Genomic DNA, 72,089 nt, shown 5'->3' with positions numbered 1-72,089 from the left:
AGTCGGTTCTTACTTAATTGCATCAGTTTGCTTACCCGTGCCTTGGTTAAAATAGGCTTTATTACCTGCCTGATAAGATAAAGCTTTAAAAATAGTAGCAATGGCCTCATTTTATTAGTAGCCACTTACTACTGCTTTTTCTGCAGCCATAGAATCATAGAGCCAGACCTTGGAGGAGATCACCTAGTCCAACTCCCTGCTCAACGCAGGTTCTTGCAAGGCGGGATGCAGCTACAGCATCCTTGAGAGAAGATTGTCTAGCCTATGCTAAATATCTCCATTGAAGGATAACCCACCATCTCCCAAGGTAACAGGGCTCAAAGTGCACGCTTTGCTCGAAGAAGGTCCCAGGTTCAATACCCGGCATCTCCAAGTAGAATTGGGAAAGAATCCTGCCAGGATCCCTGAAGTGCTGCTGCCAGTCAGTGTAGGCAATTCTGCACCAATGGACCTATTGTCTCACCAAGCAGGATATTGCACTATGAAAGTGGCATTAAAGTGGTATATAAAAGGCAGGAGCCACACCAAGCAGGATATAGCACTATGAAAGTGGTATATGGTCTGTGTCAATGGGCCCCAACAGTTGTCAGGTCACTTCAATACCGCTATAAAGCAGTAGTGTGGCTCTTGCCTTTTATATACTGCTTTCATACCATTTTCATAGTGCAATATCCTGCTTGGTGTAGATTAGGCAAAAGTCCGCTTCCTATGTCCCCCCACCCTTTCCCTGAAATGTAGTGCTGTGTTCCAAATCACACAGTTCACATGTAACCAGAAGCCACCATGGTGGGGGAAGTCTCCTGTGGAGCTTGTTGTCATGGCAGCAGGTGCCATTTTGAATGGAGTCAAAATGCAATGGTGTGTGGGGGGGAGTGGCATAGCTTATCATGACATGCGGACCCAGTGAGGGTGAGTTGTTGGTGTGATTGACAAGCCCCCCACAACCCTAAAACAGCTGATGTCAAGCACCCCAATAACCCACCCTTGCTGGGTTTGCACTTAACGAGAAACCACTGCAGTGGGGGCTTGGATCACCAAGTACTATGGCTAATAAGCCATTGTGGGCTACAGTGATCATGTAAACCAGGTCCCTGTGAATAGTGCTGCTTTTTTAAAAAAACCAACTGGCCCTGTTCCTGTGCTTTCAACAACAATCTCACATGAAGAAATTAAGCAGGTGTAGCATGCCCCACTACTTACCTTTAGCAAGGTAAAGGTAAATGTCTGCATGTCAGGCTCCTGTTAGAAGTATAGGAATAGGAGCCTTATTTACTTATTTAAAGTACCTATATACAGCTTGAAATCCTAAGACCTCTAAGCACTTTTCATTAAAAAAATACATAAAATACAGTAGAAAACCCAACGTAAAGACAACATAAAATAATACTTGAAAAATGTTCCAGTGAAAACAGGAGAACAGAGCAGTCTGAATATTAAAAACATGTCAAGCCTATTGGTGAGAAAGCCAATAAGACCCTGTGCCAAGCAACCTTCAACTGTGTGCCAAGAAAATTCAAATGTAATGTGAAAAAATAAGACATGGAAATTTTGCAAACTAATTTGCATAATGGTGCTCAGCGTGGGCGCCGGCACTTAAGCTGCTTAGCTTCGATTTTAGTGGTGCTGGATACACTTGACTGGAGTTCAACCCCTGACAATGTTGCACTGGAAAGATGGCTCTTCGCCATTCTTTAGTGTTGCCAACTCCGGAAATAAAAATTCTCGTCAGGGCAGGGGATGAAATCCTCTGAGTCAAGGGGCATCTGAGAGTAAAACTACTAAGGGCTCATCTACACCAAGCAGGATATTGCACTATGAATGTGGTATATAAAAGGCAGGAGCCACACTACTGTTTTATAGTGGTATTGAAGTGCACTGACAACTGTTGGAGCCCATTGACACTGCTTTCATACCACTTCCATAGTGTTATATCCTGCTTGGTGTAGATGTGTCATGGGCCCCAACAGTTTTCAGTGGACTTCAGTACCACTATAAAGCAGTAGTGTAGATCCTGCAGTGCACTTCAATGCCTCTATAAAGCAGTAGTGTGGCTCCTGCCTTTTATATACTCATAGTGGAATATCCTGCTTGGTGTAGATGAACATCTAGGTCACAGCTAGACCTTAGGTTTATCCTGGGATCATCCAGGGTTCGCCCCTGCCTGAGCACTGGATCCCCTGTGTGTCACCTAGAGGAACAGGTTTGACCCCTGGACAATCTAGAGATAAACCTTAGGTCTAGCTATGGACTAATTAAGGACGAAACCTTGTACATTCCTATGCAAGGAAGCAGTCATGCTGAATGCAAAAGGGCATCGCAGAAGATTCCATGAGTTTGGCTTCAGTTAATTATAGGAAACAGAATCTTAACTAGACAGTAATGCAAAAGGTCCACTCTGCACAGGCCATAACCAAGACGTTTCTTGGGTTCAAACTTCATAGCAGCTGCTTTCTGGAAGGAAAAGAGTATACGGTTCTGGTGTGACTCTTAGCATTTGTACAAGGGACCATAGCTCAATGGGGCCGTGGGAAAACACATGCTTTGCATGCAGAACACCCCAGGTTGTCACCCCCAGCAGCCAAAACCAGGAATGGGTAGTACTATATGGGGAAGAACCCTGTCTGAGACCCTTGAGAGCCACTGCCATTGGTGACCCCACCACCACTTTGGAGGTTTTTTTCCCCCTTGAAGTTTGTTGTACTTCAGCAATACTTGCGTTCCCCCATGACTGCTGATACCTTCCTCTTGTGGGTAGATGGTGCCAATTTGGCTATATATATTAATGGTTTTTTATAATTTTGTATATATTTTAATATTCACTGTTTTAACTTTTGTAAACTGCCCAGAGATCTTCGGCTATGGGGCAGTATATAAATGTAATAAATCAAATCAAATCAAATCAATCTAAGTCTCAGGCATTTATTTATTTATTTATTTTTATTTATTTATTACATTTTTATACTGCCCAATAGCCGAAGCTCTCTCTCAGGCATTGGCCCTGAAGTTTTTGTGGGTGGTGGGCATACTGTAAAATGTACTCAGTTTCTTGGCCAATGTACTTGGCAGGATCTACACTACTGCTTTAAAATGGTTTATAATGGTATTGACCAATTGTTGGGGCCCAGGACACACTTCATATAGAGTTTTCAAACTGTTTTTCAAGTGTCATATCCTGCTTGGTGCAGATCTGGCCCCGTGTCTCTGAGCTTCATCAGTTTATCTTCTATCGGAGCAGAAAACAGTGGGTTCAAAAGAGTGGTTCTGTGTTTCGGAGCTCAAACCCCACCTTCATCTCGCAGCTAGCTTCTTGGGAAAGTCACATTTATTTTTGCCTCACCCTTTGACTTCTGGGAAATGGGTGTTTTGTGACTGTTTTGTGCCCACCATTAGCTTCCATCCACAATATGGACATGTTTGTAGTAACACGGATTTACCATACGATGGTTCAAAGGCTTGCTTAGATTAATCCTAAGTAGTGTTGATGTTATCCCCCGGAACGGTTCTTGTGACAGTGATTCATATTTATCAGGGGGGAAATCTCAGCATAAATAAGATAAAGGCAGATGGAAGGCTTGCGCGTGACTTCAGTTGGGTACGTGCACCCCTGCACTGCCTGCTATCCTAAGTGAGAAGATTGCACCAGAAAGACGCTTCAGGTCAGCTGTAACATGACACTATCAGTCAAGGCTTAAGCTACCTATTGTCCCCTCCTAGGTACTTAGTAGATTCATTTGCCACCCCTCGGGATTCCTCCTGTTTATCTTCTTTAAGGGCTGCACTTTGGTGGTATATCGGAAAAACCACATGTTGTTCACACAATCCAAGGTAGGATGATGGCAAAGTAAATGACTTCTTTTTGTGTAAACTTCTGGGGCAGCTTGCCTAGGAAAGTGTGACAGAAAAGTTCTGGTGGCCTGTTTTTGAGATACCATTCTTTTAGGAATGTATAAAAAAGCGACAGGTCCAAATGGCACATAAAAAAAAAGGAAAAGAGCCATCCCGATCCATGAACCCCAAATCAAGGAGGCAGTCTGTGGATATGTGCAAAAATCCAAAATCCACAGAAGTAATACTTGATTAGGACTGATCAAAACACTAAAAAAATCTTGCACAATCTTTGGTGTCATATCGTTTCTTCCGAAGAAAAGAGATTGCTTAACTGTGGAGTTTGGATTCCTCCCGCCCAATGTATGTTGGATTTTAAAAAATGAAATAAAATAGCCCCAAATAAATAATCCCGGAGAAGAAGGGAAATGATGAGGAAGCCAGAGTAAGCTCTTAGCAACAGCACCCTCACACCCATGTTCCCCAGCAACTGGTGTACAAAGGCATGCTGTCTCTGATACTGAAGGTAGTTATTGATAGCCTTCTTCTCCATGAATTTTTCTTTTAAAGCCATCCAAATTGATAGCCATCACTACATCTTGTGGTAGCGAATTCCATAGTTTAACTATGCACTGTGTGAAGAAGTCCTTCCTTTTATCTGCCCTAAATCTCCCACCAATCAGCTTCCTGACTGTTAGAGCAGTACGACAATGGAATCAGTTACCTAGGGTGGTTGTGGTTGTGATTAAGTATTTCAGGCCTGGTGGAATGGTCCTGCTTCCCCTTCTCCCACACTAGAGGCATTCAAGAGACAGCTGGACAGCCATCTGTCAGGGATGCTTTAAGGTATATTCCTGCACTGACCGGGGGGTTGGACTTGATGGCCTTGTAGGCCCCTTCCAACTCTGCTATTCTATGATTCTATGATTTATGAGATGGTTCAGGGTTCTAGTATTGAGAGAGTTGCTGGGACAATGACTGATTTTAGTGTGCACAAACCCAACAAAGATTCTTTTCTGGGTCACCTTAAAGAGTAACAAATTTATTATGGCATAATCTTTTGTGGACGAGAGTCCACTTATAAGCTTTCATGGATTATGGTCCACTACAACATATATGTAAAAACAATCAACCAAAGCCAAACCAGGAACTGATAAAAATTCATTATATGCCGCCAAATGCCTGAGTGAAAAGGACAGTTTTAACCTGGTGCCGAAAAGTTAACAATTATGTCATTAACAGTGGTCATTCACAAATAGTTGTTACTGATAACACACATATCTTGGCACTGAGTAAAAGAACACATATAGTATGATTAAAACAACATCTTTATCCCCATTCAAACCAGTTTTATGTTGATTTTGGTCAGGGCCGGTGCTACCATAGAGGCCACTTAGGTGGCCACCTAGAGTGCCAAGTTACGAGGAGCGCTGGGCGCAGCACTCACGCGCATTGGCTGTGAACCGGGCCGGCCCGAGGATTCAGCTGGGCCTGGGTGGGCGAGATGACGCCCCGCGCCTGCCCAGCCGAAGCGAAGCCAGGGACACTGGGATGGGGGTGGGGCGGCTCCACGTTCGGACTTCAAGAACGCACCCGGAAGAGAGAGAGAGAGAGAGAGAGAGAGAGAGAGAGAGAGAGAGAGAGAATGTTTGGGTGAATGGGGTGCAGGGGGTCTTTGAGTGAATGCATGTGTTCATGCATGTGTTTGTTTGGAATGAGTGATGCTGAGTGTGTGTGTGTACATGCGTGTGAGTTGGGGGTGATATTCCTATTAAATAATGCATTTTAGACCCATAGACGTTCCTTTCCAATTTGTTTGCTATAATTGGCATGACGTATTTCTTGCACTTTAAAATAAATTTCGCCGTTTCAAGTTTTGTGCTTCTTATTTTTTCCAGGCAACATCTGTTCTTAAAAATCAAAGTTGGCATTTGTGTGTGTGTGTGTGAAAGTAGCTCATCTTGCCTAGGGTGCAAAATAGCTTGGCACTGCCCCTGATTTTGGTGTATAGGAGTAGCCTGGCCTGACAGGATTTACTCTTCTTTATTTATTTATTTTGTGTGTGAGATAGTTTAATAACATAGAAATACTTGAATGTTTGCCTCCCGTCTCCCAGTATTTACAAATGAGGAACGGATTGCGAGCTCACAAGGAATGGGCGAAAGAATGACTAACCTGACTGAATATGGAAACTATTATGTAAGAATAGTGAAATCAGAAAAAAGATAACGGAATATTTCAGGGAAACAATGGAATTGTGACACGGTGGTGAAGCTATTAAAGGATATTTTGTTTTTAAATGTCAGTGTTACTACACCCTGGCAAGGATCATAAAAGTGTTTTAGTAATGTGGCAGAGAAATGCTGAAGGTGTTTCTTATACACATAGTGAGCGTTGTGAAATAATCGAGAAATCCTGGTGTTAGAGGTGGTTAACCCCCAAAGAGATAAGGCAGATTGAGCCATTTATGTCACAAATGAGTTTGCTGAACGATATCCAAAGTCATGTGAGAAGTAAGTAATTTGTTGATCGGGGCTAGCATGATAGTACAGAAAAAATAAGGGAAAACTCTTGGTGGAGGATGGATCAAGGTAGACCTGGCCTTTGTGCTGAATGAGTACAGTGTCCAAACAAGCGTGGGCAGGGACTGTGAAAACAGCTGCCATATTGTATAAAGCAGAGAATAAAACCACACACATTGCTACAGTACAGTCAGACATATTATCACAGCTGTCATGCTATGGGCTGCACCCAAAGCTGCGCTCACATCAATATGTCCATGCAAGGGGGATTCTTTGCATCCTCAGGAAAAGTTCAGGATGTTGGAGAAGGGCTGCAGTGGGAACAGGGTATTGAGGAAAATGGGGCAGAAACAATTCCCATGAGCTATAGATGTTTCCAACGTGGGTAGGAGAGACAGTGGCCATAGCAAGATGGGGCAAAATCCCAGGGCGATGGCCGGGATCATCCCTGTGCATCCACATGACACTCAGGGGATCCAGGGATCAAGGAAGGATGATCCCTCCCTTGCCGCGGGATCTCACCCTCCCCTTTAGGCCTGGTTTTTCCACAGTCTTGAGCTGAACCCGTGACCACGGAACGTGTGGCTGGGTGCGGCTCCTCGTGAGGAGCCGGGGCCCGGGCACGGGGTGCAGCACTCCTCAGGAGCCCTGCGCCCATTGGGACTGGTGTGGGGTGTGTGGGGGAAGTAATTATTTTTTTAAAAAAATAACTTACTTTTTGCGCACGAGTGTTCATGTGCTGCTGGCCATTTAACTGAAAAAATGGCGGGCGTGACGCCTCTCTGTCTGAGGTCGTCGCGCGCAGCATGTAAACAGAGGGGGGAATCTTGTGATAAAACCATCACGAGATCTTCACCCCTTCGTCGCAGACTAACAGGTAGGTCTAACAAAGACCAGTGGAAGCTGCCTTATACTAAGGGCCTTGCTAGATGGAGGTTTAGCCCGGGGCTCGCCCCTGTGCGTCCAAATGATGCGCAGGGGATCTTGGGGTCAGGCAGGGATGAAACCTCCCTGGGCGCAGGGTAAGTGAAACCCCATTTAGCCCAGTTTTTCCCACGGTCCCGGCCTTAGGTTGGGCTGAGGCTGGGACCACGGGCGTGTGGACCGTTCCACCGCTTTTCCTGGCTACCGCAGTTAGGTGTGAGTAGCCGGGAATAGCAGAGGACGGGCCACAGTGCTCCACAGTGCTGTGCCCATCGGGCTGGGGGGGGGGAGAGTTGCAGGGGGGAGAGATGGGGGCTGGGGGGGAAGAGCAGACCTGGCAGGAGAGATGCGGGGGGAAGAGCAGAGCCAGGGTGGGGAGATCGCGGGCGGGTGACGGGCAGAGGGGGCACGGGACATGGTGTGTGTGGGGTAGGCAGGCGGGCAAGCAGGGGGGGCCGACATGGCGAGTGGGGGGTGGGGGTGAGCGGGCAGGGGGGCATCAGACATTGTGGGGGGGAAATCGGGGGCAGGGGGAGCTGAGAACCCTTTTAAAAAAAGACTTACCTTTTCGTCAGTGCGCTCCTGCGCACATGGCCCCTTTAAGTGTTAAAAAAATGGCCGACGCGATGGGGCTTTCCCTTACCCTGTCGTGTCTCACGTGTAGACTGGGGTGACGGCCTGCGTTAGCTGCAGCGTGGCCTCGCCCCTACTCCCCACTAGATTAACAGGTAGGTCTAGCAAGACCCTAAGTCAGACCATTGGTCTATCTAGCCCAGTATTGTTAACACTGACTGGCAGCAGCTTCCTAGGATTACAGCTGGAAATGCTGAGGATTGAAACTGGGACCTTCTGCATGGAAAGCATGTGCTCAGCATGAACATTGGATACAACCTAATGTACTGTATGTAATGGCCTAGAGTGACCATATGAAAAGGAGGACAGGGCTCCTGTATCTTTAAGAGTTGTATGGAAAAGGAAAGTTCAGCAGGTGTCATTTGTATATATGGAGAACCTGGTGAAATTTCCTCTTCATCACAACAGTTAAAGCTGCAGGTGCCCTGCCCTCTTTTGAATCTGGTCACTCTAGTATAGCTCCTGCTTGGGTCATTTCCAATTTTCATTGAGAGATTGCTTCATGGTAGCTCATATCTTGAAGCTAGACCCAAAACCCTCCTCAGCATTCTTGTGCTACCCCCTCCAGTGTTTCTTAAGAAGACTAAGGCTTCTTTTGGCTTTACTTATTGGCTAATGACTTGACTGTCAGCCTGAGTCATTTCCTTTTTGTCGATGGGGAAAAATAATCAGTTCACAGTTAATTTTCTGTTGAAGAGGCAGCTCACATTTGATTATAATTTATTGATGTCAGAGCATCTTTCAGCTCTCAAACTTGCCACGTGAAGCCCTAGAATTAAAGACCTTCTATACAGTACAGAAATAGCATTTTTTAGGGCATAGTCTGTGTAGAGTTGTCAGTTACCACCTCCCACCTCATGTGCCTTTGGCTGAGGTAATGCTGCCTGACAACTAGCCATTTACTAGGTGAAACTTCCCACATCATGGCAGAATAACAACAGCAGCAGCAGCAACTACATACAACATTTATGTAGCACTTCTGGAGTGTCCACAGCACTTTCCATGCTTTCAACCTAAGAATTTTAAGATGTTGTGATAGTTATGTTAGTATTGTATTGGTTTTATATGCTCTTTTAACCAGTTTTATATATAGTATTGTATTTAATGTTGTTCCCTGTCTTGATCCAAAGGGAGAGGCGGATAAGAAATTATTGTTATTATTATTATCATCATCATCATCATCTCTTTCTCGCTCATGGCAGTATTGCTAGAGGAACATGACAGGCTTTGCCAAGTCACGCTGTGTTTTAGATTCAGGAATTTCCTGACAACTGAGCATGTTTTAATTACGACTCCTTCATGGATGTTGGTGTGGATGTATTTTGGTAGGCCCTGTTTCTGAAAGTTTTCTGTATGTTTTTTTGATGTGGTGCCGGTAACTGATGTGACTAATGGAATAATTGTGACCTTCTTCTGTTTCCATAGTTCTTTGACTTCCATGGCCAGCGGTGTATATTTCTCTCTCTTTTCCTCTTCCTTTTCAGTAACATTTTTGTCATTCGGTATTGCTATGTCAATGAGGTATGTGTGTTTTTCTATTTTTTGTCTATAACTGTTATGTCTGGTCAGTTGCAAGGTATTGTTTTGTCAGTATGAATTGTTCTGTTCAGTATATTATGATCTGCATTTTCCAAGATTGTTTTGGATGGGTGTATAATATTGTGTAGGTTGTTTGATAAGATTGAATTTGATAGCCAGTTGTTGGTAAACCACCCTGAGAGCCCATGGCTTCCTTTAAAGTTGTTGGTACCCACTGTGGCTTGTTGTGTTATCTGAACTTTGTCGTGGGTTGTTGGGAACAACTACAAAGCCATCCGGCCAGAATGGCAAAGGCAGGGACCGATGAAACAAGGAGTTCTGCTGCAAAGTGACTGTGATACATGCCAGAGCGGGTAGGAGGACTGAGAAGGAATGAGGGTGCATGGGGAAACAAGCCACAGTATCTGTCGACTTAGCAAGCAAACAGCCAATGCACTGTGGCTTATTTGCAGGGTGGCGTAGCATGATGTGTGAACCCTCTAAGTGTTCAGTGGGGCTTATTCCCAGGTAAGTGCCAAAACATATTACAGCAGCCACAGTCGTGGCTGCTGTATGTTAAGGCCCGTCAGTAATCTGAGCATTCTACCATTATAATTTTTTAGCGGGGGGGGAAGGGGAATTTAGGGTCCTAAAATGAAAAATATTTCAGGAATCTTTCTGAAACGCGGGTACTGCCAGAAAGAAATGCTGGCTTTACATTCCCTGCGCGTTTCAGGGAGATTCCTGAAATATTGAGGTCTGGGTGGGAGTTTAAAGGAGAAAAAGGGAGAGAAACTCTGTCCGTCACAATCTGCTTTGTTTTGCTCGGGGGGTGGCGACTTTTTTTTTGCGCAGCTGTAGCGCAAAAGGGGAAGCCTCCCGGAGCAATCTATAACGAGGATTAAATTCCCCTATCCATCCGATTGATGGAATGGCCTTTCTTTTTTTAAAAGACCGTTCCATCAATTTTTAATTAATTTTTTAAAATCCCATGTTTCTCAATGGGGAATCTGATAAGCTCACGCATGCGCGTGAGCTTCAGAATCCCCAGAGAGAGACGGAGAGCAGGGAGAGCGCGGCCGGCGCTCATCCCCGACCGGTCAGGTAAGTGGGGTGAGGGGAGCTTGCCTGGAGCCGCTGCTGCATTCGTGCAGCAGCGGGCCCAGGCGTAGCGGGAGGGGGGAAATCGGGGGGGGGAAGTCGCCCCCCACCCCCCGGTTTCACCTTGTCCGTCGGCTGCAGGCCCGGGTCTGCAGCCGACTTGGGCGGAGGGGGGCCCGCGTCGGTGGGTTGGGGGTGCAGGGGGACCTTCTCTAGGCTCGCCGCCGCTCGAACTGCGGCAGCGGCGAGGGCAGAGAAGGACCGCGCCGCTGGTGTGTGTGTGTGTGTGTGCGTGAGTGTGTGATTGATTACCTGGTCTCCGCTGCTGCCAACTGCGGCAGCGGCCGGAGGCTAGGCAATCAATCAATCACACACACACAGACACACACACACTCACCAGCGGCGCTTCCCGGCCAGGGTAGCCGCCGCCGCCGCCCCCCCCCCCCCCACGCGCGCACGCCGGAGGAGAGCAGGGACTTACCTTGCTTTCTTCCTCGTGGCTGGTCTGGCCGGAAATGTACTTCCCTGCCGGAAGTGACGTCACTTCCTTTTCCGGCAGGGAAGTACATTTCCGGCCAGACCCAGCCACGAGGAAGAAAGCAAGGTAAGTCCCTGCTCTCCTCCGGCGTGCGCGCGTGGGGGGGGGGGGCGGCGGCGGCCCCTCCTCTCTCCCGGCGCGGCGTGGGGGTGGGGGGCGGGGGGGGGCGGTGGAGGGGGTGGGGGGTGGGGCGGCGGCGGCGGCGGCAGATGAGGGTAGGCCGGGCCGCCCTGCGCCGGAGGGGTTTGGGGCCTTCTCTAGCCCCGCCGCCACTGCCTCCGCGGCGGCGGCGGCTGGGTCAGAGAAGGCCCCAAACCGCTCCGGCGCATGGCGGCCCGGCCTACCCTCAGTGGGGAGTGTGGGGGGGGGGGCGGCGGCGGCGGCTGTAGATGAGGGTAGGCCGGGCCGCATTGCGCCGGAGGGGTTTGGGGCCTTCTCAAGCCCCGCCGCCACTGCCTCCGCGGCGGCGGCGGCTGGGTCAGAGAAGGCCCCAAACCCCTCCGGCGCATGGCGGCCCGGCCTACCCTCAGTGGGGGGTGTGTGGGGGGGGGCAGCGGCGGCGGCTGTAGATGAGGGTAGGCCGGGCCGCATTGCGCCGGAGGGGTTTGGGGCCTTCTCTAGCCCCGCCGCCACTGCCTCCGCGGCGGCGGCTGGGTCAGAGAAGGCCCCAAACCGCTCCGGCGCATGGCGGCCCGGCCTACCCTCAGTGGGGAGTGTGGGGGGGGGGGCGGCGGCGGCGGCGGCTGTAGATGAGGGTAGGCCGGGCCGCATTGCGCCGGAGGGGTTTGGGGCCTTCTCAAGCCCCGCCGCCACTGCCTCCGCGGCGGCGGCGGCTGGGTCAGAGAAGGCCCCAAACCCCTCCGGCGCATGGCGGCCCGGCCTACCCTCAGTGGGGGGTGTGTGGGGGGGGGGCAGCGGCGGCGGCTGTAGATGAGGGTAGGCCGGGCCGCATTGCGCCGGAGGGGTTTGGGGCCTTCTCAAGCCCCGCCGCCACTGCCTCCGCGGCGGCGGCGGCTGGGTCAGAGAAGGCCCCAAACCCCTCCGGCGCATGGCGGCCCGGCCTACCCTCAGTGGGGGGTGTGTGGGGGGGGGGCAGCGGCGGCGGCTGTAGATGAGGGTAGGCCGGGCCGCATTGCGCCGGAGGGGTTTGGGGCCTTCTCAAGCCCCGCCGCCACTGCCTCCGCGGCGGCGGCGGCTGGGTCAGAGAAGGCCCCAAACCCCTCCGGCGCATGGCGGCCCGGCCTACCCTCAGTGGGGGGGGTGTGGGGGGGGGGGCGGCGGCAGATGAGGGTAGGCCGGGCCGCCCTGCGCAGGAGGGGTTTGGGGCCTTCTCAAGCCCCGCCACCACTGCCTGCGCCTTAGATCCAGCGGTGGCGGCGGGGCGAGAGTAGGCCACGCCGGTGCGATGGGGAGGGGAATGGAGGGGGCCCTAGCCGTGGGGGGGGGAGAGAGGAGGGACTCACCTTCTTCCTCCTTCTAGGTCTGTCGGGAAATGGAGTTCTCTGACGTAAACAGAAGTGTCGCAAAGGCCTATTGCGTCACCTCTGTTTACGGCAGGGAATTCCATTTCCCGACAGACCTGGAAGGAGGAAGATGGTGAGTGCTGGTGTGCGGCGCGGGTGGGGTGGGGTAGCTTCGCTTCCTGGCCCCGCCACCGCTGGTGTAGATCCTGCGGCGCCGGCGGTGGGGCCAGGGTGGCCCCCCCAGGGTGGGGGGGTTCCCTGTATCTTTAATAGTTGCATAGAAAAGGGAATTTCAGCAGGTGTCATTTGTATGCATGTAGCACCTGCTGAAGTTCCCTCTTCATCACAACAGTTAAAGCTGCAGGAGCCTTGCCTCTTTTGTATCTGGTGAAGACGGCAGGGTTCCTGCAGCTTTAACTGTTGTGACAAAGAGGGAATTTCACCAGGTTCTCCATATATACAAATGACACCTCCTGAAATCCCCTTTTCTAGGCAACTGTTAAAAATGCAGGAGCCCTGTTTTCCTTTTCATGTGGCTAGGGAGGCCATATGCAAAAGAGTACAGGGCTCCTGTATTTTTAATAGTTGCATAGAAAAGGGAATTTCAGCAGGTGTCATTTGTATATATGGAGAACCTGGTGAAATTCCCTCTTCGTCACAACAGTTAAAGCTGCAGGAGCCTTGCCTCTTTTGTATCTGGTGAAGACGGCAGGGTTCCTGCAGCTTTAACTGTTGTGACAAAGAGGGAATTTCACCAGGTTCTCCATATATACAAATGACACCTCCTGAAATCCCCTTTTCTAGGCAACTGTTAAAAATGCAGGAGCCCTGTTTTCCTTTTCATGTGGCTAGGGAGGCCATATGCAAAAGAGTACAGGGCTCCTGTATCTTTAATAGTTGCATAGAAAAGGGAATTTCAGCAGGTGTCATTTGTATGCATGTAGCACCTGGTGAAATTCCCTCTTCGTCACAACAGTTAAAGCTGCAGGAGCCTTGCCTCTTTTGTATCTGGTGAAGACGGCAGGGTTCCTGCAGCTTTAACTGTTGTGACAAAGAGGGAATTTCACCAGGTTCTCCATATATACAAATGACACCTGCTGAAATTCCCTTTTCTAGGCAACTGTTAAAAATGCAGGAGCCCTGTTTTCCTTTCCATGTGGCTAGGGAGGCCATATGCAAAAGAGTACAGGGCTCCTGTATTTTTAATAGTTGCATAGAAAAGGGAATTTCAGCAGGTGTCATTTGTATATATGGAGAACCTGGTGAAATTCCCTCTTCGTCACAACAGTTAAAGCTGCAGGAGCCTTGCCTCTTTTGTATCTGGTGAAGACGGCAGGGTTCCTGCAGCTTTAACTGTTGTGACAAAGAGGGAATTTCACCAGGTTCTCCATATATACAAATGACACCTGCTGAAATTCCCTTTTCTAGGCAACTGTTAAAAATGCAGGAGCCCTGTTTTCCTTTCCATGTGGCTAGGGAGGCCATATGCAAAAGAGTACAGGGCTCCTGTATTTTTAATAGTTGCATAGAAAAGGGAATTTCAGCAGGTGTCATTTGTATATATGGAGAACCTGGTGAAATTCCCTCTTCGTCACAACAGTTAAAGCTGCAGGAGCCTTGCCTCTTTTGTATCTGGTGAAGACGGCAGGGTTCCTGCAGCTTTAACTGTTGTGACAAAGAGGGAATTTCACCAGGTTCTCCATATATACAAATGACACCTCCTGAAATCCCCTTTTCTAGGCAACTGTTAAAAATGCAGGAGCCCTGTTTTCCTTTTCATGTGGCTAGGGAGGCCATATGCAAAAGAGTACAGGGCTCCTGTATCTTTAATAGTTGCATAGAAAAGGGAATTTCAGCAGGTGTCATTTGTATGCATGTAGCACCTGGTGAAATTCCCTCTTCGTCACAACAGTTAAAGCTGCAGGAGCCTTGCCTCTTTTGTATCTGGTGAAGACGGCAGGGTTCCTGCAGCTTTAACTGTTGTGACAAAGAGGGAATTTCACCAGGTTCTCCATATATACAAATGACACCTGCTGAAATTCCCTTTTCTAGGCAACTGTTAAAAATGCAGGAGCCCTGTTTTCCTTTTCATGTGGCTAGGGAGGCCATATGCAAAAGAGTACAGGGCTCCTGTATTTTTAATAGTTGCATAGAAAAGGGAATTTCAGCAGGTGTCATTTGTATATATGGAGAACCTGGTGAAATTCCCTCTTCGTCACAACAGTTAAAGCTGCAGGAGCCTTGCCTCTTTTGTATCTGGTGAAGACGGCAGGGTTCCTGCAGCTTTAACTGTTGTGACAAAGAGGGAATTTCACCAGGTTCTCCATATATACAAATGACACCTGCTGAAATTCCCTTTTCTAGGCAACTGTTAAAAATGCAGGAGCCCTGTTTTCCTTTCCATGTGGCTAGGGAGGCCATATGCAAAAGAGTACAGGGCTCCTGTATTTTTAATAGTTGCATAGAAAAGGGAATTTCAGCAGGTGTCATTTGTATATATGGAGAACCTGGTGAAATTCCCTCTTCGTCACAACAGTTAAAGCTGCAGGAGCCTTGCCTCTTTTGTATCTGGTGAAGACGGCAGGGTTCCTGCAGCTTTAACTGTTGTGACAAAGAGGGAATTTCACCAGGTTCTCCATATATACAAATGACACCTGCTGAAATTCCCTTTTCTAGGCAACTGTTAAAAATGCAGGAGCCCTGTTTTCCTTTCCATGTGGCTAGGGAGGCCATATGCAAAAGAGTACAGGGCTCCTGTATTTTTAATAGTTGCATAGAAAAGGGAATTTCAGCAGGTGTCATTTGTATATATGGAGAACCTGGTGAAATTCCCTCTTCGTCACAACAGTTAAAGCTGCAGGAGCCTTGCCTCTTTTGTATCTGGTGAAGACGGCAGGGTTCCTGCAGCTTTAACTGTTGTGACAAAGAGGGAATTTCACCAGGTTCTCCATATATACAAATGACACCTCCTGAAATCCCCTTTTCTAGGCAACTGTTAAAAATGCAGGAGCCCTGTTTTCCTTTTCATGTGGCTAGGGAGGCCATATGCAAAAGAGTACAGGGCTCCTGTATTTTTAATAGTTGCATAGAAAAGGGAATTTCAGCAGGTGTCATTTGTATATATGGAGAACCTGGTGAAATTCCCTCTTCGTCACAACAGTTAAAGCTGCAGGAGCCTTGCCTCTTTTGTATCTGGTGAAGACGGCAGGGTTCCTGCAGCTTTAACTGTTGTGACAAAGAGGGAATTTCACCAGGTTCTCCATATATACAAATGACACCTCCTGAAATCCCCTTTTCTAGGCAACTGTTAAAAATGCAGGAGCCCTGTTTTCCTTTTCATGTGGCTAGGGAGGCCATATGCAAAAGAGTACAGGGCTCCTGTATCTTTAATAGTTGCATAGAAAAGGGAATTTCAGCAGGTGTCATTTGTATGCATGTAGCACCTGGTGAAATTCCCTCTTCGTCACAACAGTTAAAGCTGCAGGAGCCTTGCCTCTTTTGTATCTGGTGAAGACGGCAGGGTTCCTGCAGCTTTAACTGTTGTGACGAAGAGGGAATTTCACCAGGTTCTCCATATATACAAATGACACCTGCTGAAATTCCCTTTTCTAGGCAACTGTTAAAAATGCAGGAGCCCTGTTTTCCTTTCCATGTGGCTAGGGAGGCCATATGCAAAAGAGTACAGGGCTCCTGTATTTTTAATAGTTGCATAGAAAAGGGAATTTCAGCAGGTGTCATTTGTATATATGGAGAACCTGGTGAAATTCCCTCTTCGTCACAACAGTTAAAGCTGCAGGAGCCTTGCCTCTTTTGTATCTGGTGAAGACGGCAGGGTTCCTGCAGCTTTAACTGTTGTGACAAAGAGGGAATTTCACCAGGTTCTCCATATATACAAATGACACCTCCTGAAATCCCCTTTTCTAGGCAACTGTTAAAAATGCAGGAGCCCTGTTTTCCTTTTCATGTGGCTAGGGAGGCCATATGCAAAAGAGTACAGGGCTCCTGTATCTTTAATAGTTGCATAGAAAAGGGAATTTCAGCAGGTGTCATTTGTATGCATGTAGCACCTGGTGAAATTCCCTCTTCGTCACAACAGTTAAAGCTGCAGGAGCCTTGCCTCTTTTGTATCTGGTGAAGACGGCAGGGTTCCTGCAGCTTTAACTGTTGTGACAAAGAGGGAATTTCACCAGGTTCTCCATATATACAAATGACACCTGCTGAAATTCCCTTTTCTAGGCAACTGTTAAAAATGCAGGAGCCCTGTTTTCCTTTCCATGTGGCTAGGGAGGCCATATGCAAAAGAGTACAGGGCTCCTGTATTTTTAATAGTTGCATAGAAAAGGGAATTTCAGCAGGTGTCATTTGTATATATGGAGAACCTGGTGAAATTCCCTCTTCGTCACAACAGTTAAAGCTGCAGGAGCCTTGCCTCTTTTGTATCTGGTGAAGACGGCAGGGTTCCTGCAGCTTTAACTGTTGTGACAAAGAGGGAATTTCACCAGGTTCTCCATATATACAAATGACACCTCCTGAAATCCCCTTTTCTAGGCAACTGTTAAAAATGCAGGAGCCCTGTTTTCCTTTTCATGTGGCTAGGGAGGCCATATGCAAAAGAGTACAGGGCTCCTGTATCTTTAATAGTTGCATAGAAAAGGGAATTTCAGCAGGTGTCATTTGTATGCATGTAGCACCTGCTGAAGTTCCCTCTTCATCACAACAGTTAAAGCTGCAGGAGCCTTGCCTCTTTTGTATCTGGTGAAGACGGCAGGGTTCCTGCAGCTTTAACTGTTGTGACAAAGAGGGAATTTCACCAGGTTCTCCATATATACAAATGACACCTGCTGAAATTCCCTTTTCTAGGCAACTGTTAAAAATGCAGGAGCCCTGTTTTCCTTTTCATGTGGCTAGGGAGGCCATATGCAAAAGAGTACAGGGCTCCTGTATTTTTAATAGTTGCATAGAAAAGGGAATTTCAGCAGGTGTCACTTGTATGTATGCAGCACCTGGTGAAATTCTCTCTTCATCACAGCAATTAAAGTCACAGGAGCCTTGCCTCTTTTGTATCTGTTCAAGATGGCAGGGTTCCTGCAGCTTTAACTGTTGTGACGAAGAGGGAATTTCACCAGGTTCTCCATATATACAAATGGCACCTCCTGAAATCCCCTTTTCTAGGCAACTGTTAAAAATGCAGAAGCCCTGTTTTCCTTTTCATGTGGTTAGGGAGACCATATGCAAAAGAGTACAGGGCTCCTGTATCTTTAACAGTTGCATAGAAAAGGGAATTTCAGCAGAGGGGAACCTGGTGAAGTTCCCTCTTCATCACAACAGTTAAAGCTGCAGGAGCCTTGCCTCTTTTGTATCTGATGAAGACGGCAGGGTTCCTGCAGCTTTAACTGTTGTGACGAAGAGGGAATTTCACCAGGTTCTCCATATATACAAATGACACCTGCTGAAATTCCCTTTTCTATGCAACTGTTAAAGATACAGGAGCCCTGTTTTCCTTTTCATGTGGCTAGGGAGGCCATATGCAAAAGAGTACAGGGCTCCTGTATCTTTAACAGTTGCATAGAAAAGGGAATTTCAGCAGAGGGGAACCTGGTGAAGTTCCCTCTTCATCACACCAGTTAAAGGTGCAGGAGAAAAATATATTTTTTACTTAATTAACATTAAAGAATGCACAATGGTTGTGCATTCTTTAATGTTAATTAAGTAAAAAATATAATTTTTTTACAGTTATATTTATAAATATAAATTTCAGCAGATATCATTTGTATATATGGAGAACCTGGTGAAATTTCCTCTTCATCACAACAGTGAAAGCTGCAGGAGCCTTGCCCTCTTTTAAATGGAGTCACTCTAGTACAGCTCCTGCAGATTTCACTGATGTGATGAAGAGGGAATTTCACCAGGTGCTGTATGAATACAAGTGACACCTGCTGAAATTCCCTTTTCTATGCAACTGTAAAAGAGGCAGGAGCCCTGTACTCCTTTGCATATGGTCACAAGGTGGGGCTGGTGACTCCGACGTCAGTGGGTCTATGAATCCGTGGGTATATGCATAGAATTGTAGGATTTTATGTCTAACCTTGCATAGGATTGTAGGATTTATGTACCCATGGATTCACTGACATCGGAGTCACCAGCCCCCTGCCCGTGACCATATGAAAAGGAGCACAGGGCTCCTGTATCTTTAACAGTTGCATAGAAAAGGGAATTTCAGCAGGTGTCATTTGTATATATGGAGAACCTGGTGAAATCCCCTCTTCATCACAACAGTGCAAGCTGCAGAAGCCCTGACCTCTTTTGTATCTGATTACTCTAGTATAGCTCTTGCAGCGTGCACTGTTCTGATGAAAAGGGAATTTCACCAGGTGTCATTTGTATATATGGAGAACCTGGTGAAATCTCCTTTTCATCACAATAGTGAAAGCTGCAGGAACTATACTAGAGTAACCGCATTTAAAAGAGGGAAGGGCTCGTTATCCTTTATAAAAAGCCATGAAATTCAATGAACAAAAAACCTACGGTTTATAAAACAACGTTAAGGCCCTACACTTTTCCACCAAGCACCAAAAAGCGGGGAAATTGGGAGTTAAGGCTCGCCAGCCTTAACGCCACATCCTACCTAAGGAGGCAGAAAGTACCAGTGAAATTCTCATTCTGCCAAAGCAGATAAACCATGAGGACAGGATGGAGAATAGGATATGCAGAGGTGACTGTGGGGTTGTGGAAAACTGATGACGAACAACTTAGAGCCACCTACTTCTTTTTTTGTTTAGAGCAGCCCTTCCCCAACCTGGTGCCCTCCAAAGGTGTTGGACTGTGACGACGGAGCAGGTAAGAAACCCCACCCCCTCCTGCCTGGCTCTGCTGCCAGGTAAGCCCCAACCCACTTATGTGTTCCATTGTCACTGGGCCTGGACTTGAACTGAGCACCCTGGTCCATCCAGAACCTCAATTCAAGCCTGGGCCTGGGGACGATGGAGCAGGTAAGCAACCCCCTCCTGCCTGGCCCCTTACCTAGACCCACTGCCACTGCTGTGCAAACTGCAGCAACGGCTCCAGGCAAGCCCCCACCCCAGCCCACCCCACTTACCTGCTCCGTTGTCGCTGGGCCCCGGCTTGAATCGAGTGCCCTGGTCCACCCGGAAGCAAGTCCGCACCTGCAGCCTTGCTTCTGGGTGGACTCAGGGGCTCGATTCAAGCATGGGTCAAGCCATGACGGAGAAGGTAAGTGGTGGGGTGCAGGGGGGGCTTGCCTGGAGCTGCCACCGCAACAGTTTGTGCAGTGGCAGCTCCAGGTAAGGGGCCAGGCAGAAGGGGGGTTGGCTGGAGCTGCTGCACTTTGTGCAGCGGTAGCAGCAGGTCCAGGTAAGGGGCCAGGTGTGTGTGTGGGGGTTCTTACCTGCTCCGTCGTCACCTGGCCCAGGCTTGAATTGAGCCCCTGGGTCCACCCAGAAGCAAGGCTGCAAGTGTGGCCTTGCTTCTGGGTGCACCAGGGCGTTCTGTTCAAGGCCGGGCCCAACGACGACAGAGCAGGTAAGCGGGGTGAGGTGGGGGGGGCTTGCCTGGAGGCGCCCCCTACGTTCCCCATCCTGATGTCCCAGCATTCCTGACCATGGGACATACTGACTTGCAATGATCGATCGTTGCAGTCCAACACCTTTGGAGGGCACCAGGTTGGGGAAGGGCTGCTCTAAACAAAAAAAGAAGTAGGTGGCTCTAAGTTGTTCGTCATCAGTTTTCCACAACCCCACAGTCACCTCTGCATATCCTATTCTCCATCCTGTCCTCATGGTTTATCTGCTTTGGCAGAATGAGAATTTCACTGGTACTTTCTGCCTCCTTAGGGAGGATGTGGCGTTAAGGCTGGCGAGCCTTAACTCCCAATTTCCCCGCTTTTTGGTGCTTGGTGGAAAAGTGTAGGGCCTTAACGTTGTTTTATAAACCGTAGGTTTTTTGTTCATTGAATATTGCTTTAAATTGACATGTAGCAGCTATGACTTATTTCAATGTTTCCCCTCTAAAGTAGGTGCAAGGCCTCTGATCCATATCTTGAAAAGACCAACCTACATCCCCCCCCCCCCACTGCAGACTAGGGACCTGATCTAGAAGTCTATTTTGGTCCTTGGTGTGCTTAACATCAGCAAGACTTTCTTCTGAGTAAGACCATTGCAGTCTAATTCCAAGCCTCAGAGCATTCAATAGATGTGATCTTACCTTTGTGGTCTGGCAGCTATCTGAATGTGGGACCAGGAGGCTCCTATTTCAATGGGGCAGTGAATCCGTGGAGGCTAGTGGCTCCTGTTTCAGTAGGGCGGAGAATCCTCTTCAGGTTTCAGACAGAATTCTAAAGGAGCTATCCAAAGTGCTGAACCCTATCCCCACAAAAAAAATGGGTTCAGCACTTTGGATAACTCCTTTAGAGTTCTGTCTGAAACCTGGAGAGGATTCTCCGCCCTACTGAAACAGGAGCCATTAGTCTCCACTGTCTGGGATTCACTGTTACAACCACTTCCCATGCGGTAGCATTCCACAGTGTGGCTCCTTCCTATCTCAGCATTTGCCCAGTTTCCTGGAGGGACGATGCTGAGATGAGGAGGATGCTAAAAAGAGAAATCAACTCTGGTGCTTGATAAACGTATTAAAAACTGTTTTATTCTTAAAATCCCAAAAGTGCTCTGCTCAACGTTTTGGACGTATCGTCCTTCGTCAGGAGCTGGAAACAGTTGCTGTGCTAGCAGGAGCTACTGTGTCTCACTGGTATTCTCACCCGAAGTTACCCGCAGTTTCCTGGAGGGACGATGCTGAGATGGGGAGGAGCCATATCACGATGTATCCCCACATCACCTGACATTAGGTTTGTGGCAGGAAGAAGATGCTTGCATGTTGCAAAGGTTTGTCAGAAGCAACCCCCCCCCCACTGATGCAATTTGCATTTCTTTAAAACCAGCACATTCACTGCAAGACCCATTCATCATCCCATTGAAGGGGATGTCTTGACAGCATTGCTTTACCAATCCTTCCTTCAAAGCCCCACAGCATCGCAGCTGCAAGGTGGGAATGGCAAATCCCTATGGCAGAAGGGAGCACAGTTTTTATGGGCAAGACTGCCAGCCATTCAGCTTACCCAGCCTACCCCCTGCCCTCTCCCCAGCCTTCCTGCACCTCCCATGAACAACCGTGGGCCTCAATCAGCCCCCAGAACGCCACCAGCCTCGATGCGAAGCGAGGTCACTCCTGACAAATGGTGATGATCTCAGAGTAAATTAAAAAAAAGTTGCAGCAAGTTACTAAGTGCACAGTTTGGGGGAGAAAGCCCTTGGTGTGTGTGTGTGTGTTTGTGTTTGTGTGTGTGTGTGTGTGTATGTGTATATATATATATATATATATATATATATATATGTATCCCGCCTTTTGCCCAATACTGGGCCTCAAGGCGGCCTTACAAAGTTTAAAACATACATTGTAAAACCTAGAAAAATAAATGTAAAAAACCCCAAACGTTTAAAATACGCAACAAAATTACAAGTCATTAACATAGATGGAGGAACAAATTACTCTCCAAAGGCCTGCTGGAACAAACAAGTTTTGGCCTGCTTCCGAAAGCCCATCAAGGAGGGAGCCAGCCTAGCTTCACTGGGAAGAGAGTTCCAGAGCACTGGAGCAGCCACCGAGAAGGCCTTCTCCCATGTTCCCACCAAGCGCGCCTGTGAAGATGGTGGGACTGAAAGAAGGGCTTCTCCAGAAGACCTCAAAGCACGGGCAGGCTCATAAGGGAGAATACCATCTTTCAAATAACCTGGACCCAAGCCCAATAGGGCTTTATTGGTCATAACCAGCACTTTGAATTGTGCCTGGAAACAGGCTGGAAGCCAGTGGAGCTGTAGGTGCGAGTTGGCGGCTGTGTCGAATAAATGACGTAGTACCAGTGCACAGCCACCATGGGGTTTACAGGGCATATAGACAGCCCCCAGTTTTGCCCTAAGACTGTGAATCAGGATTCAGGAAGTTCAAAGGTGAAAGCAGCTCACTGGCTCTAAGGTAAACAGCCATTCTTTTTTTTAGTTCCCCATTCATAATATGGACATAATAATGCTGGTTTCTTACCAAGATAACCTCTAAGAAGTATTGGCATCATGTATGCAAAGTGGTTTGAAAGCTGTAAAATACTCAATACGACTATTGCTCATAGTGGTGGTCTTCCACCCATGGGCACATGCGCTTTCCCACCTTCATTTCATTTCAATACTGGTCTAATAGCCAAAGCTCTCTGGGCAGTCCAGAAAAATTAATCTCTAAAATATGGCGTAATAAAACATACTAAAAATCTATTAACATACAAAAATGTGAAACAGTTTGAAATAGCTAAGAACAATAATCTGCTCTTTGTTTTTCTCTGTTGGTTCCAATGTAGGCCTTTTTTTTTCTTTTCTTTAGCCCCCATATGGATCATGGGTGGGTGGGTTGAATTGAGGAAAACAGGCATCTAGGAAGGTTCTTGAATGCAGTGGTCCTGATCCGGGTGGAGGGAGGCATGCATTAACTTGTAAGTAAAGTAGAAAAAGAGATCAAGTTATTTAACGTATTGCGTAGATTAATCCTCATTCTTTGTCCTTTGATGCGTGCAATATAAATAATCTTAAATTGGAAAGCAACGAGTTAAACGTATGAGAAAAAGTTCCAGGAATTTACCTCATGCAAAAGGCTCATACAATCCGTTTATTAAGTGTGCTTAATGCAATGATGCAAAAGCGAATGTTTATGTTTTGAGTTTATCAGATTATGGTGTTCTGTAATGTTCAATAATTTCCTGAATCTGCTTTCTCTTGGTTTAGGGCCAGAACTGGATATTTTGTAATTCGACCTACTTCATATTACTCTGTTACCACTGGGTTTTTTTTTTTTTAAGTGCTTGGAATTTACTTGAGCTCATATCCAAGAAATGGCAATGAACTACTGAACTGAAGCAGGTCTAGTGAGATGAGGGCGTTGTGTTGTGAGGGAAAAGTAAAGACACTTATTTTGACAGGCCAGCTAAATTTTTGAATTTATTTATATTTTTAATCTGTCTTGTTATTCCATTTTAGAAAGGTCTCTGAGCGGTGGCCCCAGCCAAACGGAACCTGCTTCTTGGGTACATGGTCTATTTTTAATCACTTTTTAAACCAAAAGGACATTTCATCTTCTAAACAGTTTTACGAAAGTTTTAAGAACACCCTAATCTGGAGCCCAGTAAAATCAGTCATAAACTTTCCATTTGCGTTAAAACAAATATTTTGATTGGAACTTACGTTTGCTGAGGTGGGGGCTGTTCGGGGGTGGTGACATTTGTTTTATTCCTGATCCAAAATATTAATAGGCATGATCCACCTAATATTAAGTACATCCTTATCCCATTGATTTCAATGGGTTATAATGGATTGAGTACTTTATTCTCCTGTTGAAATACATGGGACTAGTGTGCTTCATTTTAACTGGATTGGGCCTCTGATTTGAAAGTATCTGGAAGGAATATTCAGAATAGGTCTGCCTACTACTGGTCAATGAAACAAACAGGCCTGCACCAGTTTTGCCCTCCAGGTTAACTGCAATTCCCATTTGTCTCAGCCAGCGTGGCCAGAGGTCAGGGTTAATTGGAGTTGTAGTCTAAAACTTCTCCTGATGTGTAGAAATCAGCAGGTGAAACTTTTCATGGCATGGAGATAAAGTATCACCAGTGCTAATATCTGCATGTCTAGCCACTGTTAAAGGATCAGGACCAGGGTCCCCAAAAAACTGACAACTACCAATTTAGTCTTTGTTTTTTTCCAGGGGAGCAACTCTGTAGCAGATCCCTGAGTGAGAATCTGCACTTCTTATTCAACTTTAAGCATCACAGCTCATTCAGGGAACTCCTGCAGATCTAGCCCACGGACATCCATTGTTAGGTAAATTAGAGGTGATAGGTTGCCATGGGAACTCACTAGTATATTTATTAGTGGCCAGCAAATATATGAATGGATGGCCTGGTTGCGTGCCTCTTTTCACTTGCCTCTGAGGAATGTTGTAATCCAAGTGCCTGTAGTTTTTTTGAGATGGAGTCAGACTAAAACCTGAATAAAAAGAGGTTGGATGTTTACATGTACTATGGTAGACCAGGCAAAGACCAACAAACAATCAGGGTCACTGGGAAGTCTTGGTAGATAGCTACAGCCTGGCTGGAGTAATGGGGTGGGGATTATGGAAACTGATGTGCGCTTTTGGGGTGTCTGGTGTTTGCCATGCCTTGGGGTTGGGTTATCTCTGCCTGTGTTTGCAGTGTGTGTGAAGGGGAGGAGGAGAATTCCTGCCTATGTGTGTATGCATGTGTGAATATTTGTTTTCCTATTTCCTCCCAGTTTTGTTTTACTAAGCTTGACATTGCTGTGCAATGGGGTTTGCTGCTGGAGCAGAACAAGTTGAGTCCAAAGGAGTACTTTTGTGATTCCCCCCCCCCACTCCTTTGCATTCATGATAAGAAGTCGTGTGCCTCAGTTTCTCCTTTTTGTATAATGGCTTGCTGGTGGAGTAGAGAATGTGGAATGTGCTTTGGTGGTGTTCTATGGGTCAGAAGTACCCCAAGTCTTCAGCTTTCCAGTCACTCGAGTTGTTACACTGGACTTACTGTGAAATGGCTTGCTAATGGATCAGAGAAATGTGGGCTCCAAGGAGTGCTTCTCTAGTGTTTTTCTATGGCTCAGAGACACCGCACCTCCTTTGCTTTCAACTCTGCCTACTGCAACCTGTTACCCCTGCCTATCATTGCCTGCTCTGCCTTCCACCCCATCTGCCCAATTGGCATCAGCCACTGCAGTGCTAAGTGCATAGGAGGAGAGGCACAGCCTTTTTGCTGGCTTGCGCCAATGAGGGATTTGCTAATATAAACCTTGTAAGTCCATTGTGAGTTCTGCAAAGCTCTCACTGTCATTATTACCTGAACTTTGGAGTTGCAAATTCACAGCTGTTCTTTTTCTCGGCTTCGAGCCTTGACCGTTTTATGCTCTGTTGTTTGCCTGCAGCTTTCATTGCTGCGCTCCAAATTGCTCAGGAAAAAAAGAGCCATGTGTTGCTCCAATAGCTGGCCACGGTGAGCTGTAGCCATGGCATCTGCACAGATTTTACATCTCTGGGAGAAACCGGGTTGTCTTAAAATAACATAAGTTTGGTGGGTGCTGCCAATGGAACTGCAAAACCTTTGCCTGGATATTTTTTAATTTTGGTCTGGAGATTTATTCCTGTACCTGTACTGTTAAATGCATTGAAGCACTGTGACCCTGCAGACCAAAGATGCCATCTGGTATTTCAGATGGGAGATTTCATGTGTGGAGGGATTAGTGGAGGTGCACAGTTTATTGAAGATACTCAAGACTCCATTGCACCAAACCAAGCATTTGGTTGGACTACTTTTCAATTAATTATTTTATTTTATTTATTATTGCATTTATATCCCACCTTTTTTTCCTCCAAGGAACCCAAGGCGGTGTACATATTCCTCCTCCTCTCCATTTTATCCTCCCAACAACAACCCTGTGAAGTAGGTTGAGTTGAGAGTCTGTGACTGGCCCAAAGTCACCCAGGGCAGATCTACACTAAGCAGGATATAACACTTTAAAACAGTTTGAAAACTGTATATGGCGTGTGTCCTGGGCCCCAACAGTTGTCACTACTGTTATAAACTGTTTTAAAGTAGTAGTGTAGAATAGATCCTGCCCCAGTGAGCTTCCATGGCCGAGTGGGGACTAGAACCCAGATCTCCCAAATCCCAGTCCAACACTTTAGCCACTACACCACACTAGCTCTCTCGTAATATCTTCTCATGATTTTCAACAACGTCAAAATTACTCCCCCACCATTTTTTTTCCCCAAATAAGATGTGTGCCTTTGCAATGCACAGTTTGTACATAGACCCATTTATAATAGTGGTCCCTCAATGTGTAAAACAAGTAAGTTGGATGGAAATCTAGGTACCCCTGAGGAATAATAGCAAGTGGGCCAAAACACAGAGGACAGGTGATCATGCCTTTGCAGCAGTTGTTGCACCTTCTAAGCCAATTCTTTTACTGGTCTCCTTGGCCACCCTGCTCCCTCGCCTGCTGTGGGGCAAAATTATTTATTTAGTTATTTATTACCATACATTTTTATACTGCCCAATAGCCAAAGCTCTCTGGGCAGTTCACAGAAATTAAAACCATAATAAAACAACCAACAGGTTGAAAACACAAATACAAAATACAATATAAAAAGCACCACCGGGATAAAACCACGCAGCAAAAATTGATATAAGATTAAAATACAGAGTTAGAACAGTAAAATTTAAATTTAAGTTAAAATTAAGTGTTAAAATACTGAGAGAATAAAAAGGTCTTCAGCTGGCGACGAAAGGAGTACAGTGTAGGCGCCAGGCGGACCTCTCTAGGGAGCTCATTCCACAACCAGGGTGCCACAGCGGAGAAAGCCCTCCTCCTAGTAGCCACCTGCCTCACTTCCTTTGGCAGGGGCTCACGGAAAAGGGCCCCTGTAGATGATTTTAAGGTCCGGGCAGGTACATATGGGAGGAGGCGTTCCTCCAAATAACCTGGCCCCAAACTGTTTAGGGCTTTAAATGTCAATACCAGCACTTTGAATCGGGCCCGGACCTGGACTGGCAGCCAATGAAGTTGTAAAAGGACTGGCGTAATGTGATCTCGCCGGCCAGTCCCTGTTAGTAAACGGGCTACCCAGTTTTGTACCAGCTGAAGTTTCCAGACCGTTTTCAAAGGCAGCCCCACATATAACACATTGCACTTAAAGCTATGGAATCCTTCCTAAATAAGGGTGTGGTGATAAGCCTGGATATTGGGTGCATCCTTTATAAAATCAGGGAAGCAGGAGCTTAAGTGTTAGTTTGGCCAGAAACAAATAGACTGGCTTTTTGTTTGTTTTATTTGCAGCTTTGGGGTCATTTGCCCAGAAATCCAGGACACAAGGCCAGCTTAGCCTTCCAGCCTCTCTTCCTCCCACTGCTCTTAGCTCTAGGCACTTTAGACCAGACATCCCCAGGCTGGTGACCTCCAGCTGGGGCATGCTGGTAGTCCCATACACCTGAAGGGTACCAGGCTTGGGAAGGCTGCATTGGGCAAACAGGAAGCTTTGGTACTGGGCTCCACCCCGTCTCAGGAGGCTCCACCCCACCGGCCCTGCCCACCAGACTAGATCTTTGTTGTTGTGCTGTTGTTTTAGGTGTCGGCAAACCACTTACTTGGAAGTCCTACTCGAATGTTTTTGAACAGAGGCTGGATGTGGTTACATTTGAGACACTCTCCTCCTCAGCTAATCTGCAGGAACAGAGGAAAAACCAACCCAATTTAATCCATGACATGATGGAATTCAGTTCCACAATTTGACAACAGTTTTTGAAATCTGTTTTAGGCCCTGACACAAGCAAGCCATGGCCGAAACTAAGCAGTGAAACACGTCCCACCATTCCAATTGTGAAAACGACTCAGCGTTGTTGTTATTATTATTATTATTATTATTATTATTATTATTATTATTATTATTATTTCTAATTTGCCCAATAGCTAATGTTTTCTGGCCAGATTTCCAAAAAAAAAAAAAAAGTCCTGAAAAACTAAAAGGCCATAGAACAGTTGAAAATATAAAACACACTAGTATAAACATTGAAAAGAATAGAATGCAATATAATGCAAAACAATAAACAGCCCAGGAATTGATAAAACAGCCATAATAACCCTTAACTAGGGCTCTAAAATGCCTGGAAGAAAAGCAAGGTCTTTGCCTGGCGCCAAAAAGATAACAATGTCGGTGCCAGACTGAAGCTCTTTGAAGCAACGTTTCACATACTCTGTGCTAAGAAAAAGAAAGAAAGAAAAAGTCAAGATTCTGTAGCAGGAGAAGATGCTGTGATCTAGATGGCTTCTATTAGTCACGGGTTGGAGAAAGTTGCTATACAGGGCACTGAAGTCCTGCCCCCTTGATCGCTGGGCATCCTACTTCACCTCTGGCTTCTGAGATCTGACTCCATACATTGCAACACTATCCTTGCAAGCATAAGAGCTGGAACATGGTCTTTTAGAAAATCAAATTAGAGACATACTAGAGCTTGTCTAGAGGAAGGCAACCAGGATAAAGAGGGGTCCGGAAACCAAGTTCTTTGTGGAATGGTTGAAAAAACTGGGTACATTTTGCTTGGAGAAGAGAATATTAAGGGGAGACACGATAGCTGACTTCATATTTCTGAAGGGCTGATGTGCAGAAGATGGTGCAGAGTTGTTCTCTGTTGCTCCAAAAGGCAGGACTAGAACCAATGGGTGAAATGGCAGGGAAGCAGATCACAGCTATGCATTAGGGAAAACATCCAAACAGTGAGAGCAGATAGCCTCGGGAGGTGGTGGGCACTCCTTCCATGGACGTATTTAAGCAGAAGCCAGACAGCCATCTGTCAGGTATGCTGTAGCTGTAGGACTCCTGCTTTGAGAGGTCTTCTGGGAACCATATGTCAATCAATTTGAGCCTCAGATGACGAGTGTGGTGTATAATTGTAAGATGTTCTGGGCTCCACAATTCAAGAAGGACGCAGACAAGCTGGAGCATGTTCAGAGGAGGGCAACCAGGATGATCAGGGGTCTGGAAACAAAGCCCTATGAAGAGAGATTGAAAGAATTGGGCATGTTTAGCCTAAAGAAGAGAAGATTGAGGGGAGACATGATAGCACTCTTCAAATACTTAAAAGGTTGTCACACAAAGGAAGGCCAGGATCTCTTCTCGATCCTCCCAGAGTGCAGGACACGGAATAACGGACTCAAGTTAAAGGAAGCCAGATTTCAGCTGGACATCAGGAAAAACTTCCTGACTGTTAGAGCAATACGATGGTGGAATCAGTTATCTAGGGAGGTTGTGGGCTCTCCCACACTAGAGGACTTCAAGAGGCAGCTGGACAACCATCTGTCAGGGAGGCTTTAGAGTGGATTCCTGCATTGAGCAGGGGGTTAGACTCAATGGCCTTGTAGGTCCCTTCCAACTCTGCTATTCTATGATTCTATGTAAACGCCTGGTCTCAACACTCCCTCCCACATTCCCAGAATTCTAGGGCTGTTCAACACCCCCCCAACATTTATGGGAAAGTGTGCATCTACAAGCCACATGTCTCTGATATTGATGCATCTCCATGCACACCCCACGCCTGGCCGTTGCACATTCTGCACCAGTGTGAAAGGAACCTACACATGTAAGCCTATACATGCGCAGGACCTCTTTCATAGTGATGTTGAACATTCTGTCTATTCCCTTGCTGCTGGCAAGGGAATGGCCAGATGGCACATCAGTATTGGAGAAGTGTGTCTTTAGGCACAGTGCCGCTCCCCACTCATACATGCATTGAATGTGAGAGCATTGGTCTGAACAGCCCTTCAGCCCCACTTCACTGTGACCAAGAAACTGAACGCATATCAGAGCTATGGAGAAAAGATCTGGTTTGACTTTGGGAATCATAGTACAAAGTAAATGGGCTGGAATATGAGACACAATTGAGAGGGATCAACATCTATTTCTCTTTCTTCAGGTTCTGGGATTGCCAGAATTTGTCTTCCACTGTGGTGGTGTCTTTGAGTGTGCTACTTGGTTTTTTCCCAAAATGTAAGTGAATGGCTGCTACATATTTCAATTCACAGTGATGCATTGCTTCTTCTCCCTATTCCCAGGCATATATGCACAGGCCCTTCCGAAATTGGCATACTGCCTGATATAACAGCCTGTTTTGCACATGGCACTAAAATATGGTTTAGCAATGCACATATGAGGCTTAGGGCTCATGAGCTCCCGTCTCCCTTCTCTTGCGATGAGGAGGTTGGAAGCTTCCACTTCCGTTCTCAACTAAACATCGTTGCTTTTTATGTCCAAATCTGAGCAAAATGTGGTTAGACGTAACTACTGTTTAGGGAAGCAAGCCAACTTCAAACTGTGGTTTATAATCTTGGCTTGTTTCTATAATCAGTTGACACGTACCACAGTTCTTGGTTTGGATGGAACGAGTAACTGCAGTAAGTTGTAGGTGTTGAACCTCAGGACCATTAGCCAAATTCAGCCTCTGTGCCTTGTTCTGTCAATTTGGCACCACAAGGCACTCCAATTTCCCCCAAATGTCCATGCCCTTTTCTCCAACCACTGATTGTTTGACGGGTTTTGAGCTTTTGTGGGTTTCCCTCCATCCGGTTGGCCACTGTGTGAACAGAGTGCTGGACTAGATGGATCCTTGGTCTGATCCAGCATGGCTCTTCTTATGTTCTTAGAATGTATGAATGCAGCCAATGATGGCCATTTCACTAGTAAATAATAATATCCTATTTTATCTGTTTGGGGCTGAGGTTTTAACTGAAACCAAATTCCATGGCTGAAGTCTTGCTTAAATAAACTTTTCAAATTGCAACACTTCTTTCAAAGTCTTCTCACAAGAGAGGATGTTTAGAAATGGTCAATGGATCAAAGGAGGTGCAGCAATGGAAAATTGCACTCAGCAAAAAAGAGAAGTAATTTTTAGGAACTGCTCTTTGAGTGTCAAAAACATGACACGGCACCTCTCGTCAGCTAGCTTTCGGTCAACTGGGCTGGTTGGATGAGGAGTCCTCATGCTATTGACCTCAAGAAGCCTTAATGCTAATGACCCCAATCAGTATAAGTGACAAGCACTTCAAGGAAAATTTTGCAAAACTGATGACCTCAAGTTTCCTGTAGAACTGGAACTGCAGACCAACCATGCTGTGGTTCCATTCTCAGGTTTCCCATCATGGTTTATGAACAGAAGCATTCCTTCTTGACTTCTCCTTATCACCCCGCATTGGAACCCAGAGAGATGTAGCATTTTAAGAATGGTGGAGGTGGTCCTTCATTGCTCTCAAAACATGTGCAGCCTTTTGCTGTTATGTGATGTGCTCTGGTTCTGCAGCTTTTCAACAGTTCAAATTGAACATGGCTGTGATGATTGCATACTAGCACTGATCTTTCCTGGTTTTTTTCTTTCTTTTCAAATCGTTTTTCCCCCTGTTGCCTATTCTGGTAGCTTCTCAGATCCCCTTTCCCTCACTGTTGGGGTCCCCCAAGGGTCTGTCCTTGGACCTTTTCTATTCTCTGTCTATATTCTCCCTCTGGGCCCTCATATTTTGCAATTCTGGTTTCCAGTGCTACATCTTTGCCGATGATACCCTGTTTGATATTTCCTCATGGATGTCTGCTTACCACCTCAAGGTGAACATAGATAAAACTGAAATCTTCATTTCCCACTCTGACTGCCCTACCTCCTTTCCCTCCCTAATTCCCCTCTGTCTTCAAGGCACCCAGTTGGCCCCAGTCCCTGTTGCCAGGGTCCTGGGAGTCCTGGTGGATTGAGAGCATAGTAAGCGTCTGTAATTTCCATCTATTGAACACTCACCAGATTCACAGGATCCTGTCTCTGGTGACTGCAGATCTCTTGGTTCGGCCCTTGGTTGTCTCACGCCTGGATTACTGTGATGGTCTCCTAGCGGGTCTTCCTCTTTCCTCTCTCTGTCTTTTGATCCTGGTCCAGAACACTGCTGTTAGGACTGTTGTGGACTTCCCTTGGTTTGCCCACAACTCCTTTATTTATTTATTGCATTTCTATACCGCCCAATAGCCGAACCTCCTTCCATCATAGGGCCTTGAACTGGCGTCCATTGAACGCCAGGGCCCAATTTAAGATCTTGGTCTTAGCCTTTAAGGTGCTACGTGTGCACTACCCAGTTTGCCTTTTCTCCTTTTTGTCCTGGTACATCCTGGGCCGGGCTACCAGATCCATGAGCCCTCCTGACCCATTCTACCTCATGGGTATTCCAGAACTTTGTCCCACAGCTGTGGGAATTCACTCCCCCTGCCACTGTGGTTAACTAAGAGCTTGGACATGTTCAAGAAAGGTTTGAAAACCTTTCCTTTTGAATAGAGGGGGTTGGCTGGCTGTTCCTGAGGTAGAGCAGGCTGATGGCCCTTGTGGTGGCCACTGCATATTTTGTATGGGTTTTTATTTTAAGTTTTTAGTGTTATATTCTTTGATTCAATTAGGATATCCCATTAAGATTATTGTATTTATTGTGTTTTTTGTAAATTGCTGACCTACTTTATTTTATGTACAGCACGCTATATAAATAAATTTGTCAAATAATGATCCGTTGAAGCAAGTAGGTAACTATTTGGCTATATACAGGCACTGTGGTCCTGAGCCCTCTAGGATTCTGATCCCTGCACTTACTCTAGAGTAAAGAAAGAGGGCTTTCTCCGCTGTGGCACCCCGGTTGTGGAATGAGCTCCCCAGAGAGGTCCGCCTGGCGCCTACACTGTACTCCTTTCGTCACCAGCTGAAGACCTTTTTATTCTCTCAGTATCTTAACACTTAATTTTAACTAAAATTTAAATTTACTGTTTTAACTCTGTATTTTAATCTTATATCAATTTTGCTGAGTGGTTTTATCCTGGTTGTGCTGTTTATACTGTATTTTGTATTTGTGCTTTTAACCTGTGGGGTGTTTTATGATGGTTTAATTTTTGTGAACCGCCCAGAGAGCTTCAGCTATTGGGCGGTATAAAAATGTAATAAAGAAAGAAAGAAAGAAAGAAAGAAAGAAAGAAAGAAAGAAAGAAAAGGTAATGCATGCTTTGGCTGTTTGGGGCCTCACCTGTTGCTGTGTAGGACTCTCACAGCTTTTCATGGCTTTTCTAACCATTTGTGCTGACCTTCCCGTGGTTGAATTCAGATGGAGTGAAAATGATGCTTCAAATTCATAACCACAAGGCATGTGATGATAGCCACAGGTAAATATATAAGCTGAATTCTTAGAGAGTATGTCTGATAACCCTGAACACCAGGGGCTAGGGGCAAACCACAGGGATAGGCTGCCAACTTCAGGCCTTGACTGTGAGCTTCCTGGAGGCATCTCTTTGTGTCTGTTGGCAAGAGAGTGTTGGACTCCATGGACCTTGGTCTGTTCTTGGCTATACATTCAGTATTCATTTTTGTCCAAGGCTGGTGCAACTGGAAGGGTTGATCTAATCCTGTGTTAAGTGGCTACACTTGAAAAAAGGAACACATTTTCTCCCTCCTTCTTTTGGACATCCTTTTTGGCCTTGTTTTCATTATTTTGCTTTCCCTTTGACGTCTGTGGCTGTCTCCTAAGTGCACCAGCTAAATAAACGCATGCCACTCCACTCCAAAGTGCATTTTCTGCGTCGGTCAGTTGGCTTTCTAAAAAAACAGCACAGCCCTCTAAGTCTCAAATGAACATGGGGAGCATCAGATCCAAGATCCACATCACACCAGCCTGCTCTGAATTTGCAGTGCAACACGAATCCATTGCAAAATGTCCCAATAAAACACGGAGCAGCTTACTCATATTATTACCACTTGTATCACTGGCCAACATATTTCATTTGCATTAATGGAACTGCAGCATCATCGTGATTCACGTGTACTTTGTAACCCTGCTGAAACCTTGATCCAGATTCTTTCTTTTCAGGTTAATTTTTTTTTTGCAGTCTATAGATATGCCTGCAGCTTCACATTACAAATGGAATCTCAGAAGGATTGGGCAGGAGAGAATTTTGAGAGGAGGCAGAGTTGGGTGAAAGTTTATTTTGTATGTCCCCACACCTCCCAGCTTCACCCCAGCTTGTATTTGCTATATAAACGCTACATTACAGTAAGAGCAGCCACAGTTCTTCCTTTAGGATTTCTCTAACTGGGGGCCAGATCTACACCAAGCAGGATATAACACTTTGAAAACGTTTTCAAAACTGTATATGGAGTGTGTCCTGGGCCTAAACTGTTGTCACTACTGTTATAAACCATTATAAAGCAGTAGTGTAGATCCTGCCCCCGTTTCCTCCTCCATACAAGAGAACGGAAACTTTTAAAGGGCTAAACTAGAGATGATAGTGTTATGGGTTTGATATCTCATGGATTCCCCCACACCAACTCTGATGTCAGTTTGTTTGTGAAAAGAAACTGGTAAACTGCATTGGCAAGTTTAACCTGTCAGATTCCCTTCTGTTACGGACATTAGCTAAGTGATGGCTGACCTCAGAGGTGGCCAGAGATGCACTGTTCTTGAAAGGTGGGGGGTAATCTTTATCTCCCCAGTCCCTAAGGGCTGTGTTCATTTAGAGGTCTGTGAGAATAGAAGCAAGCTGGGTGTGTGCGTAGCAGGAAGTCAGCCTGTCCTGAAACTGGATCTGAAAAGGAGGCATGGACTTGACTTTGCTCCCTGCAGGAAATCCTATGGGAGTGTATGGGTTGCTCTAGAAATCTGATGGGGAATAGGAGCCTGTCAGACTCTTAATGGTGTGGACCCTCATTTCAAGCTCAGCCTGTATACATGTGTAAATAAACCTTATGTCATAGAAATGCCATAAGCTGCAGGAACCTAAGGAAACGGAACACTGGGTAAGCGCTGGAAGCCCTGAAATGTTTCACCGCTCGAAAGTGGGGTGCATGTGAGGAACCATGTTAAACGGGGGTTCAAAAATGCAAACAGCAACAGGTGGGAGGGGGGGTATCAAAGCCCACCCCCTACATAGCTATTGCAAATGTCATTCAGCCATCCCTCTGGCTTCTGAAATGTCAGCAGGCATGGCCTACCCACTTGCAAGAATATCTTCCGAACCACCAGGGTTGCTTCCAGAAGGCTGGCTCCTAGTGCTGAGGAATCATTGCCCTTCCACTGTAAGTTGCAGCTGGAAGAGAAATTGTAATTGATTTTCCATATTATCAGTGATACTGAACATTTTCTGCAGGTTGTAAGGAAGATCCAAATCACAGGAGTGACCATATGAAGAGGGGAAAAAAATCTGAGCCATTCTTTTTTGTTTAAAATTAATTTATTTAGTGCTAGGCTCATATTAATTTATACATGATTGTCCATTACTGTCTATGAAGAGCTTTTCTACATGAGGCTGTTAATCTGCTTATCTACTTTGTTTCTCACAGAATTGAGATCTGAGCACTACACGAAGTTTCCTTTCCTGATTTTCTGCTACATAACCTCTAGGTGGCACTGTAGTATAGGAGAATAGTGCAAATACACAAGTGAAAAAAGTGGTTTCGTTACCCTTCACAATTAAATGCTGCATTTCCCCTCCTCTTAAAAACCTCACCAAAAGTATGGTTAGACAGCCTTGTGTAGTAAAGCTCAAAATGTAAAAACAAACAAACCACAAACCAAAGTACTTAATGTTTGTTTTGGACTGGACTGCAAATGTAAAGTATTTAATTAGGAGGGAAAAAATCACTACTGAAATGGTGGTGACAGGAAAGGGTTCTTTTTTCTTTTTAAAATTAATATTGTAGTGCTGTAACACACTTTCATTTTCCTAATATTTTAATACTTTTACAAAACTATAGCCAGAAAAGAATTTTAGCATTTAAAAAATATTAATGAAGTTAATAAAATGGTGCCCACCACAAAGGCTATAGTGAATTTATAGAGCTGTGATAGGCTCAGCTACCTGATAAATCACATCAAAACCACATCTCAAAAAAGAAGAAGAAAAGTCAAAAGAGTAACACTAAGGGCATCTGTACCTGAGAAGATTGCTCTACACTTCAGTCCTTCTAAAAAAGCAAGCAAACAAACCTTAAACTTTCTATGGTTAAAAAAAAATGCAAAAAACACTAGGAAACTATGGTTTACAAATGCATTTAAACATGCTTGTAAAATATGAGCAATTGAGGCATAGTAGCTGCATGCTAAACACCTAGGGTGGGAGCAGTTCAGGATTGGAAACTTTTTTTTAAAAAAAAAATGAAAGCAGAATTCTGTACCATATACTACAGCTGTTGTCGTCCACCCCCCCCCCCCCAGGTAGGACTTCCTTGCACATTATTTCATGTACACACACACACACAGAGAGAGACAGAGACAGAGAGAGACAGACTTGGTTATGATCTCAAGTCTGGCAAGAAAAACCAAACAGCCGAAGCTCTGCGAGATTCCTTTTCCTTGTTGTTTCGGAAGAAATTGGTCACAGATTATGCAACAAAACAGTGCAATTGCTCCAAGATGGGGAGTTGGTGGGAGCTCAGAATCAGCATGGTAACATCTGGAATGGAATTACTGCATCATCTTTGTATTTATGTGAGTGTGATGCACGTGGTTTTTTTTTTTGTATATGTCCATACACAGGAGCTGTGCGGAGATTAAGCTGGAAAAGAGAGAGAGAGAGACTCTTCCTAAGTTTCCACCATCTCAAATAAAAGAGACCTGTTAGGCATTTTCCTCCTGTTCTGCTTAATGTTGGAACCTCGTGTGGCGCAGAGTGGTAAGTGGCAGTTACTGCAGCTGAAACTCTCCCCATGGCCTGAGTTCGATCCCAGCAGAAGCTGGTTCTTAGGCAGCCGGCTCAGGTCGACTCAGCCTTTCACCCTTCCGAGGTCGGTAAAATGAGTACCCAGCTAGCTGGGGGAAAGGGAACTGCAACTGGGGAAGGCAGTGGCAAACCACCCCACTACAAAGTCTGCCAAGAAAACGTCAGCGAAAGCAGGCCTCCCTCTAGGAGTCTGCAATGACTCAAGTGCTTGCACGAGAGGTTCCTTTCCTTTCCTTCTGCTTAATGTGGACACAAGGACCTATTCCTCAAGCTTCTAAAAATCCCTTCTGAACAGCAATTTTTAATTGTCTTTTGGAATACACAAACCTAACCCCCAAAGTAAGGTACTTTGCCAGTAAAAATATTATTAGAACCATTCTTCCATAACACTTGGACTTCCAAAAGCACACCTCAAGAGCATTATGGGTAGCGAGAACCCGCTTTCATTGAGTTTTTCATGATTTCAATAGATACCAAAGCTCAGCCTATTCCTTCCTTGTGTAATCCTTCATACAGCGCCTTGCACAAGTATTTACCTCCGTGTGACTTGTCCACATTTTGTTGTGTTACAACCTCAAATTTAAATGTAGTTAACTGACATACTTACCATTTGATTTACACAACATAACTTAACACTTTGAAGGTGCAAAATATTTTTATTGTGGCACAAAAGTTAATTAAACAAACGCAGACTGGCATTTTTTAGTTGGATAAGACCACCACCCCTCCCCCCCCCCCGAGTCAATACTTGGTAGAAGCACCTTTGGCAGCAATTTTACACCTTCAAAGTGTTAAGTACATTGTGTAAATCAAATGGTAAACATGGTAATTAATTCCATTTAACACAACAAAATGTGGACGAGTTAAAGGGGGATGGATACTTATGTAAGGTACTGTAATATCCTACTCCAGCATCCCAGGGCACATCTACACTAAGGGTTTGCCTAGTAGCAGCACATTATCTACATGAAGCAGCCACCATTGTGAAGTCATCCTGGGGCGAGCTCTGGAAACTCTGCAACAAAACAGTCAGGCACTTACCCCGACTTCTTGGGAAGTGGAGCCTGTGGCGCCCCCTGCGCCTCTGGAGAAGTAAAAAAATAAAACCGGGGGGGAGGAATGGGCTGTTCCTTCCCCCTTTTAAATTTAATTATCTATATCTGCAGAGCTCCACAGATACATATAATAAAAATAAGAAGAAATAGGGGTGGGGAGGAATGGGCAGCCAGAGGGAGGAGACGTGGTTCGGCCAGTCGCTCTCACGTCCTCCACTGGCTGCCTCATTCCTCCCCCCATTTTTATTTTTATTATTTGTATTTGTGGAGCTCCACATATACAGATTATAAAATTCAGAAAAAGGGGGTGGAATAGCCCCATTCCTCCCCCTCCCTTTTTATTTTTTTTACTTTTCCAGAGGCGCAGGGCCAGAAAATTCGCACTTGCCTTCCTATGTAGATGCCAGGAAGAAACGCAAGTGCGGGTGCAAAGTACCTCACGTCGTCAAAGCGCCAACATAAAGACGGGGGCCTGGTCAAGACTCTTAGCAAAGTCAATGCAGCTCTCTGTCAAATTCTTTCTTGTTTTTACCATAAGCAATTTGGTTATCAGCAGGCGTGCCCAACCTTTTTGAATTGGTGGGCACATTTGGAATTTTGAGAGAGTGTTGTGGGTGCTCTCACAAAATGGCTGACCTGGGTGGGGGGTTGCCTACTCATAAAGTGACAACTTGTATTTGTTCAGGAAAGCAGAAGGACCTGTGGGCCTGGTTATGGTAATCAGGATTCCACTCTTATATTGTGTAAACTAGAGTGGCATACTTTGGATTTGACTTGTCAAAAGGATTGGCTAGCACTATGCCAGGACAGTAACTGTTATGGGGAAAGCTTGAACACAGACTCTGTGACCACAAAGCAACTTATTAGCTAATGCTACCATTCTTTTCAGTCATCCAGGGTCCATTCCTGTTGTACTGACACTCCCATGCTCATGGGTTTGTGGTGACCAGTTTTCTGATCTACATCAGAGAAATTGCTACTGACAGAATCTACACTACTGCAGTTTATAACAGTAGGGACAACTGTTGGGCCCCAGGACACGCTACATATACAGTTTTCAAAACATTTTCGAAGTGTCATGTCCTGCTTGGTGTAAATCTGGCCATTGTTTCACCAAAACCTTGGCTGTAGCTCTGTTGCCTGAAACAAAAAGAACCTTTTAAAGGAGTTGCCCTTCTTGTTTGCCAGTTATCTTGGCCGTCAAAATGGTATGTGGAAGTGTCCTGGGCTTCCCAGGCACGTGGTAACAAAACTTCATAATCTAAATCCCTGGAGAAGTTCCACTACCATTAGGCTGCAGCAAATAAGATATGCCACGCAGGGGTATTACCACCTGTTTCTCTTGATCTGAATGTCAATCTACTTAGGATAATAATAATAATAATAATAATAATAATAATAATAATAATAATAATAATAATAATTTCCTGAATCAGTAAAAGACAGCACGACTTGGCAAAGCCCATCATGTCCATCTAGAAAAACTGCCACAAGCAAGAAGAGAGAGATGATGACGACGATGATGATGTAGTAGAAAAGAGGAAAAGAGAAAAACATACACCACTGGCTATGGAAGTTAAAGAACTATGGCAACAGGGAATGTCACAATTATTCCGTTAGTCTCATCAGTCACCGGCATCACATTCAAAACTTAAACAGAAAACCTTCAGAAACTGGGTCTACCAAAATACATCCACACCAACATCCAGAAAGCAGTCATACTTAAAACACGTTCAGTAGTCAGGAAGTGGATGAATCAGTAAAAGGTAGCATAACTTGGCAAAGCCCGTCACGTCCATCTAGAAAAAGTGTCACGAGTGAGAAAAGGAGAGATAATCATCATCAGATAGTATAGTAGTTCTGTACTACTTCAGACTGCACAGGTGTGTGTCACATGTATGAATAATCTGATATGGCCCAAAAACCGGATCCCTCTAGAAATGTGTTTCTCTTGGACAGCTTTCCCTAATATGCTGCCCTCCAGTGTGTTGGCCCAGAACCCCCATTATTCACAGGCAGCACAGACAGCTGGGGAAAGCTGCTCTAGGAATAGGATTCTAGCTTATTTATTTATTACATCTCTATGCTCTTTATTTGTCCAAGGAATTCAGGGCAGCACATTTTTTATCCTCACAACTATCCTGAGGTCAATAATGCTGAGGGTGATTGGCCTAGCGTCATCCAGTGATCCAATTGTCCCATGCTGGGAAAGTGGTCATCTTCAGACAAGTTGATGTGACTGAGAGTAGATGCTCAATAGAATAAAAGTATGTTCTGTTTTACATCAAGTCTGCACTCAGGACTATCTTCTGCTTAGCCAGCCCAAGTAATATTGCTGCCTGAGATAAAGGACAAGATTGTGCACCCCATTCCATGTTCAGAAGCTGGTACACCCCATTCCATGTACAAATCTTACTTTGACACTGGAGATGGCACAGTGTCCTCCTGAGGGCAGCAGGCTAGCTTAGGGGCTGGAGGGCAAGCTTTGTCCTACTACAACACCTCACCACCAGTCCCCGTCCTCAGTATCTGCTGCCTGAAGTGGCTGCTTCATTCTGCATAATAGCAGGGCCAGCCCTGTGCCTGGCTGTTGTTGATACCAACTACTCTTTTAAACCAGAAGCTATCTACTAGCATCTCCTCCTCTTACGTGACACAAGTTCTGCTGTAAAGTGTGTCATATCTTCCCCTGCAGAAACATTGACTTAAAGGCTGCATTGACTTTAGACTGCAACCCATTATGTACCCTCTGCCTGAGGTAGGCTGCAGAAGCAAGCCTCAAGGCTAGCACCCCATGTAGCTGTGCTGGGTCGAGGCACTTGATCTGCGCGCCACTGCGCTGCAGATCGTATTGATGACAGCAGGGCAGGATGCCATCTCAAGGTTCAACAGTATTCATTGTTTTTCCAAACCAGAGGTCAGATTTGACGATTTGGCACCTGGGCTCCAGGACTTACCGGTTCCCTTCCAAGAGGAAGCCATGATCAGCAGTAGCCCTTCAGCAGCTGCAGATGGAGCAAGCAATTCATAATTTTGTTGTTACTGGAGACAGATGGCAAAGAACCAAATGGAGTGATTGTCAGGATGCCCAGAACATGGGACTGGAATATAGATATATTCTGAATGACAAGGATAAACAAAGCCATTTATGAGGACATTTCAGGGGATTTTAGGTGCTTGCAACTACACTTTTAGAATGGCCTTCAAGCACTAAATTCTACTTACGTTTTCTGCAGATGGGGTCATATTGCCCTTTGGAATTTATAATACTGTTGTCAAGTCTGCCCATAAGAAGCACTTTAAGATCCCTCTGTCAAATTTACCCTGAATGGAATCAGGCAGTGTGAACAAGAGGGAAACTTTTGATGCAACACTCCATGGAGGCCTGCTACTCTTTGTTATTGCCCGTGGCTGAAATGAAGATGACTGAAGGAAATACTGTATCAATGCTAAAAAAGGGAGAACTTTGTGTAAAGCCTGGGGCTTGTAATGTGAAGGTAAAGACAAAATCAGGTCAGCTTACCAAGACTCATGTCCATTCGAACAGGTGGCTGATGTCATTTATGACTGTTTTGATCAAATTGTCTTTTCTGAGGCTGCAACCTGGTATGTATTTGGAGTGAAGTTCCATTGGCATCAATAAGACTTAAGAGTATATGAGTAGGATTTGCAGCACTGTGGTCAGGTCTGGGCTCCATCCCTTGTGCATGTTTACAACTTACCCTCCATGCACCCACACCCTTGGTGTCTCAGGCCCAAATCCAGATGGGGAGGATGGAGTGCCTGGGACCAGCAAAGATGGTCCATGTTGTCCTTGTCCTGTGTTGCCTATGAAGGACCTGAGCCTTACTGGAGCTCCACTAAAGCACTGATTTGGACTATCAGTGCTGAAGCACTGAATTGTCTTGGGGATGGCTGGTGGGTAAAGTGACTAGGGAAGGGAGGAGGCATTGCACAAGGCATTCCTCCTTCCCTGGTCAACCTCCTTCCCTGGTCAAATTTCTGTAAACCGCCCAGAGAGCCCTGGCTATGGGAGCGGTATATAAGTGTAATAAGTAAGTAAGTAAATAAATAAACCTGACTGCAGCTTAAATGCTGCTATAAGTGGTACTAAAGCAGTGATCAGTGAGGCCTCAGGGGAGGGGGCTGCAGCGGTGCTGGTCAAGAAAAGGAGCTACTGCCAGGTCTAAGGAGGCTGTGGTGGAGGTTCTCCTGCCCAAGCCTACCTAAGAAGTGGCAACATCTGTCCATTCTCTGTACTTTGTGAACGTGGCAGTTTCTCCCCGCCTCCGTTTTAATCAGCTTTGAGGATGCGCAAGGCAGAGGATGCACATCATTATGAGATTCCCATTGACGCTCATTACATGTTAAAAAGTATATTTTTAAAGAAAATTGAAATTAAATTTTGAAAAAGAAACGAACGCTCCACCAACCACAGGCAAGAATAGGAAAGCAGCAGGGTTTTAACTGAGCAGTCTATAGGTTTTTCAGAAACAGCATTGAAAAAAGGTCGCTAATCGTTTTCTCAAAGACACTTTTGATGGAATGAGGGTTTTGTTTTGCTTCCAACCCCCCCCCCCCAAAAAAAACCCCTTCTTTCTCCCTCAGACCTCCACCAATTACAGTTCTTTCTGGCACTTGTAAATTTCGGGAAGATTGGTGAAACCCCCTCCCCCAATGATCACAGTTTAAAATATTTTTTTATTTTTTTACTCAGGAGCCTCAACTAGACCTGCCACAACCTTGGCAGCTTTATGATCTGGAACATTTTTTGCTGGTGGGTCATTTCTAGACAAAGATGGATTGCACGAGAGCAGCACCACTGTTTTCTTCTCTTCATTTAGTAATATTGTTAGGCAGGAGAGAGAGAAAAGGTGAAAACAAAGAGGGAAGATGGGAGGTGGAGTGCTACCAAAAAATAAAATAAAAAATATCCTTGACAAGGAAACCAAAAAAGGCAATGTGTTTTTCCACTTGGACTGTATAGGCCTCCTCCCATTGGGTTCATGGTGAAAGTCTTAAGAACTGCCTCAAGAGGCCCATTTAGTCAGCTTTCCATTTTCAACAATGGCCAGGCTAGGACAAGTAATTCAGATCATATATTCCGACAGTGTGCAAGTTTCATCATGAGAACGAAGTATTGCTGCTCTTTTTTCCATTCCATTTTCTGGATCTAAATACTCTCTTTCCCTGAAAAATACTAATCTGTTGTTTTAAAGGGTGAAAAGCTCAAAATATTTCTAAGCCACAACAGACGGGTATGAGGTGCCTGTGGGGTATAAACTGCCAAATATTGTTGCTAAGCAACCACTTCATCGTGGCAGAGCTCTTATATCGAAATTAATGGCAGTTACGGGAGCAGCAGTGTTTCAGATACATTGGCTAGTTTTGATTAATAGCACAAGCTAAAAAAAAGGGCTTTCTTCTCTTTTCCTATCATTCATCAAGTCTGTTTTTCCATGCCTAGAGCTCTCACTATTTAGGGCTAAAGCCATCAAGTATTCGCCAATGTTGCAAAAGAAGAAACCTAGTTTGGTGGAAGAGCATTCATTCTAACATGCTATTCCACTCACCCCGATGGCCATCGCAAGTGGCTTGGTCTAGCATGTTTTACCTCAAGTTTGTGTAGACCAGCCTTTCTACACAAACTTGGGAGATGTTTTGGACATCTCCCAGTGTTTCTCACCATTTGCCATGCTGAGGGTGATGGGAGTCATGTCCCCAAGATATCTGGTACTACCAGGTTGTGGAAGCCTGGTGTAGACTGGGCTTTAACCTTACCCCATCCCAACTGTCTTTTCTTACATGCAGCAAAAGTGCAAATCCCCCACTCCTGAGTATTATTAATGCTAACTTGCATTTTAAAATGTGCTTCGATTCATAGGTGTATTATGAGACCAGAATTTTCTTGCCTGAGAACTTTTGTTCCAAGGGTTACCAGGTTTTTGCCTGGAGATGGTGTCTGTCACTTCAAGGCATGTAGGATAGGTAGCCATCTGGCTTCCACTGGTCCCTTTATCTACCCTCCTCTCCCTCTTGTAGCTGAAAGCTGCAACCTAGCAAAGGAATCTTCTGGAATACTGACTGTATCTTTTCTAGGTGTTCTTAAAGAACATGTTAATTGTCCTTTTATTCACCCGAAGAAGCAAACTCCTGCAAAGGGAAGCTCATGACAAAAAGCGTACTAATCCTGCATCACAGGAATTGCTGCAAGAGACTGTGACATTTCTAGAACTTCTGCTTTTTGTGATGCTTTGAGATCTTTTGAAATACTTCAAAAAGTTGGCCCACTTCTTTGCTTCACCTTGGTTTGTAATAAAAGGAAGTGCAAGGATGTTCTATTAAAATAAAAATAATTTATTAAAACTTATCTGTTCAAAAAGACAACTTCACTGAAGTTTGTCTGTTCTTAAGTCAGTACTTTCAGCATTTGTAGGAGTGTACAACACAACCAACGTTTATATACATATATTTATACACACACACACCGACACAATACTCAGCTGTCATTTGAAGTCTAGGCCAAATTCTGCTCCAAGCTGCATCTCAGCTCAGGCAGAATTTTGACCCTAGCTAATTATCTGGTCAGTATACTTTGCTTTTTAAGGCAGCCAATCTCCTCTTTACCAATCTGCATCAAATTATGCAGGGACGTCAGAAAGTCTGTCCACCGGGTATATGGAAGTCTGCTACAGTTTGTGGACAGTTGCATGATCTGTAGAGAATAGAACCTGCGTAAGGCAGCTTAGAGATTGTTTAGAAAAACTAGAAAGGCAGCTAATTACTCAACAGCATTTTCCAAGTCCCAGAAGGGATCTATCTGTATAGAGCAACTCTAGAGCTGGTTTACTTTTGACAGTGGAGGCTGATCTTATCTGACTTCGAGTGTCAGCTCATCCAGGTTAACATGGAGTTGGACAACCAACAGCATCTTGGTACTGCGTAACACATTCCTTCCCAATGCCGTTTTTATATGGAAAGTCAACTTTCCGTAGCAACTGTCCAGCAGTTTTGCTTGTTTTTCCTCTTCAATACCGGAGAGTTGGAAGACTGCCAGAGTCAATACGTCCATCCACTGAAAAATTAAAGTTACATTTGAGCACATCTCCTGTACATTCAGTTTACAGAGTCCACCAAGTCTTGCAAAGGCAATGTCTTCCTCCTCTATGAGCAAAAATGGCTCTTTGGTTTCTCTTTTCTTTCCTGCTGCACTTGAGAGTTCAGGTCCCCTGAGGCTCCCTGCTAATAGGGGACTTTTTACACAACTCCTGGTAGAATTCGGAGTCCAGGAACCGTGGGTAAGAGTTATTCTCCATCAGACTGTAGACTCTCTTCTGGGCTGCACTGAAGCAAGTATGCGTTACCTCTTGGAGGCTCTGGGCAATAGTGTTCTTGGTTTGAAAGTCTATGTTGATCTGAAATAAAAGGAGAAAGAATTTGTAACCAGATGTGTAGACCACCCTAGATCAGACCAAACGTTCATTTAGGTTTATCACTCTCTCCCACAGTGTCCATTCAGATGCCTTAAGGCACCCAGGTTGTAGGTGGGACAACCATCCTATACTGCTTCCCCAAGTACTTAGTAATCAGAGGCAGACTGTCTCAAAATACAGAGGTTGCATTTAGCTGTCATGGCTAAGAATGATTTGGAGGGCACCAGGTTGGGGGAAGCTTTTTTAGGGGCTATTTTGAGTTGTATTTAAAAAAACCTGAACAGATTCCCATGGAGAATTGTTCATGGAAACTGATATATCAGAACTGACAATCTATGTGGACTTTTTAAACAGATGTTCTGGAGTAAGAGTCTATAGATGCCTGCTAAGATTAAAAATTCATATGGGTTCTCAATTTTGACGTCACATTTTCCAAGTAGATACCTCCCGGGGGATAATTCCAAATGCCCCGTAACTAAGGAAACCAAGCCCTGGAAAAAAACACTCCTGATTCTAGCAACCACATTGAACAGGCAGAACAGAAAGTTATGATATACTTTTTATATATATATGGGGTTTTCTGCTTACCTCTTTGGGAGCTTCCTTTTCAATAAAGTCACTGTAAATCTTCTTAGCCTTTGCAGTCAGCTTTTGAGGGGACTTGATTTTCTTGAATTCCTCACAAGCCAGCCAGAAGTCGATGTTCTCTTCACAAAACTCAGATTTCAGGAATGCCCTGAAAGCTGCCAGACCATCTGCAAAGAAAGGTGAAAAAGATGGATTAGCTCAAAGCAATCCCAGGAATGTTGTGTGCATATACATACTTCTCTTCCTTTCTCAGGTCCTAATCTCGTTCTGTCTGTATCTTCTCTAGATTTAAATTAAATGTACCAGAACATATTTTTTTTTTTAAAAAAAGAAGATTTGAGTAGTCTCAAGCAACTGGCCAATTTCCACATATTTAAACATTAAAATTTGCAACACTATTTTTAAAAAAATCTTTCCGAAAATGCCTTTGAAGTGAAAAAGAGGAAGGGAATCTTGTACAACTTCTCCTCTGCAGTTTGATATATATTAACCTTTAGGCTGGAGTAAATGTTTATGGAGCGGCTATAAACTCCTGGAAGACAACTGTAATGGAAAAGGTGACTCAAAGTCCACCCAGCGGCAAATGTGACATAATTAAGGAGATTTGTCCTTTGTTTTGTTAGATAAGCAAGAATGTGGATTCTCTTGCATAGCTGCACAGTGAACTGAGCTTTTCTAAAATCCACTTTTACAAGGCTTGCAGGAACGCATCTCATGAATGGAAGTGTACAGGGGCACAATGTGTGCTTTTCTTGCTCATAGTAACCAATAGTAGAGGCATCTCCGTGCAGGAGACCAGTGCCATATCTTTAGCCAGGGACCATTTAAATTGATGGCAAAGGCTCCTGAAGATTGCAAGAGCTTTGAATGAGACTAAGGTTAAGCGCCTTGTAGCCCTAAGACTTTCTCTATGTTGTGGAGGTTCCCTAATTTAGTTAGGAAAGGTTCTGAAAATCTTGCTTTTTATTTTTTTGGAAGTTTCTAGTTCTCTCAAGGCTGGAAGAACTACTTCAGAATATGGCACAGTAACTGAACAGGCTTCTTGCTTTCTTTTTTTAAAAATTAACTAAAGTTCAAGACTGCATGAAGATCATGTCCCAGGTAAAGGACACTAACTGAACCTGCAAAGGAGTTGGTACCCCATGACCACCAGATTTTGGGCCAGGTGGCCAGCATGGGAACTTGGGGGTTGCAGATGCATGTTGAACCCACAAGATGCCAGAGGGACGCTACAAGGGATATATCACCTGAGGTTACGGGGATGGATTTAGAATAGTAGCTAACTCTTCCTCACAGTACTAGACGTTTCATGCAAGAGTGGAGCCCAGCAGGTACAGCTCACTGCACACATGGCTGTTTTACTTTCCTACAGGGTTGACTCCTACAAGAACAAGTCGTGTGAGCACCCTTCTGCACACTGTATGGCCACATTCAAGAGCTCTGCAAATGTATCCTCCAGTTTACATCGCTCCAAAGGAATGCAAGGCCAGCTAAAAATACAGGCTAACTACAGGGATTGCCGCATAAAAACAGTTTCATGAGCCAGCTCTTGCCACGGGAAGTGCTTCGGAGCTATGCATGACAAGGAAAATTCTTTCTATGAATTTCAGCCCCTAGGCAGCTTGAAATGCTGATTATTTAAAAGCAAGTCCAGGCAAAAGGTAGATCTAGATCTAATGGTAGATCTCTGAATTTCTGGACTTCGTGCAAATCTTTGTGGCTGCAACAATCAAGACAGCCCACGGTGGGTTGTTTAAGCCAAAGTGGGCTGTGGCACGTGCCGGCTGGGTTTTGAATATTTTGTTTAACCCATGCATAACGCACAGTCCCTGGGTTTGCATGACACAAGCCCCAGCTGGGTGTTGAATACACAAAATGGCCCCATGCACAAGTTGCAGCCCACAGTAGCTTAAATAAGCCATAGTGGGCTTTTTGATCATACACACCAGGTCACTGACTCCTGCTCCAAATTACACTACTAAAAATGAAAAACATTTGTGGTAACCAGGAGTGGATTTGTGCATGCCAGGACTATGAACTCCATTCAGTTCTGGTCCTCAAAATTAAGTCCTAGGCCCATAATTCTTTAATTCTAAACCTTTATTTTGCACCAAGCTGTGGTTGGTAGATCTCAGGATTATAGTAAAAACAAAGTAATTCCTGCTGAAGTATGCAAACCACAAGCATAAATGTCTATTCAGTATTCTGATGTGCAAAGAAGGAGATTTTTCCTATCTGATGGAGCATCTTTTCCAAGGGAAACCATCAAAAAGAACAGAAATGCCATTCTGTTTTGGTTAGTTAGTGCCTCACTCCTTAGGGTAACTTACATTTGCTAGCCAGAAGTTCATCAAACGCTTCCGACCAGAGCTGGGCTTCCTCTGGAGATGGTCTGTAAAGAGACAGAATATATATTTTGTTAAATAAGAGCACAACTTTTGTTGTTTATTTGATAGATTTAAAATACTGGGGTGGGTGGGAATCAAAGATCTACTGTGTGAAAAATGAAATATATACCTGAAATGTGCCTTTTGCTGTGCCTTCTTGCTGGCCTTTGCATTGGTAGAACTAGAAGAATTCTGCAGGAAATAACTCAATCTTGATTTCCAATCTTTCATGCTAGGATGAGAGGAGAGGGGAAAAAATCAAGTAAGTTCAACTGTAGCCTTGTTTTAAAAATGCAGAGAAATCAGAATATGCAGTCAGTGAACATTCTAGCATAGCATCTACACTGCTAACTTCAGGCACTTGGTTCACACATGCACATACATTTTAGTTCATCACTTGATGGCTGGCATCTGAATGTATGAATCAACTCCACTGAAAGGCATTGTATTTGAGGTAAGACAGTTCCATCTACCCTGCTTGAGCCTTGGTAGCCAATTCATACATATGCAGTTCGTATCTTGCATATTCATTACTTGATGCCTGCATCTGCAAACCAACAAGGACCACTCAGAAGACTTGCTTTGGTAGCGTCAGTGGCATATTCTGAGATTGAAATGCTCAATGCAACATTTTTTCTGGAGTTGTTGATCGTGCCACCCTGTTCCACATATGCCAGATTTTTGAGAACTGGACTGCAATTCTCAAGTCCCTTTTAATAGAAAGGTAGGATTTATATATGGCTACCCACCCCTCCAAACCCAACTCTATGCACACTTCCTTGTGAGTAGATCCAATTGTATTCAATGGAATTTACTTCCAACACCCCACCCCCCCATGCATAGGATTCTCTCTTTCCTGGTCTTTGGAAATCATTCAACTTTCAAACCTGTATTATTAGCATGCTGCAGGCTGATTTAATATTGGCACAACACTGTGACATCCTCAGAATAAGGTGCTGCAGAAGGTAGGCAGACAAATCACCTTTGCCAGCTCTAACCTACAACCAGGATGCTTTTCAAATACCTTTTGTTCCATTCATCTCTAGAAATGATGCAAAGCAGCCAATAAATCCTTGTAGGATTTTGCTATCTTGCACAAGCATGCCATACAACTTTTGAAAGGGGAAATTTATTTTAAACGACTTTTCTGCAAAATCAAGCCAAGACATAGGCAACATCCAATGGGAAAAACTAGCCAGATTTACAAAAGTCTAGCCTATAACTGAACTTCGTGACTCCTTACACTAAAAGGAAAGATTCTTTCAAAAGAATCTGACTTAGTTCTGATTTTAGTTAAGAATGTTTGCAGATCTGAATTTGCAAATATATTTCCAAGAGGCATGCAAATATACCATAATTTTGCCAACCTGAAACTCAGCAGCTATTATTATTATTATTATTAAATAACTCCACAGAAAGGCAAGAGACATGGTTCAGCCACCGTCAAGCACTTCTGAGCTCCCATTGACTTCAATAGAAAAGAGTTCAGCTACAATCTCAAGCACATCTACTACTGGGAAAGACCCTTTGAACATAGCGAGACTTAACTTCAGCCTAAAGCAGCACAGGACTTCGCAGTGTAAGAACACTCTAGGATGGTCTGAAAAACACACTACAAACATCATGCTTATTCCCAGAACAGATACCAATCACATCCGCATCCCTTGCTCTAAAACACAGCTAAGAATATCCTCCGGTCTTGCCGGCGCAGGACCACGCAAAGCCTCCGAAGCGCACAGAACTCTTCGCCAAAAAGCAGCCTGTGCAACTTCTAACCTTGCAAACCGCCTTCGCCAGAACCGCAGGCGTGCAAAGGAAAACCCATTGATCACATCAGCGAGTAAGTTTCGAGTGTTGTCCCTAAGGCTATAACCACTACCTAGAACAACTCTGCTCATAACTTTAATGCTTTATGCAAACGGATCGTTTTCTGAAAGAAAAAGGGCAAACCAGCCTTTCTAGTTATCACCCACTGGAATAATAATAATAATAACCCGCTACGAGCGAGAAAAGGAAGATAATAATAATTTTTTTTTATTGTTTTTTTAAACCAACTATCCCAAAACTTACAGCGTTTTTTTCATCTTCCCCTTTTTCTCCTCTTTGCTGTGGCAGTGGCTGGCGCTTCTCTCCATTTGGTTGCAGTTGTGCTGGAGAGCCAGAAAAATTGCACTCTGCATACTCCTTGCGTGTAGGACGGCTCTCCTTTCCTCCCCGCAGGCTACACTAGAAAACACTCTAGCGGCTGTTCAGCCCAGGCGGCTCTTTTATGCAGGAAGGAGGGCGCGGGAGGGGCTTCGGCCGTACGCTAATTGGCTGAGGCAAGGGACAAATCAAAGAACACCTCCCAAACAAGGCGTTCGTAAGCAAAGGGTGCTTGTAAGTACACGCTCTGACGCAGAGAAGTGATCTAGTTTAGCAGCAGCCGGGCTGTTGCAAGCTTCTCTTCCTTTCCCTAGCAAGGTTTTTTTTAAAATAAACTTTTTTTTGGGGTTTTTTTTAAAAATTAGGTTAGAACTTTTTAAACGGCTTGCTTGTTGGGCTCTTGGAGACAGACAAGAAATAGACATCACAATGAGTCGTTTGCAGTTTGGAGACACGTTTGCAACGTGTTTATTTTTTTAAAAATGTAATCGGTTCTTTTTGTTCCTTTTTTCACAAGTAGGTTAATGGCCAAAGCCATATATGGCGCTAATCATGCTATTACGAGATAACATCTATGGATGTGAGCGGAGCTGGGTTGCATCAGCACATTTTATATTTTGGGGATGCGCGCACATGCACACACACAAAACACCCCCAAGGCAGGACGTGAAGGCTCTGTAGGTTTGCAATAGAACCATCAGCCATAGTTATTAAAAGATGGAAAGTCCATTCAACACAGTGGGACTTAGAAGTAACCGTGCATGGGGCTAGGCCACAATACTATAAACACATGGGGGTGAGACCTGCTGAACTCCATGGTACTTTTTTCTGGGTAGATATACATAGGATTGCACTGTTAATGCCACTCCTTTATTGCCTCCCCCCCCCCCCCCCGGAGCTGTATCAAAAGCCTTTCCGGAGAGATCTCTGTATATGGCACCCATATTTGGGAGCAATAGCTTGGATTTTGAACCTAGCCAAGAATGCGTTTCTGTATGTTGTTTTCTACAACCTGTGCTTGTCCTTATACTAAGGCCACAGCTAGACCTAAGGTTTATCCTGGGATCATCCAGGGTTCGCCCCTGCCTGAGCACTGGATCCCCTGTGTTTCACCTAGGCCACAGCTAGACCTAAGGTTTATCCTGGGATCATCCAGGGTTCACCCCTGCCTGAGCACTGGATCCCCTGTGTGTCACCTAGATGAACAAGTTTGGACGATCCAGGGATAAACCTTAGGTCTAGCTATGGTCTAAGTCAATATATCTGCAGAAAAGGCTGTGGGAAATGACTTCCCTCTCTCACACACTGAAATGTGGGTCTTTCATTATTTTTGGGAAATACTCAGGGTTTTGTCATTCCCCCCCCCCCCCCCCATAAAAGCTCTTTAAACGTGTAAAGAAACTTGTTCTTTTCAGTGGAGCAGATGTGAGCTGCAAAACAGAAATCCAACACATACAGAATGATTTATTTATTTTATTTATTTTATTGCATTTATAGCCCACCTTTTTTCCTCCAAGGAACCCAAGGCAGCATACATAATCCTCCTCTGCTCCATTTTATCCTCACAACAACAACCCTGCGAGGTAGGTTGTGCCTAGAGTCTGTGACTGGCCTGAAGTCACCCAGTGGGTTTCTATGGCTGAGTGGGGACAAGAACCCAGATCTCCCAACTCCCAGTCCAACACTCTAGCCGTGCAGAGAATTGGAACTTTACTATTTATTCAGCACTTTTATTCAATCCCCCAAACATTTCTCTGTCTCATACATACACGCATGCACTCACATACATAAGTAAACTTCACTACAATCCTGTAAAGTAGGCCTGTATTATACTCATATTGTAGGCTTCTGGAGGTAGGTAGTGGCTTGCCTAAATCCATCCTCTGATTAACTGAGATTTGCACTGGGCATTTTGCTATCCACTGTTTGCTTAACCACTGTGTTATCCCACTATATAAATTGGCAAATGTTTGGAATGGCAAAGAATGTTTGGAATATCATGTTTTTATTTGCACTGTCTCCTTTTGTGGATGAAAAATCTTAATAATTTGTCAGGCGTTAAGCGTCTCTGTATGTGAGGAATTGTGTATAACCTCTTCAATTTCAGTTATTTGTCTTTAAACTTGCACTCTGCTCATAAATTTGAGATTATTTCCTGCTATAAGGATCTTTGGCCAGCAGGGACTAATGTGAGACTTTTAGTCTTAATACTGTATGTTCTCCGGTCCTGAAAACTTTCAGAGGGCGCATAAAACAGGAGAGGAAATGCATAGAAATGTTTATTGCTTCAGTATTAAATACACTAAAACCAGATGTAATCAAAATATCCCCAGGAAAGCAATGACATTGCACTGTTGTTTACAGTACTGCTTTCTTTGGGGACAGTATCTACAAGAGTTTGTATCAGAACCATACCACAGCTGAAAATTCTGCTTGGATTTTTATCAGTGGGGGGAGGGGGGGAAGGATACTAGATAATGTGGGAAGCAGTATAAAAAATGATATATTTAAAAAATTGCCAGTTTGGGGCCAGAGTTATGGGTCCTGATGGTTCAAGTTCTACAAAGCCAGGAAATTGGAAGCTAAGGCTAATGCCTTAACAGATCTGCCTGGTGATCCGTTACAATGTTGTACAATATCACAATTGCTCTTTCTTAGAACTTACCTTGTTGCACCCGCAGTTTTCCTTGATATTTCAGGCCTTTCAAATTCAGATGGGGAGGATGGTTGGGACTAGCAAAGATGGCCTATGTTGACCAGGTCCTGTATTGATTTATGAAGCATCTGAGCCATGTGGTTTTGCTGTTTGTAGCTTACATCAGAAGTTGCAAAGATAGATATAACAGGAAGTAGTGTCCCTCTTCTAGGGTGACCATATGAAAAGGCGGACAGGGCTCCTGTATCTTTAACAGTTGCATAGACAAGGGAATTTCAGCAGGTGTCATTTGTATATATGGAGAACCTGGTGAAATTCCCTCTTTGTCACAACAGTTAAAGCTGCAGGAGCTATACTAGAGTGACCAGATTTAAAAGTGGGCAGGGCACCTGCAGCTTTAAATGTTGTGATGAAGAGGGAATTTCACCAGGTTCTCCATATATACAAATGACACCTGTTGAAATTCCCTTTTCAATACAACTGTTAAAGATACAGGAGCCCTGTCCTCCTTTTCATATGGTCACCCTGTCTAACATTCTTCACTATCCTTTTACTAGCATGACAAAGTGTGGCATTACAGTAAAACTGAATAACATGAGAGTTCAAATTTCTTATTCTGGATTTGAATGAGAGAAAAATTTCACTCACCACCACACTGATTTCCATCAGCAGGCATGCTGCATGACATCTACAGTTGCAGTTTAAAACGGTACTGACAACTGTTGGGGCCCAGGACACTGTTATGTGATGTGCTCTCGTTAGTCCTGTGTACAAACTTGCACACGTTCTAATGAGACTTACACACCCGCTTATAAGGAATCTTTAGACGTTGGCAATAGAGCGTCTGTGGCTAAGTAAGGCGATTCTTACCTAAAGAAATCTACACCATTGAAGAGGATAACGCCACAATGGCACATTTATTGAGGTTTAAACAGATTCAAATGCACTAGTTTGGGGGAAATTAGCTGAGCAAGTGGAAACTTGGAAGTATTTTCAAGAGTGTGAGTTGACTTCCTGAGACTTACAGCATACACACACAGCAGGGGAAAGAGTAGAGGAAATCTCTAAAAGCAATACACCTTTCCCTGGGTGAAGGCCCTTTCCCGTAGACATGAATGGGTGAGTGTTGCAACTCCTGGTCTCAGGTGAAGAAGAAGGAAGGAGCAGAAGCCTCCACTCTAGGAGGAGAGACTCAGCAATTTGGGCAGCAGTGTGGCACCTTATGGGAGTGGGGGTAAGGCATCTAGTGGTTTCAGCAGCATGGCCCCATGCCTCAGGGAAGAGGGTTACTGACTCTCAATCTAGAGAAAAGCAGTGACATCACTGCTCACAAGCACCAGAAGTGATGTTAATTGTTGTGGGAGAAAGATGTAACAAAAGAGGGTATTTTGAGATGATGGCTTGCCAGAAACACCAAAACAAAAGATGACCCTACACACCAATGACTGTCTTAAAGATAGGTGTCCAGGCTAGAATTTAACAATAGCAACACGTTAGCATGTGTGTGACCAGGTAAATTACCAGATATCACTCTTGCCATCCAGCATTCATATTCTGCTCAATTTTACCCCCGCCTTTGCTTCTGGGGAATGCATTTAGGAGGTCTATTAGAAAACGGATTACTTGACCTAGCTTTGTGTGATTGCTCTCAGTCCCATTCCTGTGCCTCAAGGTGGAATCAGTATTGCTCACTCACAAGAGAGCTACTTTGTAACAACACATTTCATATACCATTTTCAAACTGCTTTAAAAGTGTTATATCCTGGTTGGGGTTGCAGTTGAAAAGAAGTAACATGTGGAAGGGTGACTCATACCCTTGCAGCACACTTGCTTGAAATGCATCCTCCCAACATCTGTTCAAAAGAGAAAAGAGGTGTGTGTTAAAGTTTGTGAGTTCATCTCGGTGGCTGCTGCAGTGCTCTGGAACTCTTTTCCCAGGGAAGCTAGACTTGTTTTGCCTGTTAGGAGGCAGGCAAAAACTTCTTTGTTTCGGTGAATAATCTGGATCTCTGTCTGTGCCAAGGACTTTTAACCATTGTTGTTTTAAATGTTTAAATGTTTTAATATTGGAACTTATTTAATATATTTTTAATTTTTGTGTATTTGTATTTTGTATTTGTATTTATTTGCATTTATAGGTTTTTAATGTATATGTTTTAAATCTTGCAATGCCGCCTTGAGGCCCAGCATTGGGCAAAAAGTGGGATATTATTATTATTATTATTATTATTATTATTATTATTATTATTAATGGGGATCCAGTGCGTATACCCAGTGCACTGGAGCAAGAACAGATGTCTCCTGGGGTTAAAGGGCAAAAGCCTTGTTTTGCCCTGAAATGGCTTTGATGGTAATCTTCCAGCACTGCTTGAGTAACCTCATAAACTTTAACTGGCATGTGACAAAACCTACAAGTGAGAACCACCACCCACTTACTTGGAGCAGACAAACCAGTTGGGCTTAAAATAGGAACAACCTGAAACTGAGCTCTAAACGTTATCCAAAATAGAACCAAAGGAAAGGTTTGGAGTCATGCACACAACTAAATTCAGTTCCCTGTCATTCTGACTTCCTGTTATCTTAACGCAGACCTTGCTTTTGCTGTAATCTTCAGGTGCTTTTAGCGCTTTCTGCTTTTTTCAAGCTCTTTTTGAGTCGTGCTTCAGTTTCCCTTAATTTTGAACTACTTCACAGTTTCCTGCTATTATGAGAATGAATAATAATAATAAAAATGGTTACCTGAGCTGATTGGGCTATAGATTTAGATTTCAACATCTAAGGTCCTCCTCCGAGTGCCTACTCCAAGGGAAGCTCGGAGGATGACAACAAGGGAGAGGGCCTTTTCAGTGGTGGCCCCCCGACTGTGGAATGATCTCCCCAATGAGGCTCGCCTGGCGCCAACATTGTTATCTTTTCGGCGCCAGGTCAAGACTTTTCTCTTCTCCCAGGCATTTTTAACAGCATTTTAACAGCATTTAACAACATTAAGTTTGTTTTTAATGGACCCCAAAATTGTTGTTTTTAAATGGATACTGTTGTTTTTATACTGTTTTTTATGTGTGTGTGTGTGTTTTTTTAAAATTGTATACTTTTAATGTTTACTATTTTTAAATGTTGTAAACTGCCCAGAGAGCTTCGGCTGTGGGGCGGTATATAAATGTAATTAAATAAATAAATAAATTTAGAGCCTTCTTCTAAATGACATTGTATTCAGTGGGCATTACTTGAGAGTAAAGTTGAAGAACAGGTTACAAATGCAAATGTAGTGTGTTGTTGTTATTATCAAGGCTGGTACCAGCATCTGGCAGCCTGAGGCAGCTGCCAGGGCCCCAGTATTATAGAATATTATATGCCTGCCTTGGGCTCCTTTAATTTTTTTGTTTGCCTGGCACTCTGAGTAGTGGCAGCTAGATATAGCCATTCTTTGAATTTCCCACAATGCCTCTGACCTATTATCACTCTGAGCATTGTGGGATATTAAAGAGATAGCAGAACCCAACTGTCCAGTGCTGCTTGGAGTGCTGCAAGTGCACCTAGGCGAGCCCATCAGGACCCACTGATAGAACAGGGGACACAAGAGGACACTGTGGCCGTAGCTAGACCTAAGGTTTATCCCAGGATCATCCTGGGTTCGTCCCTTCCTGAGCGCTGGATGCCCTGTGTGGCACTTAGATGAACAGGTTTGACCCCAGGACAATCCTGGGATAAACCTTAGGTCTAGCTACGGCCTGTGTCTAGGTCCCCTTATATTGTGCTGGCCCTGGTTTTTTATTCACCATTAGTGTGCATGGCACATTCCAAAATAACTAAGAAAAGACAAGTTTTCACCTCAGGAAGCCTACATTCTAAACTTAGATGGGGATGTTTACACTACACGCTGTCACTCAATGGTTGAGTGTGGATTGTTTGTTGAACTGTGGGTTAGTGTTTTGTCTGAACCCAGGGCATTTTCCACAAGGTGGCTTGTTAACCACTCTGAGCAACCCAACAACAAACCATAGGTTCTTAAGGTGGCTTGTTTGAGAAAAACAAGCCACACTGCATTGCTAACAAGTGACCCTGCGGAAAATGTCTTGAGTTCAGACAATACGCTAACCCATGCTTCAACAACAATCCTGACTCAACAACCAACTGTGGGTTGGCGTGTTGTGCAAACCCAGTCAGTCTAGAGGGAGGGAGCGGAGAAGGAGAACAGATGAGTGCAAACAGATACAGGCTTCAACTCCTTGTTCAGCTATGATTCAAACAAAGCTCATGCGATGGCGTTCATCAAGTCACCCACTTTCACAAGATCTCTGTGAACCTATTGTATGCACTTATTACCTGGGAGCATGACATGATACAACATGCATGATAAATTAAATAAACATATGTGGGTTGTTGTTTTTTTTAAAAAAAAACCTGCTGCTAACAATAGAAATAATAATCAAACATTGTTTTCATCTTGCTCTAGTGTTGTTTAGTTATGAAGATGGATTGTCATAAGAAGAAGACTCCAGAAGATAACAAATAAAGATAAATTTGGAATTCATGAACTTTCTAGAAGCAAGTCTTCCACTAAGAATCCCTACTTGGTAATGATGTTAGAAGCAAATGGAAAATTAGGATATTCCTATGTACAGCTGGCAACTTATAGCGAATGGAAACTCTCACAGTGCCTCATATGTTTGTCTTGTCTTTTTATTATAAGCCCTTTTTATTGCTTTCTTTCAATTAACTATAAAATTGGGAGTGCCCACGAAAGAAGATTCTTGCCATCTTTTTATAGGCTCAAAATGGAGCAAAAAGCAAACACAGATCCGGGAGTGGAGTCCACCGAAAATAGATTATAAAGATGTTTTTTTATATAAGTCTGCTTGAACACCGCTGACTGTGTTGTTTAAAATAGAATTATATGGGCTTTCCTCCTCTATAAAGAGTTTTTAAATTAAAATGATAATGGCAGTTAACATTGCTTGCTATAAAGAGGTTTTTGCAGTTTTATATTTGACTGTGGGCAATCTACTTTTTCTTCCATTGAAGTGGCTTGTTGCAATTAAACCATTTATTTATTTATTTATTTGAAATAGGTATTTCTCTTGGGATGAAAACCTTTTATTAAGTTTTGTCAAAATAAGGCACATGCCTCTACAAACATAAAGTATCTACAGTGGAATCCTATGCATGTGTTCTCAGAATTAAGCCCTTTTGAGTTCAGTGGGTCTTACTCCTAGGTAAGTGCATATAGGATTGATGCCTATACTAACCTGGGAGTAAGTCCTGTTGAACATAGCCTAGCTTACTTCTGAGTAGATATGTACAGGACTGCAAGTATGTGTGTGCATATGCTTGTATATTTATAATTGTAATTTACTCAGCCCAACACTTTTCAGTTAGAATCTTCCTAAAAGAAAATACTGTAAAGTGCTTTACAGTGTTTTATATTTTTGCAATACTTCCGACAAAACTTTTTATTGAAATATGGGCTGAATGATTTATTGCGTCTTTGAGGTTTCCTCTCCTCCCCCCCCCTGCTTTTATGCCTTCCTCGCACAATAAAGGCAGCACAGAGCTCCACTTTCACTGCAAACAACACAACAGCCCTGAAAGCATGATTTCTAAGCTTACTCCACAACACCCTCTACTGGTTAAGCTGTTGCGATCAAAAGTTAAGGTATTTGGAAACAGCACTCCAGATGTATAAAGAGGGCGTATATCTTTACTTCAGATTCAAATTGATTTTACAGTCATTCCTGTTTCACAGGAAACTTTGGGAATTGCAAGTCTTTATACTGAACTAATGTTTAATGAGTTCCTGGGGGATACAACTGGTGCAAAAGGTGGCAGCTCCTCTCTGGACAGAGTAGCCTGCTAGGAGCACAATTCACTGGTGCCACGTATGTGTGTGTGTGTGTGTGTGCACGTACATACACAGAGAGCTGAAGATCTTTATAAAAGCCCAGTTTTTGAGGTGCTCTGAGTGGCTGAGCACCATCACAATTGCAGATATCCCTATATGGTTGCAGAATAGGCAAAATGTACTTCTCTCGTCTGGATTTGAACTAGGAAACTCATGGCCTAAGGCTGGGCTTTGTTTAGTAAGCTGCCTTGGCTGTGTATGATCACATTACAGGACTCTCTTGAGGTGCAGAAGGAAATGCGGGGTGCCCCAAGCTGTCTTGTCACCTGAGGGAAGGGACAATATGAGACATTCCCTGCATTCCTTATACCCAGGCTGACCAGACTGGTAGCTGAATCTTACTTCAGCAATGGCAACAGGACAGCATTCTCCACCACATTTCAGGGCAGCAGGTTAGCGTGGGAGCATGCCTTGTGTATATATGACTCAGTTCTTGAACACTTTCCCACTGCTCCTTGCCTCCCAGGATCTGCCACCTGAGGTGGCTTGCCTCACTGCCTAAGGGTTAGGCCAGTTCTGAGGAGAGTGCAGCATCAGAGCCTGTGACTGGCAGACAGTGTGAGGCCTCTGGAGTAGGTAGGACTGGTTTTATGCCTTTGCCAAGCCAGCAGAGAAGGATTTTCTTTCTGCTGCAGTTTTGGGTCCATCCAGGCCTGGTGCAAGTCATTTTGTTGCCTGTGATGGCCAAGATGCCCTCAGCCCATTTCCACCTACAGAAGCTGGCCTGACAGGCAGTAACATCTCATTCCACACTGGTGATTGTTTCATTGACAAAAAGCACTTGCATGCTTTAGGAATGGTCTTTATTCGGTTGTAGGGGTGCTCAACCAGTCTCCTCTACACAAGATGTGGTAGGTGAGAGGTCCTGTTTCAGCTCTTACTAGATCCTGAGTCTCTCAGGACAGCAACTTCTACCTCACCTGAGAGCTGCAGCTAGTTTAGGGCTTGCAGGTCCGGCTGTAATTAATCCACAGCCCTGTCCTCCAGCACAAAGGGATGGCTAGGGGGCTGTAACTGCTTCCCCCTCTACACACCCATTATCTGCCACCAGAGGCAATCACCTCACTCTGTCTAATGGTGCGGCTGGTATTGGGTCTGCCCATAATCCCTTGCTTCAGTTCCAGCAATGAACAGCAAAAAGCCATCTTGGGTCAAGATTCAGGTATTTAGCTGTTTCTGGAATGGCCCTGCCAAACCTGGGCCAGATCTACATCAAGCGGGATATAAAATGTTGGAAACGATTTGAAAACAGTATATGGAATGTGTCCTGGGCCCCAACAGTTGTTAATATCACTATAAAGCAGTAGTGTAGATCCTGCCCTGAAGTCCAGTGACTTCCAAGGGAGCAGGATAAAGACTTCAGTAAGTGATCTTCTTGGACATTGGGGATTAGCACTAAAGTCTGTGGTGGATTAATGTTCAAAGATTCTTCTCTGTCTTCACTTTCCCACCAGGGAAGTGCAAGTGACGTCAAGAGTGGCCTGATTCACTCATGGAAACTGCAGCAGAGATCCAGGATGGAGATTAGAAAATTCTTCTCTTGATTCGGTAAGCCTTGAAAATGACGGTGGCGCTCCGTAAGGATAACTGTTCCCTTTGACTCCCCCCACGGGCAGATCGGCTGGGTTTCAGATAATCCCAGGAATTAACAGCGGGCTAGAGACACAGAGGATGGGATTTATATGTGGAGGTTGGCATTGCCGTTACGACTGCTTGTGGGGGAGTATAGTTTAGGCCTGTTTCTTTCGTTCAAAGATAGTTTTGTACTGAATCAGTTTCTTCCATGGCCTCACTGTCCGCTCATATGAAAGTAATAGTCACAGGAGACACAAGAGGAGCAGGGTTAAAGATAAACATCAGAACAAACAGCCACACTGAAAAGCGGGAGGCTCCCACTCTGCCAAAGAATGCATTGCTTAAAAACTCACAAGTGGCCACCGCTCCCTTTCATATTTCCAGATGGCCTGTCCTGCCTCCATCTCTCTAGCAGACAGTGCAGCCTGATGCACAGTGCATCCACATCCCAGCCCTCCTTGAATACTGTAGCCTTCCATCAAGATAGGGGGCCATTTCCCATATTATGGCTTTATAATTGGTTTCCAGTCTGGTCCCCTCCAGACATTTTAGATTTAAACTCCCATCAGCACCAGCAACCACGGCCAAAGGTCAGGAACGCTGTGAGTTGTAGCCCAAAACATCTGAAAGCCTGAAGCAGTGGAGGCTGGTGGCTCTGGTGTCAGTGGAGATGTGAATCCTCTCCAGGGGGGGATCTACACTACTGCTTTAAAGCACTTTAAAGCGCTTTATAACAGCTTTAACAACTGTTGGGGCCCTGGACACACTGCATATACAGTTTTCAAAATGTTTTCAAAGTGCTTTAAAGCGCTTTAAAAGCAATAGTGTAGATCCCCCTAGGTTTCAGTCAGAACCAACATCTTGGATTTCTCCTTTAGAGTTCTGACTTGCTTTGGCTGAAACCCGGAGCGGATTCACTGCCCCTTTGACATCGGAACCACCAGCCTCCACCGCCTCCAGGTAGGGAAGGCTGCTGTATAGGGTAGCCCTGAGGCTTATTTTACAGATGGCAGTCTTCTATTTGAATGGCCGTCCAGTTTAAAGATACAGAACCCTAAGAAAGGATGCGGGTGAGGGGCAGAAGGGGCCTTGATGTTGCTTCTCTGCTGTAGTTTTGGAGCTGCTGTTTAAATTTCCCACAATGCTCCAGAGCAATGCTATGTAAGGAGTATTGTGGGAAATTAAAATGGTGGCTCAGGCCATCCACCTGGTGCTGACTGCAGCAGTGCTGCGTTCTACCACAGTAGGAGGGGATCCATTGGAACGATTCTGCTGAGACCCGTCAATCTGAATATAGCCCTGCCCAAGTGTTGTTATCGTGTACACAGTGGTGTACCGCCCCCCACCCCCAGGTATTTCCAACTCCTGATTTAAGTGCATGTTTCACTCACCAGCTGAAATCAATGGGACAATAAGCTCCATCACACCGGGGGGAAACACACTCCCTACCGTCGCTTCTCCGCCCATGTTTTTGTTCATCAGTTACTTCGTCTTTCGAAAGAGTACGTACACAACGAGCACGAGGACCATTGAATCCGCTGTAGTAATGGCGCTGCTTCTCCTGCACACAACAGGAGAGAGCAGCAATTCTGAGTTTAAAAAAAACATCGGACTTAACCAGGGTGAAAGGAAGTGAAAGGAAGTGAAAGGAAGGCCAGAAGGGGCGGAAGGCACACGGGAGGCAGATGACATCATGTGAGGGACCTGAGCAAACTCTGTGAGTGCCTAGTAACGAGCGTGCAATAAAACGCTCATTGGATGGTGCTTAATAATGCATCCTTAGTCTTTAACTGTCTTTTTAATTACTGTGAGATAATGAAAAATGTGCAAGTAGTATTCCATCCCAAGTACTCAGTAAGAATGCAAACCTGCTCTCACCTTCCAGTGTTCTATCAACTAAGTGCAAAAGTACTCTAATAATTACACCTGACACTGATTAAAATTATTATTATTATTTTATTATTAACCACCCCATAGCCAAAGCTCTCTGGGTGGTTTGCAAAGATTAAAAGACTGAACATTAAAAATCAATATACAAAATTTCAAACCATAAAACAATTTTTAAACAATTAGCCAGGCCAAAGCTAGTTCTGGAGTCAGTTAAAACTCAGCATATGCTGTTAAATGCCTGAGAGCAAAGAAAAGCCTTGACCTGGCGCCAAAAAGATAACAATGTTGGTGCCAGGCGGGCCTCATTGGGGAGGTTGTTCCATAATTGGGGGGGGACCACTGAAAAGGCCCTCTTCCTTGTTGCCATCCTCCGAGCTTCCCTCAGAGTAGGCACCTGGAGGAGGACCTTAGATGTTGAGCGTAGTGTATGGGTAGGTTCGTGTTGGAAGAGGTGTTCCGTCAGGTATTGTGGTCCCAAGCCATGTAAGGCATTATAGTTTAAAACCAGCACCTTGAATCAGGCTTGAAAACATATAGGCAGCCAGTGCAAGTTGGACGGAGTTGGTCTTATATGTTCGAACCTCCTGGTCGCTGTATCCAATTTGGCCGCTGCATTTTGCACAAGCTGCAGCTTCTGAACTGTCTTCAAAGGCAGCTCCACAAAGAGTGCATTGCAGTAATCTAACTTGGAGGTTACAGGAGCGTAGACAACTGAAGCCAGGTTATCCCTGTCCAGATAGGGGTGTAGCTGGGCCACCAACCGAAGCTGGTAGAAGGCACTCTGTGCCACTGAGGCCAGCTGGACCTCAAGTGACAGAGATGGTTCTAGGAGAACCCCCAAGCTATGAACCTGCTCCTTCAGGGGGAGTGCAACCACATCAAGAACAGACTGAGCACCCTCCATCCGGTCAGAAGAACCACCCACTAACAGCATCTCAGTCTTGTCTGGATTGAGCATTTCCAACATACAGTGTATCTTTAGGCTGCAGTCCTATAACAATTCATCTAGAGGTAAGACCCATTGAACTCAATTGGAATTATCATAGAATCATAGAATAGCAGAGTTGGAAGGGGCCTACAAGGCCGTCTAGTCCAACCCCCTGCTCAATGCAGGAATCCACCCTAAAGCATCCCTGACAGATGGTTGTCCAGCTGCCTCTTGAAGACCTCTAGTGTGGGATAGCCCACAGCCTCCCTGGGTAACTGATTCCACCGTCGCACTGCTCTAACAGTCAGGAAGTTTTTCCTGATGTCCAGCCGGAATCTGGCTTCCTGTAACTTGAGCCCATTATTCCGTGTCCTGCACTCTGGGAGGATCGAGAAGAGATCCTGGCCCTCCTCTGTGTGACAACCTTTTAAGTATTTGAAGAGTGCTATCATGTCTCCCCTCAATCTTCTCTTCTCCAGGCTAAACATGCCCAGTTCTTTCAGTCTCTCTTCATAGGGCTTTGTTTCTAGACCTCTGATCATCCTGGTTGCCCTCTTCTGAACACGCTCCAGCTTGTCTGCATCCTTCTTGAATTGTGGAGCCCAGAACTGGACACAATACTCTAGATGAGGCCTAACCAGGGCCAAATAGAGAGGAACCAGTACCTCACGTGATTTGGAAGCTATACTTCTATTAATGCAGCCCAAAATAGCATTTGCCTTTCTTGCAGCCATATTGCACTGTTGGCTCATATTCAGCTTGCGATCTACAACAATTCCAAGACCTTTCTCGTTTGTAGTATTGCTGAGCCAAGTGTCCCCCTTCTTGTAACTGTGCATTTGTTTTCTATTCCCTAAATGTAGAACTTGGCATTTATCCCTATTAAATTTCATTCTGTTGTTTTCAGCCCAGCACTCCAGCCTGTCAAGATCACTTTGAAGTTTGTTTCTGTCTTCCAGGGTATTAGGTATCCCACCCAATTTTGTGTCATCTGCAAATTTGATCAGTGTTCCCTGCACCTCCTCGTCCAAATCATTAATAAAAATGTTGAAGAGCACTGGGCCCAGGACTGAGCCCTGCGGCACCCCACTCGTTGCCTCTCCCCAGTTTGAGAAGGTTCCATTGATAAGTACTCTTTGAGTCCGATTCTGTAGCCAGCTGTGGATCCACCTAATAGTTGTTCCATCTAGCCCACTTTTAGCTAGTTTGTTAATCAGAATGTCATGTGGTACTTTGTCAAAAGGTTTGCTGAAGTCAAGATATATGACGTCCACAGCGTTCCCACGGTCCACAAGGGAGGTTATCCTATCAAAAAATGAGATCAAATTAGTCTGACAGGATTTGTTCCTGACAAATCCATGTTGGCTTCTAGTAATCACTGCATTGATTTCAAGGTGTTTACAGACTGACTTCTTTATAATCTGCTCCAGAATTTTCCCAGGGATGGATGTCAGACTGACTGGTCTGTAGTTCCCAGGTCGATAACAAGTCAAGGATTGCCGATCCTATAGTTCCTTCCACCACTTTCTGTAGGAGAAAGTTATCACCCACACATGTCAGGAATTTCTTGGAAGGGCCGCTTTTGGCAGTATTGGTCTCCCAACAGATATCAGGGTAATTGAAGTCCCCCATCACTACTACATCACACTTCCTTGAAACACTGGCAATTTGTTTCTCAAAAGTTTCGTCCTCGTCTTCTCCTTGATTGGGTGGTCGGTAGTAGACTCCGATTATCATATTCTTTTTATTCCTAGCCCCATTTATTTTAATTCACAACATGTGAACTCAGAACTTATGTCTGAGTTCACATGTATACGATTGCAGTGTTAGTGGGTTTTCTTTTGTTTTTTGTTTTTGCTATTGCATATAGTGCCTGTTAACACGTAATGCTCTGGGTAACCACCTCCCCCTGCAGTAGGGTTGGGGGCCCCTGGGGTGGCTTACCATGTTGTCTGTTGGGCTCCCCATGGTTTAAAACAGCCACTCCGCATGAAAATGCGGCGACCATAGAGCCGGCCGCTTAGAATGTCTGCCACTTCCGGTGATGCTCCTGGCATTGCAACTGGACTCAATGGTCGCTGTCACATAGTGACGGTAGGAGCGGCCAGCACATTTCCCCACCACAATGGCTGCTGGGATAACCAGAGTTTACGGTGGGAGGCCAGGGGACTAACTGCAATGTAGGAGTGGTAAGTAAACCACGTGCGCCACACAGTTCTCAGTTGTGTGACGGGTGCACACGTCGTGGTTTCTCTAACTCTTCCTGCTCTGTATTTTCCCTAACCAACCTTCCTCCAGTTGCATTTGAATAGGGCCTGCAAGCTTCATCACACTTACCCATTTCCCTCGAATTATCCCATAGGCACATGAAAGCTGTTGTTGTTGTTGTTGTTGTTGTTAGCCCCATCACTCCACTTCCACCCCACTCCTGTGCGTGCCCAGGGAGCAGCCGTTTCCTTGGGCGGCGGGGGAGGGGGACGGAGAGGAAGGAAACTTTGCATGGGTGAGAGGATCTCTTTATGGGGAGTGTGTGGAATGACAAGGGAGAGACGCTCCCTCAGGGCCCCTGCGCTTTTTCTGTGTGTGTTTTTACTCAAGAGTAAGCACACACACACACACACATACACCACACACACTAGCAAAAGCAACTTCAAAAGAGCTTACTGTTTTTGTGATTGGCACGGACAGGATTGAGCTGTTAGTGTCTTTACTCGAAAGTAAGCACCTTCCTGAGTGCCAGAACGCTTCGGCTGGGCAACTCTGCTCTTGTCATCCTCCTGCGCCCCCAGTGGCCACTCGGAGAACAACAAAAGATTCGCTCTTAAAGGGGTCCAAAATACATCGCTTCTTTGGGGGAAGGAGCGCAATCACAGCAGGATGCATCGGAGTCCTTCACAATAAAAGCAGATTATAAAGTAGAAAATATCGGAGTCCTTTGCATGTAATTTGCAGTGAAGACGCAGTGTAACGCTGGTGTGATGAAGCTCATAATGTAAGTCACAGTGTATTCCTTGATCTCCCCCAAACTACAGTGTACCTGGATTTGATACAGCAACAGCCCTGGCTTTTAAAAAAAATAAAATCAAAGAGTCCAGTCCAAATTTATTTCAATAAACGATTACTGTGGTCAGATTTAATACAGCTATGAACAAAAGCAATCAAATGGGTGTTCCCTTGTTTCTCCTTGAGAGGCGAGGGGAAAAAGACATGATAAAAGAGAGATTCTCATTGCTGTTAATAATGAAATCTTTTTTCTTGCATTATTCATACAGTAAATGAAACAGCCGCCCTAACATTTGCATCCTCCCTTTTATTGTCCTCCCTTGCTTTACATAGCATTCGTGTTGGTTTATAAAGGTCCAAATATAGCACTAAAGAATCTTAAAAAAGTAGATAAGATACACACTGTATGTCCGTATAAAGAAGTTACGATTGCATACCCACTTCCCTGTTTGTTCTAGGGGAAGTGTAAAAATAATATAGATTTATGCAACCGATTGTAATTCAGCCTGTCGCCTCCCTTTCCATCTCTCCCCCCCCCCCCCCCCCGCCTTGATTCTACTGCCTGGTGACATTTGGCCTGCTTCATTTTAATTTTTACAGGCAAAAACTTTCATAAGGTCGAGGTGCAAATGAGAACAGCCTGTTTCTGAAGCATTCTGGGTACTGTTCCGGATTGTTATGTAACGTGTGGTCTTGTTCCCTTCTCTGCCTTAGAAAGGGGAATTGAAACAAGGTCCATGGAAGCATTTTGTATTTTAAAGGACAGGACATTCTCTTCTGATTTTACACCTTTTGTCAATACCGGAAACAAAACAGCTCAGTGGGAACAAGTGTATTTTTAACCATAGAGTTTTCTTAACAAATATTCAATAGTTGTAAATATCACCTGCGATGCGTCCAAGGTAGGCCATCCCTCGTTTAAGGCTGAATTTGGATATGCAATCCGCCCCCTTCCCCAGATAAGCTTCACAGTCTCTCCTTTATTCAAGTTCAACCTGTTTTGTACTTGAGAATTCACACTGGACTGGAAATAATGGCATCAGATAGTGACCAGGCCCTCGTCTATACGACGGCAGTATTGCTGCGCCCGGTAGAGCGAGCCGGGGCGCAGCTGCATTGACGCTCCTCCCCAGCATCTATACGGGAAGGAGCGCAGTTGCGGGTTGACAGGCGCCGCTGCTGCTGCTGTGCCCCCTCTGTGCCCCCTCCTCTCTTGTAAGTGGTTTTTTTTTTTAATGGGAAAAGTTTTGTTTTGTTTAGTTGTAAATGTGAAGGATCGCATTTAAAGCTAACTGGGGGAAAGAGGGGAGATGCGATCCTTTGCATCTAAAGATTAAAAATTTTAAAAAAACTGGGGACGGGGATGGGGAGAGAGGAACAGGGCAGCCAGAGTGAGCTCAGAGGTAGGAGAGCCGGTTGCCCTGTTCCTTCCCCCTCTCTGGTGCTCCTGGCAGCAGCTGCTGAGTCCATGCTGCCCCATTTCTCTCGCCCCAGCTGCCGCTGCTGGGAGCACTAGGGAGGGAGGAGGAACAGGGCAGCCGGCTCTCCTGCTTCTGAGCTCGCTCTGGCTGCCCCGTTCCTTCCCCTCACATCTGCCCCCTTTCCCCTTTAATGTTCCCCCCTTAAAAAGCCTCCACAGAGGTGCGGAGCCTGGCTCCAAGCTAAAAAAGTCGGGGTAAATCCCTGACTTTATTAGCACAGAGCTTTGAGGCTTTGCCTCTGGATCCCTTTAGAGTGGCAGCTGTGTCATGTAACTCACCTGCCTCCACTCCAAAGCTACCCTGGGTTAAAGAGCCCATGTAGATGTCCCCCAGAACTGCTCACTCTTTGAGGCTGACTTGATGGCGCCTGGGTGCACCCGCTTTTAGGAAACCCCTACGCTTTTGCTGCTGCGGGGTGGCGTCAGGTGGTCCCGACACAGGAGGCAGTGTGGGATTTCCAGCAGCCTTTCACCTCACCAGGCCTGCCCCCTTCCTCTTGCCCAGCTTCCAGCGACTTTCTACCCGGAAATGCCCTTGGTGCAATGCCGGAGCGAAGACAAACACCGGAAGAGCCTTAATCAACTTGCTGGGGTAAGTCCCCGACTTTTCCAGCACGTAGCTTCATAGAAAAGTCCTACAGTTGCTGCGAGGTGGCTGCTGCGTCGTATAACCTAGGCAGCACCACTGCTCAGCCACCGCAGGGCTTTAAACCTGTATAGAAAGCCCCTCTGTGTGAACAGAGTGCTGGACTAGATGGACCCTTGGTTTGATCCAGCATGGGAGCGCTCGAGAATTCTGGATATATCTCTGGGTTGTGTAAGGAGGCTGCTTTATGTACCTCAAGGCCCTAGCAGGTCCTGGTTGTGTTATGAAAATGCTTTTGCCCCAGCTGACATCTGGGGTTCTGGTGAGAATGCATCCCAATTGCCACATTGTGTTAAGAGCTACGTCTTACTCTCTGCATTTGATTATATATTCTTAATTTAGACTGTTCTTTGTTTTTGTCCCCTGATTTGCATTTTGGGATGACCACTTTGTGCCTCTCGTTGTTGTTTTGTGACACCTGATCTTGGACTCATGAAGCAATGGAGGTTTCTTAGCGTCATCCCTAATCTGCTGATGTCAACCGAGGGTTTACGGGTGATGTAACGGTGAGCTGAAATTGGCAAAACACTTTAGCAGAACGGAGCAGAAGCGTCTATGGATAGTGCCCTTTCGAGCTCCTCATCTCCCTACAATCTCTTTCGCAGTAGTTAATTTCAGGATAATCAGATGTTACATGAGTATTCTAGGAAGTGTTAGTCACCCTTTCAGAATCATGGATAATTATAGGACCTATGTATGTGTCTTCTATTTACTTCTTTTTCCAGTACCACATCCAATGAAGCCTCTTAACAGCAAAGACTCTTACCTTAAAACTGAGAAGGCTCAATGATTTTTCTCCACCTTTTGCACTATTTGCTTTCAGGGGAAAAAAATGTAATATATTTTATTTATTTATTTATTTATTTATTTATTTATTTATTTATTACATTTTTATACCACCCAATAGCCGAAGCTCTCTGGGCGGTTCACAAAAATATATAATGGAAGGAATGTTTAACTCCTATGCTTATGGGCATAGTACTGCTCATTTATTACCAGCAAGATGCACATAATTGTGATGTGTAGGATGTATGGTGAAAGAGGCCATGTGTATTTCAAGAAGTGTCCTGCTTTTTCCCATTCCTTAAATTGTCTGTTGGATCTCCATCATTGAGGGGCATTTTTTAGATTGTAAGCCTGACGGCAGGGACTGTCTTCTTTGTTAATTGATTGTAAGCCACTCCAAGAGTCTTTTTTGGCTGGGGGGCGGGGTAAAAGTATCATACAAGTTGCTGACCCAACATCTTATTTAATATTGTTCCCCCGCACCATGCCTCTCAAATTATTCTTACTCATCTCCTGTCATCTCTTCTGCCTTTTTTCTCTCACACTTCACATCTATCCTCTCCCCCAAATTCCTGCGACCCTCACGGCCAGTTTTTTTTTAATCCCTCCCTCTTGTTTGAGTCACTGAGGCTTAATCTACACCAAGCAGGCTATTGCACTATGAAAGCGGCATATAAAAGGCAGGAACCACACCAAGCAGGGTGTAGCAGTATGAAAGCGGCATGGAAATGGTATATGGTCTGTGTCAATGGGCCCCAACTGTTGTCAGTGCACTTCAATACCGCTATAAAGCAGTAGTGCAAATCCTGCAGTGCTGCTTACCCTGTGCTAATGTGCATGGTGCCATCACGGGTGCTCCTTCTTGGTCATTCTCGTCACTCATAGACTTTCTAGTCTAGATGCCAGTTTTAGCGTCCCATCTAGAATCTACTGTGTGGTCGAATAGTGGAATGTCTTTCTGTCTTTCTATGTGTGGCATATAGCATAACATAAAAACAGAGTTCAGAGTGACTCTGATATGGTTCCCAGGTGGTCTCTCATTCAAGCAGCTGACAGCAGTGGTGGGCAGAAGGTAGAGAGGGACCTACTGGCAGAATGACTCCCCTCTTCCACCCTAAATTATAATGCAGAAATTAAGAAAGCTTGGAGTAGTCAGGAGTAGCTTTTTGTGTGGAAGGACTGTGAGCCTTCTGATATTCAAAACACCCCCACCCACACACACACACAGTTCTTTACTTCTTTACTTCTAGGTGTATGTCTTTTGCATCAGGCTCCGATTGGTGGGTTTCAAGATCTATAGTAAAAAATAAAAACAAGTAGATGTTGCAAACAGATATTCCTAAGTTTGTACTTACATCCTAAATACATTTAGGCACAATTCATATGATGCCAGAGTGTGCAGATAACATCTTCGCACCAGGCTCTAGTGGGTGGATCATAGGGTTCTAGTGAAAAAGCAGAGTAGATTTCGCAAGCCTGAAGTCTACCCATCCGTGGCTTAAAGGGCTATACCAGCTTAGCTGAGCAGAAGAACTGCACCATGTGCCTTCAGACCCCAAAGCGTATTGGGCCTCTGAAAGTTGGGTGGACATCTGAAACATCCCAACATCATCGCTTCCTGCACCCATGGGTGCGGAGTGGAACATAGGAAGTTTCCTTCTGCTAAGGCTGACCATTGGGGCATCTAGCTCATTATTGACTATTTTCAGCAGCCATTCTCAATGTGGTGCCGTCCAGATGTTTTGGATTACAACTCCCATCATCCTTGACCACTGGCCATCCTGACTGGAGCTAATGGGAAATGTGCTCTAAAACAACTGGAGGGCATCCCATTGGGGAAGGTACTGCCAGCATCTCTCCAGGGTTTGAGACAGGAGTCTTTTCTCAGCACTACCTGGAGACGTCGTGGCTTGAACATACAAAGCAGGGGGGCCTACACTGAGGTATAATTTTAGGTGGTGGGATGACTCTAAAATGCAACAAAAAGCAGATTTGAATTATATGTTCCAACTACAATGTTTTCTTGCATCTCGATTTCAAACATAAAATTAAACCTTTTTTTAATTTGTGTGATTCTTTGAACTAATTTTGGTTTTTGTCAGAAAGTAGGAACTAACACTTCTGACCATGAGTGTGGAACTCTCTGAAAGAGCTGAGGGTTAAATAAGGACTTTGCTGAGGAGGGTAGCAATCATATGCAAACTATTAAAAGGACAATGAGAACAACATTTCTCTTCAGAATATTACTCCCTGTCCTCCTCTGCTCTGATCCACCGATGCTTGAATAGATTAGCAACTGTGTTCAACTAAATTCACTTCATGAATAGCAGTGCAATTACCTGCTATTCATAACCATGCGTTGTCCTGGGTTGGAGGCTGATCACAGCAGCCAATGAAGTTAGTATTCCCCTTTTGAGTTACTGTATCTAAGGCCATGGCTAGACCAGGTGATATCCCAGTGATGGCCCCGGGATCATCTGTGTGCATCCACATGACACACAGGGCATCCCAGGACAGGGAAAGATGATCCCTCCCTTGGCCCGGGATATCGCCCTACCCTTTTAGCCTGCTTTTTCTGCAGTCTTGGGATGATCCCGAGACTGCAGAACATGTGGCCAGGCGTCGTGGGTTATCCTGGCTCCTACGAGTAACCACGAGGGGCCGGGCACGGGGCAGGAGCTCTGTACCCATCGGAGGTGGGGTGGGGTGA

At 44.9% G+C, this 72,089-nt stretch overlaps 1 protein-coding gene across 1 annotated transcript; it reads right to left on the bottom strand.

The window, feature by feature from the left end:
• Positions 1-44,299: 44,299 nt before the first annotated feature.
• RGS2 (regulator of G protein signaling 2) lies at positions 44,300-50,587 on the bottom strand. The gene is made up of 5 exons (XM_063134938.1): positions 50,442-50,587; positions 48,502-48,603; positions 48,315-48,376; positions 45,985-46,151; positions 44,300-45,378 (listed from the first exon to the last, which is right to left on the bottom strand). Exons 1-5 carry the CDS (start codon positions 50,549-50,551, stop codon positions 45,184-45,186), a joined length of 636 nt encoding a protein of 211 aa, XP_062991008.1. The 5' UTR covers positions 50,552-50,587; the 3' UTR covers positions 44,300-45,183.
• Between the last annotated feature and the right edge of the window lie 21,502 nt (positions 50,588-72,089).

Source organism: Elgaria multicarinata, chromosome 1, assembly GCF_023053635.1.
Source record: "Elgaria multicarinata webbii isolate HBS135686 ecotype San Diego chromosome 1, rElgMul1.1.pri, whole genome shotgun sequence".
Taxonomy (NCBI): domain Eukaryota; kingdom Metazoa; phylum Chordata; class Lepidosauria; order Squamata; family Anguidae; genus Elgaria; species Elgaria multicarinata.
This window is presented reverse-complemented; position numbering and strand designations above follow the sequence as displayed.

What these genes read in the sequence shown, in the direction of transcription:
- RGS2 (XM_063134938.1), bottom strand. Translation starts at nt 50,551, where the DNA reads ATGCAGAGTGCAATTTTTCTGGCTCTCCAGCACAACTGCAACCAAATG. An exon ending in GGGAAGATGAAAAAAACGCT is followed by an intron (nt 48,604 to 50,441) that starts GTAAGTTTTGGG and finishes CTCTCATCCTAG; the next exon opens with CATGAAAGATTGGAAATCAA. An exon ending in TGAACTTCTGGCTAGCAAAT is followed by an intron (nt 46,152 to 48,314) that starts GTAAGTTACCCT and finishes CTTTCTTTGCAG; the next exon opens with ATGGTCTGGCAGCTTTCAGG.